The 66,260-nt window shown below is 36.4% G+C and overlaps 11 protein-coding genes, 1 long non-coding RNA gene and 1 other non-coding gene across 20 annotated transcripts in view; 6 read left to right on the top strand and 7 right to left on the bottom strand.

Annotated features, from left to right (window-relative positions):
- Positions 1 to 3,489, bottom strand: part of LOC113781389 — a 3,687-nt gene extending 198 nt beyond the window's left edge. The window contains exons 1-5 of one of the 3 annotated variants that reach the window (XM_027327308.1): positions 3,176 to 3,489; positions 667 to 923; positions 480 to 567; positions 198 to 264; positions 1 to 114 (exon numbers count right to left, since the gene is read on the bottom strand). The exon at positions 1 to 114 is cut by the window's left edge and continues 198 nt beyond it. In XM_027327308.1, coding sequence (XP_027183109.1) covers positions 61 to 114; positions 198 to 264; positions 480 to 567; positions 667 to 923; positions 3,176 to 3,240 — 531 coding nt within the window. In that variant the 5' untranslated portion in view covers positions 3,241 to 3,489 and the 3' untranslated portion in view covers positions 1 to 60. Of the gene's footprint in view, positions 115 to 197; positions 265 to 479; positions 568 to 666; positions 929 to 2,190; positions 2,637 to 3,175 lie in introns of those variants that run through there. The other 2 variants (XM_027327309.1, XM_027327307.1) reach the window with 2 other exon arrangements.
- A 1,808-nt stretch (positions 3,490 to 5,297) lies between these two features.
- On the top strand, positions 5,298 to 13,070 carry LOC113779074 (glycerol-3-phosphate acyltransferase 9-like). 2 transcript variants are annotated; one of them, XM_027324504.1, is made up of 14 exons: positions 5,298 to 5,348; positions 7,468 to 7,532; positions 7,920 to 8,121; positions 8,253 to 8,310; positions 8,898 to 9,016; positions 9,705 to 9,804; positions 10,149 to 10,244; positions 10,354 to 10,450; positions 11,310 to 11,397; positions 11,473 to 11,569; positions 11,954 to 12,039; positions 12,250 to 12,369; positions 12,518 to 12,616; positions 12,784 to 13,070. In XM_027324504.1, the coding sequence occupies exons 3-14, from the start codon at positions 8,015 to 8,017 to the stop codon at positions 12,830 to 12,832; spliced, it is 1,116 nt and encodes a 371-aa protein (XP_027180305.1). In that variant the 5' UTR covers positions 5,298 to 5,348; positions 7,468 to 7,532; positions 7,920 to 8,014; the 3' UTR covers positions 12,833 to 13,070. The 2 variants fall into 2 exon arrangements, with proteins under 2 accessions (XP_027180305.1, XP_027180304.1); XM_027324503.1 differs by lacking the exon at positions 5,298 to 5,348 and adding an exon at positions 7,220 to 7,307.
- Positions 13,071 to 13,812: 742 nt separating this feature from the next.
- LOC113780951 (phospholipase D alpha 1-like) lies at positions 13,813 to 18,844 on the bottom strand. Its single transcript, XM_027326741.1, has 5 exons — positions 18,773 to 18,844; positions 18,565 to 18,676; positions 18,313 to 18,347; positions 14,509 to 16,381; positions 13,813 to 14,378 (listed from the first exon to the last, which is right to left on the bottom strand). The coding sequence occupies exons 2-5, from the start codon at positions 18,659 to 18,661 to the stop codon at positions 13,939 to 13,941; spliced, it is 2,445 nt and encodes an 814-aa protein (XP_027182542.1). The 5' UTR covers positions 18,662 to 18,676; positions 18,773 to 18,844; the 3' UTR covers positions 13,813 to 13,938.
- Positions 18,845 to 21,687: 2,843 nt separating this feature from the next.
- Positions 21,688 to 23,233, top strand: LOC113779871 (ethylene-responsive transcription factor WIN1-like). Its single transcript, XM_027325635.1, has 3 exons — positions 21,688 to 21,829; positions 22,004 to 22,096; positions 22,436 to 23,233. Exons 1-3 carry the CDS (start codon positions 21,819 to 21,821, stop codon positions 23,031 to 23,033), a joined length of 702 nt encoding a protein of 233 aa, XP_027181436.1. The 5' UTR covers positions 21,688 to 21,818; the 3' UTR covers positions 23,034 to 23,233.
- Positions 23,234 to 26,811: 3,578 nt separating this feature from the next.
- LOC113781364 lies at positions 26,812 to 27,344 on the bottom strand. The gene is made up of 2 exons (XR_003469591.1): positions 27,195 to 27,344; positions 26,812 to 27,106 (listed from the first exon to the last, which is right to left on the bottom strand). It is a non-coding gene; the product is annotated as an uncharacterized LOC113781364 (long non-coding RNA).
- Positions 27,345 to 30,208, bottom strand: LOC113781363. The gene is made up of 2 exons (XM_027327282.1): positions 29,218 to 30,208; positions 27,345 to 27,948 (listed from the first exon to the last, which is right to left on the bottom strand). Exons 1-2 carry the CDS (start codon positions 29,318 to 29,320, stop codon positions 27,647 to 27,649), a joined length of 405 nt encoding a protein of 134 aa, XP_027183083.1. The 5' UTR covers positions 29,321 to 30,208; the 3' UTR covers positions 27,345 to 27,646.
- A 262-nt stretch (positions 30,209 to 30,470) lies between these two features.
- Positions 30,471 to 31,506, bottom strand: LOC113779773 (1,4-dihydroxy-2-naphthoyl-CoA thioesterase 1). The gene has a single exon (XM_027325486.1). The coding sequence runs from the start codon at positions 31,340 to 31,342 to the stop codon at positions 30,848 to 30,850; it is 495 nt and encodes a 164-aa protein (XP_027181287.1). The 5' UTR covers positions 31,343 to 31,506; the 3' UTR covers positions 30,471 to 30,847.
- Positions 31,507 to 33,946: 2,440 nt separating this feature from the next.
- LOC113780986 (RNA-dependent RNA polymerase 6) lies at positions 33,947 to 40,608 on the bottom strand. Of its 5 annotated transcripts, XM_027326795.1 has the most exons (5): positions 40,479 to 40,608; positions 39,798 to 39,999; positions 36,909 to 39,702; positions 35,412 to 36,290; positions 33,947 to 34,492 (listed from the first exon to the last, which is right to left on the bottom strand). In XM_027326795.1, the coding sequence occupies exons 3-4, from the start codon at positions 39,630 to 39,632 to the stop codon at positions 35,415 to 35,417; spliced, it is 3,600 nt and encodes a 1,199-aa protein (XP_027182596.1). In that variant the 5' UTR covers positions 39,633 to 39,702; positions 39,798 to 39,999; positions 40,479 to 40,608; the 3' UTR covers positions 33,947 to 34,492; positions 35,412 to 35,414. The 5 variants fall into 5 exon arrangements, with proteins under 5 accessions (XP_027182596.1, XP_027182595.1, XP_027182599.1 ...); XM_027326794.1 differs by lacking the exon at positions 39,798 to 39,999; XM_027326798.1 differs by having other exon boundaries at positions 33,947 to 34,340; positions 36,909 to 39,999.
- A 5,597-nt stretch (positions 40,609 to 46,205) lies between these two features.
- Positions 46,206 to 49,305, top strand: LOC113781137 (SPX domain-containing protein 1-like). The gene is made up of 3 exons (XM_027327001.1): positions 46,206 to 46,702; positions 47,098 to 47,224; positions 48,592 to 49,305. Exons 1-3 carry the CDS (start codon positions 46,370 to 46,372, stop codon positions 48,963 to 48,965), a joined length of 834 nt encoding a protein of 277 aa, XP_027182802.1. The 5' UTR covers positions 46,206 to 46,369; the 3' UTR covers positions 48,966 to 49,305.
- Positions 49,306 to 49,689: 384 nt separating this feature from the next.
- TRNAR-CCU lies at positions 49,690 to 49,762 on the top strand. The gene has a single exon. It is a non-coding gene; the product is annotated as a tRNA-Arg (tRNA).
- Positions 49,763 to 50,038: 276 nt separating this feature from the next.
- On the top strand, positions 50,039 to 50,971 carry LOC113779275 (probable carboxylesterase 17). The gene has a single exon (XM_027324818.1). It carries the CDS (start codon positions 50,039 to 50,041, stop codon positions 50,969 to 50,971), a length of 933 nt encoding a protein of 310 aa, XP_027180619.1.
- Positions 50,972 to 51,221: 250 nt separating this feature from the next.
- LOC113779368 lies at positions 51,222 to 53,132 on the bottom strand. The gene is made up of 5 exons (XM_027324936.1): positions 52,949 to 53,132; positions 52,778 to 52,848; positions 52,422 to 52,500; positions 51,904 to 52,000; positions 51,222 to 51,641 (listed from the first exon to the last, which is right to left on the bottom strand). Exons 1-5 carry the CDS (start codon positions 53,130 to 53,132, stop codon positions 51,563 to 51,565), a joined length of 510 nt encoding a protein of 169 aa, XP_027180737.1. The 3' UTR covers positions 51,222 to 51,562.
- Positions 53,133 to 58,936: 5,804 nt separating this feature from the next.
- On the top strand, positions 58,937 to 60,670 carry LOC113779369 (gibberellin 20 oxidase 1-D-like). Its single transcript, XM_027324937.1, has 3 exons — positions 58,937 to 59,535; positions 59,657 to 59,978; positions 60,386 to 60,670. Exons 1-3 carry the CDS (start codon positions 58,937 to 58,939, stop codon positions 60,668 to 60,670), a joined length of 1,206 nt encoding a protein of 401 aa, XP_027180738.1.
- Positions 60,671 to 66,260: the final 5,590 nt, after the last annotated feature.

Raw genomic sequence — 66,260 nt, forward strand, 5'->3', positions numbered from 1 at the left:
TGCAAGTTACAATAACAAAGGAATAATGAGAGTCGACAAATGTATCTCATCTATGACAACTCAATCGTACAGTCCCTCCTGCTCCCAAATATCAACAAGAAAATCTACCACTTCCTGTCATTCATTTAACCCAAGGATAATCAGAGGAGCACTTTCATATCCATAACCAAAGATAAACAGTTTTGCAACAGACTTACTGGTAGAGGGATGGGCTGAGGAAAAGGTTTATTGGTACCAAGCAGACTCTCGTAAGTTGCATTCCACCTGGAACCCAAAAAAAAAAAAAAAGAAGAAGATACCTTCAGCATTAGGAAATAATACAGGAGCGCAAGTATTATTTGAGGGGATGCTGTCGAGGTTGGATTCTAATAGTTACAAACTTGGAAAGCTGAAGAAAGTAAATCTTGAAAATGTGAAGTCAATTGGCCCAAATATAGATAAATGTTCTTTTCTCCTGTCGTAGTTTTCCTGATGCCTACCCTAATTTGGGCTCTTGAGGTTGCTTGGGTCTTTTGGACTCCTTGTCTCCAATCCACAGCTGCCTTGTCTGATTCCAAAGAAAAAGTCCTGCTCAAAAACATATGTACAAGCATATGATAAATAAGAATGATGCAAAGGGTAGAATTGAACTAAATTTTAAAATCAGCTATGCCAGACAAGACTCACCATGATTTACAAACTCAGTAGGGTTGCTAGTGCTGCTGCTGGTACCCTGCTGGTCAAGAGTCAGATTCGAAGTGCTAATCGAAGAAACACTTCTTTGGGATGGAAATGCACTATTCTCCATTTCATATGTGCTGCTACTCCAAAAATCCTCTTTTATGCTGGGTCTTTTTACCCGATGACCTTGAATTTTAAGCCCCTTGGATGGCTCATCCACAGATATTATAAGTGGCGGCTTAGTACAACATCCAAAACAACCTCTGCTCTGTTGGAATCAGGTTTGCAACCACAAAAAATGATTAGTACACACATTTGAGTATACAACATATACAAAATACAAACTATCTCAAGCACTATAAATTCCAACACCTGAAGATAAATGCTTTTTGCCAAGACCTAACAATACCATCTTCCGGAAGGTTCAAATAACTTTAGCTTAACGAACCACCGTAAGTACTATTTCATAGGTTTACACATAAAAATATATAGAGATAAACATATGTACTTAAAATTGTAAAAATCTAGGGCAGGTTCTTAGTTCAAGCAGAATTCTATTTTCATGCATTATGTGAGCATATATGCACATCAAGCTGGAACCTATGCAAATAAACTTCGAAATTATTGTGGTTGCAGATTTTCCAGGTTATAACTAAGTTGACTCAAACATGAAATCCTCCTTAGAATAGATATATATGCACAATATCTAGCCAGCTTGAGAATTCTATACCATGCGTTTTGTAGGATCAAAGAACCAAAGAAGAATAAACAGGGATTTTCACTTAGGTAATGTTGAATCTATAACAGAAGATGCACAATAACAATGCATCCCATATACAAGAGTTTCAGCTTTTTCCAAAGACACAAACTTCCGCAATGGTCAATGTAGGAAGAAGACTCACTGGAACGCTTTACCTGTATCTGAGAATACTACAAGTATTCCAACATTCAATCTTAACCTTCAACACTAAAAAAATCAATAATTTTAACCACCACTGACAAAGGAACCTCCCACAAGCGACACAAGTTTTTAACCAAGGCCATAGTTCAAAGTGCAGATCATTGTCAATAGTTATACAACTCCTCAGTGAATCAATAAAAAAAAACAGACAGTAATTTAAGATCCCCTACAGTAAAATATCCTCACTTCAAATCAAATATTGTAATTAGCTTTTCTGACATCTAAACATGGCCAATATCATCCAATCACACTTCCTACAGAAGAAATGAAAAGATTTTGTAGAAGCATGATTCTTTCTCTAACATTTTGCTAAAAGTTCAGGCAGAAAGTAAGCCATTTTCTACCGGGCAGCAAACCCGTATTGCTTATGAGAGGAATACCACAGGACATCTCATGCTTCTTTTAAGACAGCAAGGCAAAAGAAAAGTAGCATCCTCAATAACATAGAGCATAACAGGTAAAACAAAAAAATTACAAGCACCATCCTTAATTTGAGCAAAGAAAATCTAGCATATCAACCCAATCCAGAAGCAAAGATACACAGAATGCAGTTCACCGTAATCTCTTACACTGAAGAGGGCTCTGCATTTCTCTTTCAGCTTTCTCATCATTAAACCAGTAAGAGCTTGAAAATAACCTCCAATATACAAGCACAAAGAAAAAAGAGGCTTCCTTCTGAGGCAAGCCTCAAATTGAATCCATAAACAACATCTACTACTCATTTCTACCAATCTTCCACTAGCGTTAACCTTTGATCCTAAAACCAAAGCAATAGGAAATACGTATGGGAAACAAATATAGTACCGTGAACAACAAACACTCGAAACTTCGCAGTACACAAGCAAAGCCAAACAAACAAAAAGATCCCAAGTTTTCTGTTCACTTCACACACTATTATTGCCTTGCTTAGACTAAAAGCAAACAAAAAGATTCCTACCCAGAATAAAAGAAAAGTGAGAGGTACGCAATTAAAGTCTTAACTGACATAGGTTCTTGATTATACAGAGAGAAAAGCTAAGAACAATAGTAATAAATAAAAAAAAAGAGAAAAACTTTATTCCTCAAATTGGCCTTCTTTCTTTCCCTTATTGAAACAAGACAAACAGAGCTCAAAATTCCACCCCATCACATCCCTTTACTAAAAAGTTTTGTCAGCCGAAATAGTAAACTTCCACCAAAGACCCAGAATCATTGGAGTATAAAATTCAAAGATGAAAGGTAGGGAAAGGTAATATGAAAGAGTTGTACTTTATGCCTTTCTGATTATACCTTTAAGTTTCAACCCATGATTCCTTTTAACAAAGTGTCGTCCGCGTACACAACGAATTTCTAGGACAAACCCAGAATAACCAAGGTAGACAAATGAAAATCGAATGGAAGAGAAATGGGAAAAAAGTGAGTTATACTCTTTGCTTTGCTTGTTGTACCTTAAGTTGGCTGCACTGGTTTTTACTAGGCAAACAGAATGAGAGATGGTGATAAACTCATAAACACAAATCATAGAGTAGTACCGTACTGGCAGTTGAAGCAAAGATTGGAAACGAAAATACTGACCCCATGCATGCAAAGATATTATAGATCCAGGAGGGCAAGGGCAACAGTAATCTACACAGTTGCATTCAGCAGATTGAGAGAGGAAAACACTGCTCCCAGAATAACCATCAAAGAGAGAAACAAAATCCCTGCAAGGATAGATGATGGGTATTTTGCTATTTAGTACTAATGTTAGTGCTGAAGCGGCTATTGAAGGAAGAATGAAAGGGGAAGCAAGAAAGAGAGAGAGCAGGGGAAGCGGAGCGGATGGGAACTGGGGAAGTGTGAAATGGGGGAAAATGGCAAAGGACGGTGAGGAAGTCGGTTGGGATGGCTGCTAGTGGTAGTGGTGGATTGAGCTACGGCCACTTGTGCTGAGTGAAAAGGACTGCATTGCCCCTCGGGTGCGTCATCGGTCATGGGTTTATTTCACATTTTGGTGAAAATTTTCTTGGGTTTTTTTCTTTTTGGTTTTTGTGTTTTGAATCTCAAAGTGTTTTCTTGTGTTTGGTAACTTTATAATTATGTGGTAAAAACCAATTGGTTTCTTCTTTTCTTATTACTTTAAAATTAACTTAAAAGGGTCCTTAAAAAAAGTAAGTTATGATGGAAAATACTAATAATAATAAATTTTTCTTTTTTTAAAAAAAATAAAAAGGACGAGATATAAGAAGCTGAAAAGGAGAAAAAGAAAATTTAAACCTAAAAAGTCCTATTAAGAAAAGTTAGATATAGCTGTGGTGGATTTCATGGCTAGAAGATTACAACATCTTTATTCTTCTTCGTCTCCGTTTGGATTGGCCTATTTTTTTAAAAATAAAATTTTTAAATATAATATTACAATAATATACAAATAAAAATAATTTAAAAAAATTTCATCCCATATAATATTTCAAAAAATATCTAATAATAAAAACTTTTCATATACACTATTACAGTAAAATATTTTAAAAACATCAGTTAATTCAAACAGCGGAGGTGGGACGAGACAACTTAATCCCTAAGGTCCCCATTTTTCTTTTGGTGTGGATCTTAAAATATACAATGAGAACCAAAATAAATATTGATTCCGTCCTTTAGCTTTATGCGTTTCTGGATTTTTGTGTCCTGTAGCAAATTTAGCTAAACAGCCACCCACTTCTGTAACAAAAAGCTATTCCTATTTTGGAAGGCGCATGCGCTAAGGGAATTGTGGATTTCTTTCCCCCCCCCCCCCCCAAAAAAAAAGGTGGACGTTTTTTGGGTTCAATGAGGGCTTTAAATCGAATAACTAGGAAAGTAAGTTTGAGAGTTTTTCAGTTGGGTTTTAAGAGTTAAAAAAGAGCTGACCATAAGCATACGCAGCTGGACCATAACAGTTTGCTACAGTGAGAGACTCATTAATTCGGTTCAGGTTTGTATGTTGGATTCATCTTAAGACTAAACTATCCATCCGCAGGCAATTTGGTTACGTATTGGCCCAAGAGCAAGCACCTGTTAAGTAACCATCCACTCGCAATGCGGAGCTACTGTGCCTAATTTACGGTACATTTCATAAAATTAAAGTTTGAAAAATAAAATCTTAAATTTAAATTTATTAAATTGTTAAGTACGGTTTTGTTTGGATTCACTATTTTTCAAAAATTAATTTTTTAAATACTATAAAAAAATTTTAAAAGTACTCTAAAAAGTAGTCTAAATTTTTTTTAATATTAAAAAAAATCTCAAAATATATTTTAAAAACTCTACTACTCTTAAATATTTCAAAATATTTTCTAAAAATATCCCAAAATATACTGAAAAAACTCTGCTATAGTAAAATTTTTTAAAAACACCCTCAAAGACAGTTAATCCAGATTTGATATATTTGAATATTTGAATGTATATCAGATTGAGTGATAGATAAACAACTTATCACTTATTTTTTAGAGTAAGTTTTGGTTTATAATTCAGTGTCACTTAATTAAGTCAAGATACCCTATTTTTGGTTATCAAACGTGTCTGAATCTATTAAGTTTAAATACTAAATTGGATTATCAAACCATGTGCCCTTTACAATTACTTCATTTATCATGAGCACATCTTAAGAGAATATTTACAGCCGAGAGTTAGATGCATCTTAAGGGTAAGATCATCACGCAGAAAGGATTGGAGGAATGTATACGGATTTTGTCCCAAGAACACGAGCTTTGTGTTAGAAAGAATTCAAGTCCAGGTAGGTACAGTAATGACTCCCTTCAACTCTTTTTGGAAATAAAGTAGACAGTAACCCGTAGAATTTGTTCAATCTTTTCAACCCTGTTTGGAACCTTGGTTTTTAGCCAAGTTTGTATGATACTAATTTTTTAACAACTTTTGCTACAGGAACCCCAAAATCTTATCAAAGTTTGTAACCTACACACTTTAAAATATAAAAAACACAAAAAAAAAAATGCCCTTCCCTTTTCTTCTTCTTCCTCCCCACCTCAACCCACCATCACTTCGTTGCCGGCCACCACCTCCGCCTCCGGCGCCGATCACCTCTTCCGGTGCCGCTTTTTTTTTTTTTTTTTTTTTCCTTTCTCCCTCTCCCCTGCCATCCTCCCCCTTTGCCCGATTTTGATCCTCTCTCTTTTTTCTTCTCCCTCTCCCTCTCTCCCCCTCTTCCCCCCCCCCCCTTCCCCTTCCCCTCTGGCTGCGACCAGATCGCACCGAGGGAGGGTGAGGGTGGCAAGGGAAGGGGAGTAGAGGGGGAGAAGGAAAATTGCAAAAAATAAAAAAATAAAAAAATTCAGGTGCCAGTCTTCTTTTGCAGAGGCGGGCGAGGGAAGGGGGATGGGGAGAGGGGGGGCGGGGGAGGGTGGAAGAGGGGTGTAGGGAGGGAGAGGGAGAGGGAGGGGTGACAGGCAGGAGGTGGCGGGGAGAGGGGGAGGAAAGTGGGCGGCGGATGAGGCAAGACGGGGTGTCGTGGGCAGAGGGGGTTGGCGGGGGAAAGGGAGGGGAAATGGGTGCGGAAGGAAGAGGGGTGAGGCAGGAGAGGGAGAGGAAGAAGTGGCGGGCAGGAGAGGGGAAGAGGAAAAAGAAAAAAAAAAAAAATTTGCAGAAAGTTGCTGCTTCATTGGCAATTTCGACCCAAAGGGAAACAGGGGAGGGGGAAGGGGGGGGGGAGGGGGAAGGGGAAGGGAGGAAGGAAAAGAAAAAAGAAAGAAAGAAAAAAAAAAGAAAAAAGAAAAAGAAAGAAAGAAAAGGAAAAGGAAAAAAAGTTTTTTCATCTCACAAGTTTTTCTACAACTTCTACAGTGATCTACAGTAAAGTTTTATACAAACACTCAAAAAACTCACATTCCAAACGGGGCCACAATTACAGATGAGAGACCTTGATTTAATATTCAAAATTGAGACCCTAGAGATTCTGCATGAATTTGCACTAACTAGATGTTATTTGGACAGCAATTTTCCAAAGAAAAATTGTTACGTTTTCCGTGAACATGTTTCTCAATCACCTTTTTACCTCACATATATCAAAACGCTACAGTAATTTTTCTACAAAAAATATAGAAAAATACAATCCAAACACAACCTAGTCTTTCATCTCTCTTTATCCATGGATTATTATTTGCTCTTTTTTTTTATCCTACTGTCCCACTATTTTCGAATAGGAATGCAAACAAGTCAAATTTAATTGAGCAGCTTGCTAACTTATTCGATCAAAGTTCGAGGTCGAACTTGCATTAACCAAATTCGAGCTCGAGTTTGAACAGTTTGAGGTGCTTGACCTGCTAAGCTTGGCACATATAATTTTTTATTTATTAGTATAAAATAACTAGTTTATCTCTTATTTAAAAGTATATAAAATATAAATTTTTTTAAAAAAATTCAATTAAACTCGATTAAAGTTGATCGGGCTCGAATTTAGTTTGATTGGACTCAATATTGCTCGAGTTAAATGTATTCAAACTCAAGCTTGAATCTAGATTTTTTAACTCGAGTCGGGTTTTAACATTGCATTAATCAAGTTTGACTCTGTTGGATTGCACGAAAGTTACTCTTGATGATATCGAAGGAAAAAAATCTGAAAAAAGTACGCTGTAATCTTTTTAAAAAATAAAAAGATCAAATCAACCTAAAACAAATGGCGGCTGCAGCTGATTTTATTTGAGGCTTGGTCTTCGACTTGTTTGCTTCAACCGTATAGGTTCTTCGTCTTCTCGTTCTTCTTCTAAACCCAAATTTCTATCTTTCGTCTTTATCTCGTGCTCGTTGAGGCATGAACAATTTAAAAAGGAATGGTTTTTCTGTCATCAACTTCAAAAATTTTTTTTTTCAAATATCTTGTTTTGTTTTGGTGATTGCAGTTCAATATCAAGAATCCTACCACAGGGTGCCGGAAGAAGCTCGAAATTGACGATGACCAGAAATTGTACGCATACGCCTCATTTTTTCCTCCTGATTTTCATCTTTATTCATATTTTGCTTCTGGGTTTTTCATATTTTTGTTGATTTCAATTGCGCTGAAATAATTGAGTTGTGCATTTGTTTTTAGTAATTTAGCTGAATGATGTATCGATTCTTTCTTAATGTTTGTGCTGTCATTTCTATATTGGATTTTATATATAAATTATTACACATGACATAAGGATTTCTGTGCTCTGTTTTGCTGTTTTTGTTGTTTTTTTTTTCTTTGTGAGGAATATCTCTCCTGGGTTTGGAATAATGGTGTCATTACATCTTTGATTGGGTTGCTGTAAAATCTAACCGATGTGAACCTCAACATTTAATTAATGTGAGCTCTATATTGTTTGGGTAGGGCATTAGCAGCTTAGTGGATTTGCGTTTTAGAAAAGTATCTGACGGAGAAAGTTGTTGACTTGGGGAAGAAGAAGCGCAATAGAGAGAGGAGAGATGAGTAAACTGAAATCGTCGAGCTCTGAATTGGATTTGGATCGACCAAATATCGAAGACTATCTGCCCTCCGGATCCATCCAGGAACCTCACGGCAAACTTTGCCTGTATTCTCCTACTTATTTCTTCTCTTTCCCTGTTTTCATTTTTTATATACTATAAAACAGCTTTGTACTAGGTAAGGTTGGCGTTGAGAATTCTAAACTGGACTTTGCCTTTTTTTTTTTTTTTTTTGCAGGCGTGATTTGCTCGATATATCACCTACCCTCACTGAGGCTGCTGGTGCCATTGTTGATGTAAACTCCTTTCTCCTCAATCTTCATTTTTATTCTTTACTTTTATCCCCATTTTTTTTGCTTGTATTTCTTCTCTCACCGATGCCATTCTAAATTTGTTATTCTCTCTCTAAGTAGTACTATATTGTTAAAATAAATAATGGCATTTGTTGCTGTTCTTTTTTTGGTCCTTGCCTTTTTGTTCTGAAACCAGGTTGGCCACATTTTCACTAGAGTCACAGTTATAGGATACCAATCCTTATCCTTGCAGAAACTCTCTCTCTCTCTTTTTCTGAGCACTTGAAAGTTTTGGTTTCACTTCTGCTGTTTTCAAAACTCAAGTTGGGGGAAACAATTGTGGTTAATCAACTAGCCATGCACTTAACAAGCTTCTCTTCCAGAATTTAGATCATCACACTATTTAATGGACTCTTCTGATATTGTATCACACCAAACTAACATTATGCACAAGATTATCACATGTAAATTGTTCCCCAATATTCCATTGAATTTTTTTGATGTTCACAAAACGTGTTCTTTCATTATTTCCAGTGTCGACCTTATTCAATATCAATATCATTTATTGGCCAATTCTTTGTGTATCACAGGATTCCTTCACACGATGTTTCAAGTCAATTCCTCCAGAACCATGGAACTGGAATATATATCTCTTTCCTTTATGGTGCATGGGTGTCCTTGTTAGATACTTAGTTCTTTTCCCATTAAGGTTAGTTTTTACTTTTTCTTTTTGGGGCTTGTTTGACTTTTCCCTGTCAAGCCAAAAAGAGGGACAAACATGGAATGTGCAAGTAACTAATAGAAGTTTCCCAGAAGATCTTCCCCTTGTTTTGCAGTGCTATTATACTAAGTTGGAGGGTTTAATCTTGCTTGTTCACCGTGCAGAATTTATTGCTTAAGTATGTGCTGTGATAGTTGATCAGTTGGAGCCAATCCAGCTTGAAGAAACAAATAGTTTCACCATGTTTGTACTACTAGATATGCTTTCATCATGTTTTAGCCAATTTTACTTCCCCTGCTTAAATTCAAGAGAGCAACATCCATGTATGTGGTAAAACTATTTCATTCTTTGCATTTTTTCTCCCTGACAAAGAGGTTCCAGTGCAACTGGGGTGATACTTTTGAAGGTTGGGGGTGGTGGTGGTGCAAGATGAGTTAAGCTACCATTTACTCCTTTGAAAGTGCCAGCTGTATGCGGAGCTCATTAATCCTCTCGTACAGTCAAATGGAGTTTTACCTGGTCGATGCCATTTTAATGAGCTTCAATATATTATTTAGCTATTGGAATTCATGATTTTCCAGTGCTTAGGCTAAGGGATTTTGAGAACGAGTTAGTTTTTAGACATTATCACTGGAGATGTTCCTTGACCTTTTAATGCTTCTTAATTTCATCGCAGGGTTATTGTATTGACGGTAGGATGGATAATATTTCTCTCTTGCTATATTCCAGTGCATTTTCTATTGAAAGGGCATGACAAGTTGAGGAAAAAACTAGAGGTAGGATTACTTTATACTCTTTCAGATCTTTTCATGCAGCTTTCTCTCTGTTATATGGTCTGGTAACAGTGAGCAATTTTTTTTTTTGTAGTTGTTCTATTTTCTCACTTTTAATGTAGACTTAGAAAATTGTGCAAGCCTAACTTGAATTGTTTAATTTGGTTTAGAGTGTCTGCACAGCACCTGTGAACTTAGGAAACTTGAATATAGTGGTGTTATTAGCAACACTCTGATGATAGCATGCAGGTCTCCTCTTTGTTTGCTCCTGTAGAGGAAGATAAATATTTTATGTGTGGCTTCTCACTTTTTTTTTTTTTTGGGTTTTCCCTCTTAAATTTTCCAAGAGGTGTCTTGTGGAATTGATTTGCAGTTTCTTTGTGGCATCATGGACTGGGGTTGTCAAGTATCATGGTCCACGTCCCAGCATCCGGCCTAAGCAAGTATGGTGTTGATTCGTTAGATGCATTGGAGTACTTCCTGCTCTAGTCCAAATGAAACCTATTTTCCCAACAGAATTTGCACTGAAGATCATTTAAATGGTTGGAACAGGTATTTGTGGCAAATCATACGTCAATGATTGATTTCATTATTCTGGAGCAGATGACTGCATTTGCAGTAATTATGCAGAAGCATCCAGGGTGGGTTGGTAAGTGGCTTTAATTGGTTTGTGATCTTCACACTGCTGTTGGAGAGCTTTTACAATATTCTTAGCCCTGAGATTTATTTCCTTTGCATGGAACGCACCTGTCCATAAAATTGAGAAGTCTTTATGGTAACTTGTGATAATCCCAAATTTCATGTTCAGTTTTACTGATTTTATGGACAGACCTTTTTCAAAATCTTTCTTTATTTACAAGTAATTATTGAGTTCAAAAGCTTTTACAAATTTTGTTAGTTATCTAGTTTTCGAAATGAATGTTGAGCTGGAACTGATGTCTTGAGTAAGAAAGGTGTGCGATAGTTCCTTGCACATATTCGAGGTCAAAACAGTTTGTATTTGTAAGATAATGATTTTTGGCTTTGGAGTTTACCTGTTTTTCACCTTTGGTGAGAGAAAAATGTTGTAGGATGTGTCAGAATGGAGCAAACAGTAATATGTTTTTGTGTCCCTTGAGCAAAAGAATCGAAATGAAACAATTTTGCCATTGTCCTGATTCAGGCCATTTCTGGGCATCATGGGTTGGCTTGCTGTGTGCTGTCCTGTATTACAGTTTGCTTGCAATCTTGCAAGCATTTTTTCTCCTGCTTCAAACATATTTAAACTAATGGGCCTGGAAACAGTGGCCGATTTAAAATTAATGAATGGAGATGTACCTTCTTTTCTTCAGGAGATGCTACCTTTTAGTTTGAATATGCTTGTAAAATTTAGTGATACAAAGGTAGTCTTTTGCAGCAGTGGAAGATGATTGAGGGGAAAAAAATCACAGAAACTAAATTTATGTTATTCTCCAGTATCTAGGGTTGGGTGGTATCAAGTAGTTTTAGAGTATATGATATATTTGCAGGGTTATTGCAAAGCACTATTTTGGAAAGTGTTGGATCTATCTGGTTCAATCGTTCTGAGGCTAAGGACCGTGAAATCGTTGCGAGAAGGTATATATTACTGAAAAGACTATTCTGCCTCCTCTTTTCGGATTAGCTATTGTAGCTTCAATTCTGGATTTTCAGGCTAAGAGAACATATTGAGGGGGCAGACAACAATCCTCTTCTTATATTTCCTGAAGGAACATGTGTAAATAATCATTACACTGTTATGTTCAAGAAGGTAATTGTTGTCTATATATAACAGTTGTATCTGCTGAAGAACTTGGAAAGCGCTGAAAATATATTTTTATGTTTCTCTCATTGATCCTTTTGACAACCGTAGTCAAACTGAAATGCTCCTTGGTCGGTAGTTAAAATTTTTTTTTTTTTTTTTTTTCTTTTGGGGAGGGGTTCTGCAGCTGTTGGGTCCTGCTTCTATGTCAGCTTAGCAATGATCTTTTGAGATTTCAGTTCTGGAAAAGCTTGGAACTTCTTGTATTTTTCTCTTTTTTCCCTCCTGAATTCGCCATCTTTTTCCTGTTTTTTAGTGAATCTTATCCACATTTCAACAAGTTCTTCTAGTTCACTAAGTTGATGCTTATATAATCTCTTTTCTGATGGTTAGGGTGCTTTTGAACTTGGCTGCACTGTTTGCCCAGTTGCAATTAAGTACAACAAAGTATTTGTTGATGCCTTTTGGAATAGTAGAAAGTAAGATTTTTGTATCCTGTCTCAACCTCGGCTTTCCATATTACTGTTGATGTTGAATGAGATTCTGCTTTCCTATTGCAATGCTTTCTGTATAGCACTTCTCTTTAGATTATTAAGCAGTGATCATGTATTTAAACTGCATAAACATCTGCCTAGTAGTGAACTGCAAATCACTTTGCCTTACTTTAGTAGCATGTTTCTTGTTGTCAGGCAATCCTTCACAATGCACCTGTTGCAGCTAATGACATCATGGGCTGTTGTTTGTGATGTATGGTACCTGGAGCCCCAAAATCTGAAACCTGGAGAAACACCTATTGAATTTGCAGAAAGGTAGGTGGTTTCCTTGAATAGTGATGGTTAAACAACATTGCTGATTTGGTTTGCTGTTGTGTTTTACTGGAGGCACATAGTATTACTATGTTGGAGCTATCCTTTTGATAGAAACAGGCTTCCTTATGAGCCCAATTTCCATTGGTAGGGTGAGGGACATTATTTCTGTTCGAGCAGGCCTTAAAAAGGTCCCATGGGATGGATATTTGAAATATTCTCGTCCTAGCCCTAAGCACCGTGAGCGAAAGTAAGTTACTCAGTTGTGTTATTGGTTTCTTAAAATACTGTCTCCAGAACTGCTTTGACTAAGAAGATGGTGCGCTAAATTCTCTAGTTGACCTTTGTGAGTCAATTTGTTGTTTCTGAGCACAAGTTTTGTTCTTCTCATCTTATCATGCATTCTGTCAATTGCAGGCAACAAGGCTTTGCAGAATCAGTTTTGCGCCACCTTGAGGAGATATAGAAGTATGATCCACACGGTTTTCTTCGGCATGTGTAAGAAGTTGGATTGTAGGAATCAGAGGTTAAATGTTGATATGAGGCTCATTTCACTTTTTGGAATAGTTTATTTGGATGACATGCACTAAAACCTTAACTGGTGGCTTCTAATGCATGTTTATGTTTCGGTTGACTGCAAACAGTTTTGGGAGAAGACTGTAATCTTCATTTGCAGCACGGGCCATAATAGACTAGATTCATTACCTCTTTCTTCACTGTTCTTTTGTTCCTCCCAGTCATGGTTTTGCCTGTCACACGGTGTTGCTTGTTATGGTGGGATAAATTTGTGCATTAATGTGCCTGGCAGAGGTGGAATGAATTATAAGTAAGGAGGAGAGAAGGGAAAAAAAATGGACTGTAGCTTTGTCCCTGGAGTTGTTTAATGTCTAGTCATGGAGAGTCTGGAGACTAATAGGGCAGAAGTTTGTAGTGGAAAATTAGGAGGAAGGAAAAAATGGAGACAGTGAACCGGCCAAGAACTTACTTGGGAGCATGATTGGCGGTAAAACTAGATCCAATGCGGATTGTTTGGAATGGGTGAAAGATGTGTATTGTGCCAAGGCTCTTTCTTCTTCTGGTGTTGTTGCTTGGCATGGGTGTTATACATTTGTTCATCCAGGTTAATTGCTAAATCCATTCTTGGACTGTATTCTGAGAACATCAGGAGCAGAAATCTTATGGCTAATACTCAAAAATTTATCTTATTTTACCTACGGGGGCTATTCCTGGCTTTGCTGACTGACCAGTGCAAGGCGTCCCACATACCTTAGAACTCCTTGTGCTGGTTGGGGGTTTTCAAGAACTTTAAGAAATTTATCAAGAATCGAACGTTGGCGAGAAAGATTTGCATATCAATTGGTCTTTAAAAAGAAAAAAAGAAGAATAAGAATTCGATGGATCTCATAACTAATTATTCACAGCCAATTTGGTATGTATCAGTAGTAGTATTGGCACAAGAGCAAGCAGCTTTAATCATGGGCTATTTACAGTTACATTTATCAGTAACACATCAAGTATGATTAGTACGAATATTTACAGCCAAGAGTTAGATGCATGCTAGGAATAAGAACATCAAGTAGTAAGGATTGGAGGAAGGTAATCAGATTTTGTCCCAAGAACACGGGCTTTGGTGTCAGGAAAGAAATCAAGTCCAGGTAGTGCAGTAATGATTCCATCCCTTGAAACATTCACAGGATACCTCAGAAGCCGGACCGAGAGGTCCTCATTATCAGGAAATGTATCACTCGAGTAGAGCTCCCAACTTCTCTCTGCATGTAAATTCACTTGCCTGACACATTCCAATGTCCCTGGATGATAAAACACGTAATCATGTACATCAAGATGTTCCAACCACAGGGCCATTCTGAATTGAAATATGCTGCCCTTTGCTGGTTCTGCATTTGAAAGATGATGAGGCTGATACCCTCCCATTGCAATCTCTGTATCTCTTGCTCCATCCATCGACCTCTGATTGATGTTTGCAGACCCCACGATTATGTATTCATCATCCACTGTTGGAGATTTATCCCAAATGAGAACCGGAAGAAATCCAACAAAAACAAGCACTATAAATATTCCAGTCAAAAGTTGGAAGTAAGAAAAAGGACGTGTGTGCCAACTGAGTGAATTTGCTTCAATTACCTATCATGGTTTTGGCATGAACATAGATCATGAAGCGCCTAGATTTTTGAGCTCTGGCATAATCAGTGTCAGGATTGGGGGTTTCTGGAGGCACATATTCTCCAGCCTCTCGGGACTCCCGATTGCCAAGGCAGAAGAACGTTAGGTAGTCTCTAAGGTCTACATCATCCCCCTCACCCTTAGCTTGGAGTGCTCGAGCAATATCTTTATACATCATCTCCATTGTCCTCCTTTGCCAATCTAGTATCGCCTGGACAGATGCACTCTCTGGAATCCCTTCTGGCCACATTGGAATTACAACGTAGACTGTGAATTTCTCCCCTGCTTCTATCTTGCTCACGATCTTCAGTGAGAGCTCTTTGGGAATGAGGTGCAATGCGTTGATGTCCGGAACCTGTATATCATTCCCTTCCCAACCATACGAGCTTCCCAAGAAGTACTGATTTTCGATGTAAATGAAATTCTTTGCGCGACGGATAGCATGAATGTAAGCATCCTGAATGCTTCTGTCTATAATGTGGTCCTTCCCACTAACAAGTCCTACTTGAGCTGCCTCCGCAGGATTTTCAGGGAAGCCATAAGCAGCACCACCATCAATCGAGCGAAAAACTTGAACATTCCATGTTTCGTGATCTTCCGACTGGGTCACTGGTGATGGGGGGATGGCAAATCTATAAAGCTCATTAAGGGAGAACAGATAGTTGTTTCCGACTTGCCTCTGCCATCGCTGTTCGAAATTGTACAGTACATCCCAAGCTGCAGGTCCTTCCAGCTTGCAGTGAACGTCATGCCATGGCTCCCTGGGGCCACCTTTCCTGATATTGGAGTCTGGAAAATTGGGTTGATGAAAATCATCATGATGGGCAGTATTTAGAGAGCTGAACAAGGGATGAGCTACCGTATCATATCTCCCGTCACAGAGATCAATTCCGCCAAGAAAACTCACAATTCTCCTCTTCGGCTCGCCCCCCGATCCTGGAATTTCAGAGTCCACTATTACTGTCTTTTGGTGATGGGTAAACATGGCGGAAACCTCAAATCCCTGGATTATGCTGTTCCCATCATCAGGATTTCTAGGACAGAGAACACAATGAACATTCGTGTCACGAAAGAAATCACCGGTTTCTTGATCATGTGTTGCCATCAGACCATCCCTCTTAAGAGTCTCAACTGAAGTTCTGTCATCCCAAACAAGCAACAGGACCCTCACACCTTCATTTGCCTTCTTCTTTAGCAGCTCGCCAAGAGTAATATCTCCCCCTGGCTTAGGCCTATTTGGATCCCTTATCAAGGTGATCTGAGTATAAACAGACCATCCTGTCATATAAATCAAGTGTTTTGCATTGTTGATGGCATCAAATATATCCTCCCAACACCTCTGAGGCTCGTATCTTAATTTGGATTCGAGGTAATTCGAAAAGCCAGTGTCGGGCATATGAGCATCTTGGTAGAGGGTAACATGGCAACCTTGTCTTTCCTTGAAGAAAGTACGGGGAACCCCTTTAAATGCTAGACTACCTCCGATTCCTCGAGACCAATTGGGATCCTGATTTACGCTGAAAAATTGCAGCTTCACATGAATTTTTGGTCCACCTTGTATTGGGATGCCATCTTCATCCAAAATCTGGAGCCATCTGTCAACTATGAATCCATTTATGATCTCCTCGACGGGCAAATAAGCTCTTCCAATTAGTGTTGCTCCAACAGCATTGTCATCTTTTACAGTGAAAATGACATTAGAGACCATATGGGCACAACATATTCGAAAGCCTTCGTACCAACGAGGATTGGAAAGCTGTTTTTCTATCATTCTGGTTCGTCCAACTCGAGCCCTTTCCAAATCAATGGTAGCATATAGTCTCGAACCAACAATCTGCTAATTCATGTAAATATGTCACCGAATGCTCACCGGAATAACAAGATCAACGCAAAATGTGTTAAAAACAGGATTACGATTAATTACCTCTGGCCGGCATAAGACAGCTCTCTTAAGTCGGGCACAAAATCCTCTTGCCATTTTCTCAGGGCCGCTAGTCTTCCAAGAAAATAGTTTCCGAGCAGAAAAGGGAAAGGGAAAAAAAAAAGAGAAATATATAATTGGTAATGCAATTGTAATCTTTGGCCATCATCTTCATGGTCACCAATAGAGATGTATATGTTTCAGGACTAAGGCCCCTAACGTTAATGATTTATGACAGTTAAATATCAGCTATCTTGCCAGTTGACATGCAAAAAATCTACCTTTGTTGTACAAAGCTCCAAAGATTAACATCAGATGGCATAAAACGAGGATTGAAGGCTAAGTTTATAGTTAGGCCATAGTTCCAATTTGGAGAAATTAGGATTTTTTGAACGAGAACAAAAACTTATGCTGCAATGATATTCATAAAACTTACTGAATAATTTTACCAAATCAAACTTTGTGGGATGCAGTTGTCTAAAATTACATGCTGGCTTTGAAGCTGATCAATCCACAATGCACGCGTTTAAGTTTTTAAGCACATGCAAAAGTGAATTCTCTAAGAATGAAACCCGTAAACTTATATACTTCGTAGATTCTTTTTCTCTTTAATCTTTTTGGGAGTGACAATTTGGCTATTCTAGCATAACAAGTATCCTATCAACCGTTGACATGATGAACAGGATGATATGTTTCCTTCAATTCTTTTCATTCTAGTAATAGAAATAGATTTTCCTCATAAATAAATGTTCAACTGACTACAATTTCAACGAGAAAGAACTCGTTGAACAATAACATGGGGCGATTCTACGATCCCTTTTATGTATCATACCTTCCAAATTAAATTTATAGTTGGATAATGAAAAAGCATCATTCACCCTTAGATTATAAAAAAAAATTAAGTATTTAAAATTCAAGCAATTACCTAATAAAAGTTAAGAAAATGATACTCTAAAGGTATCACAAAATTTTCCTAAATAATATTATGATAGTGGTCAAGTATATCAACTAATTAGTAATTGCTGAAGCTCTCTAAGATAACATTTGGCTATACCAAGATTAATTTACTTTAGCTTTTTGAGTTTCCTAAATAATTGACTTCATAAGGTCTGTTTCAAGAAATGAAAGCAAAATGTTTGTGCTTAAAAGAATTTGAAAGCAAAAGCTTGCGTGGAGTTGCCGCTTCATGGTACTTGAAACCCTTAGACATAATCCTTTTAAGTTGACATTATGCAAAAGAAAAATTCTCGAAATGAATTTCTATTTTGAAAGAAATGAATCGGAATTAATCTGTTTTAAACAAGGGCAAGGAAACCTAAACGAAGTCTTAGGTCTTGTTTAATAATCCAATTTAGCACTTAATGGGTTCAAATTTTAACATGTTTCAACGTGTTTGATGATCAAAAACAAAACGTGTTCACTAATGAAGTGGCTTTAAATTGCTTAGACAAAATTTACTCAAAACAACAAGTGATAAACTGTTCACTTATCACTTAATATAGAATATGTTCATTTCAGTAAATTTAACAAATTTCAGATTTTAATTTTATCAGAAGCACCCTTAGTTGACAATTGTAATATTTTCTTGAACATGATCTCCATCTTATGTTATTCTCACAATATAATTTAGTTCAAAATGTAAAGGGTAAGAAAGGTAATTCATCTAAAATGTACACTCCAAATGTTAGGAGTGATTCATAAAAATAGGAGCGACAAGTCTTCTTACTTCTGAGGCTGGGATTGAATTTCCATTTCATATGTGCAAGCTCATAAGTAAAATTTTGGCCCTATTCGCTCAAAAAAGAAAAATTAAAGAACTTCGCTCAAAAGCAAGAAACATAGACACCGAAACCATATCCAGTAGACATCTCTGTATGGACTATTTATTACCAAGGAAACCAAAAAAGATATATGGCAAGAATGATTTGACAACAGAATACATGCCTTTCCCTAGAAACAACAACATACTAATGAAACTCTGCAATTTGCGAACAGGAAGACAGGAAGGGAAAGGAGAAAAACACCACAAGAAACAAGCAATAAAAGTCAGGGTCTGGCATGCATATTAGTGGCAGTTTTGTCAAGATAGAGAGTACATACTTTGCCGCAGAAATTAAAACCCCATCCAGTTTGCAGTCTGTCAATCTCAAATATCGTAGCTTGAAGAGTTCCATGAAGCAGTTTTGAAGGCATCTTAATTGATTTCTCCTAAGCCCATGAAAGAAAATTCATCAAAAGCGCATAAAAAATGTCAAAATTAGGATATTCAAACATGTCATATGATCACAGCTGTAAATTGTTTACCTAATTACTGTAACTTCTTGAATTAGTTGGTTGTGTATGTATATATGCGATGGCAAAGTAAATTTAGAACTAGCCTTGAAGAGGGATTTCAATAAGTTGGGGGGGGGGGGGGGAGAGATTTCTTGAGGACTAAAAGAATCAAACTTGACAAAGTTCACGTTGTACTATCATGATTTCATATGCAGTCGAAAGAATAGGAGAAATCACACGCTTAAAGTTGAAGAAAGAAATATCCTTTGCGTTGTGTAATCCTCAAAATTTCACAGCGTGATGCCTACAAATGCTTAGAAAACGCATGTATTTGCCTTGTACATGCAAACAATAGATCGCGTTGGTGTATTATAAAATGCAGTACCTATTAGAGAGTCTTTAGATGGCTTCAACTTGTGAAAATTGCAAGATATCTGAGGAGGATGAGCATGGAAGAGAACGGAAGATTTCTTCGTGCAAGGGACTATACATGCAGGAAGGCAAGGATTGCTTCTGTTTGATATTAGCTAATTAATTTTTTATAGTAACAATTAGCCATCCATATGAAGTATATGTAATTAACAAAACAATTTCCGAATAAATTCCAAGAAAGAAGGGCAAAGCCATATATGATATGATATATCAATTCTTGGACGTCAATTTGGTTCGCATAATGTCACAAAACAAAGGAGTACAATAACAAGATGGAGTTGCTCTTCTTAACATAATATAATAGCAGCCAACGACATTTAGATGGAATGGACATAAAGAGGGTGTACCAATATATTTGGTTATGATGATTGATATTAGATGCCTGTCCTCCTGTTGCAGCAATTGTTGATTCCTCAAGGAAATTAATAGTTTGATCAATGGACTACGAACGAACTCTAAACTAACAACCATCATGGCAAGCACAAGAAAGAAGCCCGTCATGATTAATAAAACGAAGTCGAATGAATTCCAGACCATCAATTACTAGCTTTTTTGCTTTCTAGCCACTTGTATACTTTTTTCATAGTCTGAAAGCACAAATGTTCTTGTTGTCCATAAACGTATAACCAGATGTCAAATCCAGAAGATGATATATCTCTCATTCCCATTTTCCACTGCTTAATGAATATAGGATGACACATAACTCAGATAAAGAAAACAGGATTTTGGCTAAATTGTGAGTGACACATAATTTGCATTCATCATCTGTTGGAGGTGCAGAAAATTACTCCTATGTACACCATAAGCATGGTTTTGTGGCCTTGAGATTTCAGGACTCGGTCAGTAATAATTAGCACCATTATCAGGTAAGGGTTTTTAAATTTCGAAACCTTTAAGCAATAGATAGAAATGGCAAAGCCGATCAAATTTCTTGACCCTAATTAGGGATGGCAGGGGGCCGGAGTAATGGGGCCGGGGATAGGGTGGGGGGTGCAGGGACGGGGGAATTTTTCTCCCCCCGTTTTGAATGGGCCGGGGACGATACCCTCGCCCCATCCCTGCTTCAATTTATTAATATAAATAAATGTAATATATTATATAATCTAATAATAATAAATTTAGAATATTTGGCAACTAAACATAATCTTTATCCCATTTCTATCCAAATTTCTAGTTGATATTTGGTACAAACATGTTACGCATTCTAAGAATATATTATGTATACAATCCAATTGAGTTTCTTAATTTTCTTGGTATTTTATTTCAACACTTTTCTTGTTTCATTTTTCTTTTTTCACCTTTTTCAGCTCCATATTTTATTTTATTCTTTGAATTTAACTTTGATCTATTGAATAAAGATTTCTAAAAAAAAAATATCAAATTATCACTTGTGGACACCCGCAGAGGAAGTGGGGGGGGGGGTGAGAGAGTTTTTTGGCAATGGGGCGAGGGACAGGGGGAGGGATCCCCCATCCAAAACCCGCCCTGTTGCCATCCCTAACTCTAGTGGGACCGTTCACACCCTTTTCTCCTTTTTTTTCCCCTCTCTTTACTGCTAGCTTGGGAGGCATTGATTAATTAGGTCTTTAGAGAATCCCAAATTAAGACGATGTTGCAAATTAAAATTGGTAATGCAATCATTCCGAGTGACCTGTGTAGACGGAGTGAGATGATTTCTTACGACTGTTATCTGTTGACCCATGCTCTGCTGCTGCCTGGCGGTAGTCAAAGGGTTTTGACATATTTCTCCACTTATCCCAACAAACTATACGGTTGGCCGGGATAACATCATCATACTATAGCCAGTTTGCGTGGCATGTTCATATCAGGTGCCTCTCCAGTTGAATTTCTGTCCAGTTGCGTAAACTAGTACAATTATTGGTGCAACAATCGTGAGTTTTACGTTCACTTAGTACGAAAAAAATCATAGATGCAGTACATGATTGGAATTGGAGAGGCCCTGTTTCTGGAAGTGTTCAGGAATGGGTGAGTTTTGTTGATTTGTTGGTTGATCCCTGAGTGAACAGGATTCAGGGGAGGAGGAGGAGGAGGTATGAAATCATCCGAAGTCAATGCCGCACGACTCAAATTTGCCATTTTTTTTACGAGTACGACTCTAATTCCACAGCCAGTAGTAAATTTCCCTGCGGGAAAGTCTCAAGATACGTTTGAGGTTTGACCATATCGGCTTCAGAAAGATTGGACGTACGTGTCATAACTCATCGTATTAAAATAAAAGCATCTGAGTTAGTAGAGCAGTAGTAAATGTCATCCTGGTTTTGAGTGAGTGCTTTTGACCAAAGTAGTTTCACTTTCATTCATTTTACAGCTGATGCCAAGAAATGCAGGCCAAAGAATACAGCTATGCACAATTTGTCCTTTTCATCATGCTTACTGCTTAGAGATGATGCATTTACTCTCGAGTAGATACGAAGCACTTATATAAGGTCTAGTAGTCCTGGACCTGGTACTTCTACTTTCACTCCCCACAGAGAAAGAAAGAGAGAAAGAAAGAGAGAAAGAAAGCAGGGAAGAAGAACTAGTACACACTGCTAGGGTGTGTGCAGGTGAAGCTTTAATTGCAGTTTCCTAAAGCGATTGGACTTTGGTCCGTCCATCCTTCCATTACCACCGACAACTACATATGATCCAGAGGTACTGCACTCCAGACTCCTTCCATTACCCCTCTCTTATTAACTCTGCTCACCATCTCCATCTATCTGTCTCTCTCTCTCTCACACACACTCACACACACATCTTTTCTTGATTTGCTCTCTCTGCAACTCTCACATTATAATCTTCTCTCTCGTTTATCTGTCTAAATAATAGGACAACAACCAACATGGTACCCTCCAGGAAATTCAGAGGTGTCAGGCAACGCCAGTGGGGATCTTGGGTGTCAGAAATCCGCCACCCTTTATTGTAAGCCTTACTAGTATGTATATAGTACTATATGCATAGAATCCCTCCGAACACATGTACGACTTGTATCTCACAATATTCCTTTCTTTAATCTCTTACAAGAGATTTGGTCTGAAGCAGTATTTGTACTTGCTTCGTCAGCCTTGCATTCTGCAATTTGGCATTTCACAATCTCGAAACCATTGGAAGAAATGTGACCAAAAAAAAAAAAAAAAAGGGCTAACGCTTCTTATGCATCAAGATCTTGTTCAAGAATTTCACAATTCTTCTTTTTGTTTTTTCTTAAGAAACTGCTCCATGAATTCTGCTTTTTTTTTTGTTTTCTGTTTGTTTGTGCAGGAAGAAAAGAATATGGCTAGGGACATTTGAGACAGCAGAGGCAGCAGCGAGAGCCTATGATCAAGCAGCCATATTGATGAATGGCCAAAATGCCAAAACCAATTTCCCGGTGGTGAAGGAGAATCCAAACGAGCCGTCCCGAAAAACCAGTACTGATCATCAAGATTCCCGTCCCTTAAGCTTAACAGCTCCACCTGCGGAGTCCCTCTCCGAAATCCTGAGTGCAAAACTGAAGAAATGCTGCAAGGATCCAGCACCTTCGCTCACTTGTCTGAGGCTTGACAATTCCCAGATTGGGGTGTGGCAGAAGAGGACAGGTCGTCATTCCGGCTCCAATTGGGTACTGAAAGTTGAGCTTGGGAAAAATAAAGATCACCAAAATTCAACCCAACAAGCCTCATTATGCTCCTCTTCTTCCACCACAACCGCCACCACCACTTCTTCATCATCAGGATCATCCACGACTTCTTCTGGTACTGCTGCTATTGATCAACATGAAACTGGAGTTGGGATGGATGAAGAGAATAGAGTGGCGATGCAGATGGTGGAAGAACTGCTCAACTGGAATTGTCCACCACCGTATCTCACCAATCCTTAAAAGACAGTTATTAGCAGATGATAATATTATATAAGCTACTATTAGCAATAATTAATACAAGTAGTTTTCATTGTATTTTGCTGCTTTTGAATTGACTACAAAACTTCAGGGATGCTGCCTAAATTTGTTTCTAAATCCTTTTCTTAAGGTAGCATCTTCTTGAATAGGACATTACCATAACAGAAGTAGTGATTAAAATCTTCCTGTAATGTCGTAAGTATTTGCTGATGTAAATATTATATATATATAAATATATATATTTGCAAATACAATTAATCAGAATATATGCATCGATCTTTAGCTGATGATGATGTCGACTTCTTGTTAATTAATGCTGGTAATAATAATATGCATGTTCTGATACAAATGTGGTACGTACGTTTAGACGAAACTTCCTTTACAACTGTCAATTGCCTTCCCAAGTCCATATCGCATTCAATGCCAATTACTACAGCCTTCATCATCCTGTTCACTCACTGTTAAGAGAAGAATCATCAGAAGCTTTTCATTTCTTTATCATAACAGGATTGTTCTTTTCTTTTCTTTTTACTCGGTCCAATGAAATTGAATTTTCAAGTCATAGATTGCTTTCTTCAGATAGCTAGCAGCTACTTGTATCTCCTTTTACCTGCCTTTATCAACCTCGGCCTGAGCCCTTTTTTATTTGGGGTTCTTTTCTTCCTCTGGGGACACTTGGGAACCAGAATAGCATTTTGGCAAGAGATTCTATACTGATTTTCCTTTGGAAATTGACCACCTCTTATATCTTCTTTACTTTTCTTCTTCTTAATTATATTGGCTTCACATCGATCTCTTTTGTAATAATGTCATTAATCATAAGTTTTCAACAATATTAAACAAAAACTTTCCAAGATTTAAGACTAATAATAATGACTCATGCACTGTCTATAGTACTTCCCTTGCAAAAAAAACCAGGATTAATAGAGCCCGGAGGGTCAAGGGGGCTAATATTATTCATGATTTTTCCTCACACACTAGGATTGATGCACTTAATAATGTAGTAAAAAAAAAAAAAAAAGAGACCCTCATGCTTTTTTGGTGGAGATAATTTGCTATTTGACCCAATAACAAGAACTGGTGAAAATGGCATATCATATATAGTAGTAATCCTTAAAATGTGCCTGTGATCATGACCACCTGAAAACTTCAAAAAAGGTAGAATATAAGATAAGGGCTTTGGGCGGTTGATGGTCCAGGCTCTAACAAGATTGAACTCTTCCAACGAAATTAGGTGGCTGTTTCCTTTAAACTTTAAAGCATGATGATGAATTATGGCCACCAAGCTGATAACCCAAATTAAATGACTGCATATCCATTTCCGTACGTACAAAACAACCCCCCCCCCCCCAAAACAACAAAATAAAGTTGAGTTTTCATTTTTTTTAACGCCATTTTTTGCCTACCACAATCCAGTGGTTGCGGTAATGAGGCACGTGTACGTGGGATTTCGTAAAAAGTGACATGTTCCAAAATTATTGGACAGTTTTTTTATTATTTCATTAGTTGTAGGAAAACTTCAAATTTAATGTTAGGAGTAAATCTTATCAAGTTGTTAGAAGCACATACGAAACAACACTATCAAGTTGTGTATATCATCCTCCAGTTCAGACATTCTGATACCCTGAAACCTAACCTATGTATTTTTCAGGAGTTATAAGAAGGTTTTGTCAGATAAACTAGGTCGCAAATTGTTTTATCAACAGGTGTGCTTAAGATGACCATGCATGCATTTGCATGGTCATCATTCGTAGTCCAACAAATATTATTACAGGCTTAGAGCCAAAAAAAAAACATGCAATGCTGCTCCCAAAAATACTAACAACTTAAACGTCAAGAGATGCATGGGAAGATGTGGTCTTTACTTTTGTAAGAGTTACATCTAGCTGTGCCGTCAACGAGCTTAGAGACACAAAAGACGCATTGATCAAATCTTGAACTCCATAGTTAAAACTTAAATGTCACAAAAATTTTTTTCCTTTGTTTAAATACTTGGTGGGTATACATGTGGCGCGAGTGTATGTAGAAACATTCAGTCGTCTTTGCATGATGCATGTCGCTGTTTATCTACATCAAATTAAGATGTTTTTATAGGTCTCCCAGAAGAGAAGAAGAAGAAGAAGAGAGGATGTTGAGGGTTCCCTCAGCAGCAGTTGTTGCATTCAAGTCAACTTCTGCCTCTGGATGACAATATTCCATGTGGCTAACAATCACTGGGGGGTTTCTTAAAACTTCCACGAACGTCTTTAAGGACTGAAGCTGACATGAAATGGGTAGATTTATTGGTGGTTGGTTTGGTTATTCATTAATGTCAGAGTTAGCCATTTTCAAAGCAGTCAATTTGCCACTGCATAATCTGTGCACATCTTTTCTATTGTTTGAGTTCAACAATTAGGTAGAGATGAGATGAAAATCTATATGATGTGGTTGATATTTGTTATTGTTGCTTTATGGATTAATTATAGTAGTATATATGGTATATGTTTTTCTAATTAAAACATGCTGCAGCTGAAGAAATTGATGTCTTTAAGGACTGAAGCTGACATGAAATGGGTAGATTTATGGGTGGTTGGTTTGGTTATTCATTAATGTCAGAGTTAGCCATTTTCAAAGCAGTCAATTTGCCACTGCATAATCTGTGCACATCTTTTCTATCGTTTGAGTTCAACAATTAGGTAGAGATGAGATGAAAATCTATATGATGTGGTTGATATTTGTTATTGCTTTATGGATTAATTATAGTAGTATATGTTTTTCTAATTAAAACATGCTGCAGCTGAAGAAATTGATGTGGAGGTACTAACAACTATTTGCCCACAATTTTGGTCTCAAAAACAGTGGATGATCAATTTTGTGTTGCATAAAATTACACTTTCCTCCTCGATCTATTATTTTGGTGCCTGTAATTTCAAATTTGCTCTCAAGACTTGCAAAATATGTCCATTTGATCCTATTTTGTGTGGAAAAGTTACATATGTTGTAATCAGTTGTAAGACAACTGTTGAAATACGCCAACTTTTCTTACAGATTTCACTAGATTATATTTCGTATCAAAATAATTTAGTTAGTAGCAGAATAAGTATATTTATTAACCAAGATCTGCATGTTGATTTGTTAACAGATATTTTACCTAAGATTTGCTAGTAGAAAATTATGTTTTGTTGAGATTTTTTTTGGATAATTGTTAGGTGGATATTTTGTTAGTTTGTTTTATGTACTCACTATAAATGGTGAGTTGATGAATCAATAACATAAGTTTATTTTCAGTTTCAATACAAGTCTTTTATAAGATTTTTTTTTTTTTTTTGCAACACTAATGTGTTGTTTCTTAGTTTATGCCCAAAAAAATCAACAACACCAGGTCGGTTAATTCACCATGATCTGAAATATTTAAATCAGATCCACACCTTCTAATATGAAAAAACAAGTTGTAAAGTGATGCAATATTATGACTATAATGCAATCAGCTGAGAAGAACTTTGAAAATTTTGTTATTCATAGAATCAATATTTACCTGTATAATCAATTTAAAGCACATGCCTCACCAAACATACTTTGACTTTAAAAAGTTGATTCACATTTTCTGATTGAAACAGAAAAGATAAACAAAATCAATTGGGGCCAAAGTAAATGGACAGATTCACAGCATTATGAACCATTAGGTTTTTCTTTTCTTCCTTTTTCCAACCCCCTTCCTTCTGTTTTTGGGTTTGGGCTGAAATTGAATACATTGAGGACCAATCAAGGTGCTCAGGAGGCAAAACGCATGGATAATTGTGCTATGGATTTGTGAAAGCAGTTCCAACTCACGCATACAAATCTTGCTATTCAATGAACATGGACTTTAGGACAAGGAATTTGATTAAAACTGCATCAGGGAAAAGCAGGAAAGAAAAGAAAAGATGAAGACTTGTGCTATCTAGCTGGCACAAGAGTCAAGAAGCTGCATTTGTGTTCTTGATGCTGTTCAATCAATTTCCAATCAAACTCTGTCAGAAGTCATTTTTAGTCATCCCATCTTCTCAATTTTAAGAACATCAATTGGCCCAGTGACACTGCAGCATGAGGAAAATTAATATTAGCAGGCCACATCAAAGCAATATCATAATCTTGATGTTGAATTGCTGCAAATGTTGCTTTTACATGTGTTGTAATGGTTTGGATCAATTCGATTAAATATGCAGCGTGATTCTGTAGATACAATCATTACTTTGTTAATCATTTCCTCCTTTGGTTCCTGAACGTGGTAGCCACGCCAAGAATGCTATCCCTGTGCAAATAATGAACCCATGTCAAAATATCATGTTGCAGAAACTGATTGTGCAATAGTTGGTTAAGAAAATTTTTAAAACAAGAACATTTATGTCATGTGGGATTTCCATGTATAACTCATGACCAAGCAACGAGGACTTCATTCGAGGGTTTGCCATTTGAAGACGGTATATTTCCTCTGGTCACTTAGCAGTTATAGGCTATAGTAATATGGAATCATGAGTTCTAGCTTGTGTTCCTTAACCTATCATAACAGTTGCTATTGCTCAGCTTGAACTTGACATGATATGCTGAGCTGACAAGAGGATGTACCCGCTCAGTTGTTAAAGACAGCCACAGAATGGTAATTTTGTCCACCAGGCTTCCCAGCAATGTGACCTGATGACCATTAGCAACCAGCAAATGCTCATGGATTCAGAATCAAAATTAAGCAATGTTCTTAAAGATAGGTACAATTCATGGATGCTTTCCCTGGTCCTCAATGTTGATGTAAAATCTGCAACTAAACGTCGCATCTGAGAAGGAAATGATTGTGAAAGTACTTCCCTGCTGACAAAGAATCGAAGTGGCATCACCGTTTCAATATTTTGAGCAATTTCCTTCATGATAATTTTGCCATCTTGATCTGCAATGTGCAAGAAATAAGCATGCTAAACTTGCCAGTATCAGATGAAGGGGAAGGTATTAAAAATAGAACAAGTGCAGTTCTTATTCTTTTTGCTAATTATTAGGCAAAAAGGTTCATAACCTCAATTAATCAGTCAATTAAACCATGTGCTGAAGAGTGGTGAGATACATACAATCACCAGACTTGAACAAAAAATCTGTGTAGTTACTCTTTTGCAACCTCTCAGTTTTTTATAACCAGTTTTTGTTAGCACTTTCATTCATAATTATTAGTCAAGAAAACTCCACGCCAAAGCAGGGGACAGAAAAGAGCAGAAGTGGAGTACAGAGAAAGGTAATTATGATTATTTGGATAATCTATCAAGAAGTTTTATTTGCATATATAAGATACAATTTCTCAAAAAATGTTAAGATTGCAAAGAAAAAATCACTTGTGCATCAGAAGATTGCTGTGACATCTTAGCTTCCTCCAAGATCAGAGTTTGTCAGATTACCATAATCACAAAGCTGGATACTATATCCTGGAATATGCTTGTACATATTGGAGGATTGAGGCCTGTAAAACTACATGTGAATATAATAAGAGCTGTCAATTTCTATCTTTATATACAGGATGATTAACAGTCTCCGCTACCAAAATGTTCTTGCACCTGCGAATTCGATTTTGGAAAGTAAATGCAAAATTTGGAAAGCAAACACAAAATAAGTAACAGAAGCCTAGTAGCTAACTCCGGCAAAAGGACTCAGCAACCTATCTCTATTATCAATCTATTTATTGCGCTTCTGTATATTGGTTATTTTTACATTCCAAACAAGTTGAATTTGAATGTTACTTGGCAGACAATTGCCTAGCATTCGTGTCATTTGAAGGAAAAAGGGTAAAACGAGGCAGACATGCAAACAACCATGCTCCTGTCTACGATGTTGTCTCTAGCAAGCCAAAAGTGAAGATTAACCACATTGCATAAGTGACTAGCAGGTATTAATCCTGCTGCAATGGGGAATAATCTTGACAGAAAACTGAAATAACAGCTTGGGAATAGCCATCTCCAAACATCATTCTTATCTAATCTTTCTGAAGCCGTGGTCTGCCTGTGCCTTGTTCCAGTGAGAAATCCTCTAGCTACTTGACAGCTGCTTTTTGAAAGTTTAGAACTATAGATATGAGAGTCTTCACTAAAATCTGGATAAGCATATTATAATCCATGTAGGGATATAAATCAAGCAAAGGGGCAAGCAAGCAATATATGAATTGTTGTACCATTACCTGTCCCTGTTTTAACATAGCATACTAGGATACTTCTATAACCAACATCAGAAAGTGAGAACAGTGGAAACAAGATGTCAAAGCAGCTATGGAAGTCCTCCATACATCCAAAAGGTCAGCTAAGGGCAATAACAATTCAACCAAATTTTATAGGAGTTTCAGCGACTCTTATCCTGGCAGCATGTTGATGTCTTGACGCACCATGGCACATAACTTCAATTCCAGAACCTCCAATTCTCCAACCATATGTAATATGGAAACACAGGTTCAGGTGATTACTTGTTAAGGACATAAGACAGCAATTCTTATCCTAAAATAAAACACAGTGTAGTGTTAGCAGTAAAGAGCCAAAGAAAAATGTCAGATGATTCGATGAGATTGGATCATTCTGCCTTATAAATGGAAAAAAAAAATTGTAAACAGATGGTAAATAGATGCCATTCACAACGTTTCATCCCAAGAAAGAATTTGTCGATGCACATGCTTGTGATAAGATAATGTGGCTTCAATAGCGAACTGTTACAACAAGATTTTCTAGCAATATGACACGGCAAGTATCTTCTAAAAATCTCTTAAAAACCAGTCCCTGATAACGGGTTGTGAATCGCTATTAAGCAAGATGCTGCCTATTATGAGATTTTTGCTTCCATCTTGCAGTCCAATTAGGCATATTAAGGATGCTTTGCCATGGTTTAACTTCTTGAAAGTTGGGATGCATCTTAGCGGCTACTTAAAAAAGATGAACTTGGATTTAGTTTTGTTTTATAATCCCTGTTTTGAAAATTGTTGGGGGAAGGAGCATCTTCAGTAAATTTATTTTCGAATTTTGAAATCTAATAGGCTGTTTTACCCAAGCCATGTATTAGTTCAAAGAACCATTTAAATACAATGGTGCTCACGATTTCTAACCGACAAACCAAGAACGCATTACTTCTGACTTCTCATGTACTGACAGGACATAAACAGCTTAACACATACATTTCTTATGAGTTATCTTCTTGAAAATTCAAACTTCAGAAAGTTTTGAAAATCCAGAAATTAAACTTCAGTTTGAAAGGCCTTAAGATGTCTAGAAAGTTCTCTTTTACAGCCAGCCCAAGTTATGAACTTTTCTTTCTATGATTGAAGTACATATTGCGGCAGAAGCTTCGAACATTCTGAGATGTAAAAGTACCAACGTTAAAGCAACACAGACATAGAAACTACTGGAGTAAAGGATATGCAGGAACCTTGAAAAATTTAATACCTAAGGATGATTGTACCAGGTGTATCTTCTTAATTACTAAGAATTTTTGGAGGCAGGACAAGGCCATAGTAACATCACAAGACATATTTGCATACAATAAAATCACTTCAATGTCCTCTAATTCCAACTTATTCTAACTGGGGACTTATAAAATTAGCTTTCTTTCATTCACTTTTCAAGAGATTCCCAACTACAGGTACCTGCACAGAGCATGAGGTGACTACTGACTATAAGTTACATCATGAAGGAAGGGGTTCATGATACTCCCCAAAATCTTCAGATATCTGCGAATTCTGCAAATAGCCGTGCAATGATTGTGCAGCAAATGATTTGAGTTTCTTATTGATTGTACAAGACATGATGTACAACTTCAAGAAGTGGGATTCATAATTTAGCATACTTCTTCAGATTGTCGCCTGCATTTTTAGCATTTTCTGGGACAGGCAAATTACACAAAAGAGTAACTCTTGATGAAGCAGTCAAAGATCTTTCTTCTGATGAATTAGAGAAGGTATTTCTACTAGTACCAATCTTCCAGAGCTTCACTTCCCAGACTTGAACGGTTTTGCCAAGACTAACAGGAGTAGCCTCAGCAAAGACAAGGTCTCCCAAATGAGCACTCTTGACATGATTGATACTAAGGTGAATCCCAGCAACCCTTTTGAACCCGGATGCCATGTGGGCTCCTATACTTGCCAACGACTCTGCAATCAGAGCTGAGACTCCTCCATGCAGGACCTTGAATGGCTGACAGCATTTGAGGGACACTTGAATGTGGCCTGAGACTTTGTCAGCTGAAAGCTCTTCAAACACAAATCCAAGTGCAGCTAGTGTAACATCAACTGCCTCTGTCTTTACTGCAGATGATGATGAAGCCATGGATGATGATTTTCTTCCTTTCGGTCTACTCTGTTTTCTCTTTTTGTTTATGGTGATGATATTGATGATGATGCTCTTGTCTCCTCTTTTTGGATGATGAGCAAAGTCGTTCAGTTGGTTAGGGAATTTTTTTTATTTTAATTTTTTTCTCGTGGGAGTTAGGTAGCATAATGGTAAGCATCTACTACGAACAATGGTTGGCCTTCGGCCTGCTGGGATTAGAATTTGGTGTAAGGGTCTGTTTGGTTCGATATACGATGTTTTCCCCGAGGAAACATTTTCGGTGAAAATCTTTTTCCAAAGTATGTCTAGTGTTCCCTTCATTTTCTGGTGTCTGGTGTAATTTTGAGAAAAAGTTTCAAAAACCTTAAATGCGACAACAATAATTTCATCTCCGGATTTCTCTTTCGTTAATTGCTACTAACAATTACCAGTACCCTGCCTACTTCTTCAATCATCAGAGGCAATCTTTAATCCAAATTTTTCTAAGTCCCAAAAAGTCAAATTAAACATCAGAATTAGGGACTCATCATTTTTCAAACCAATTGTATATCGTATTAATAAAGGGTGGATAACTTACATTATATGGTTACCATGGATTTAACCATTACTAGAAATTAGCAATTGAAGAATGATGCTCATTAACTCTTCCTCTAGAAGTGTTCCTCCAGTCTCGTTACTTTTTTTCAAGTTATCTTTCTCCAAAACTTCTCAATGCAAGCTCAATCTAGAATTGCAATTTTTTATAATCCATTAATGTATCTGCATGCGGTGCAAAAAAAAAATTACTATAGAGAAAAAACATGAGAAAGAGGGAAGAGTGAACAGTCATAATTTACAGTAACAAGATATTACTCGTGATTTGATTTCTATGAATTACTTAATGGTTCGATACAATAACCAAGTGGTGAAAAGACCGATAAGTCGTCGTAGTTATGGGAAATCAACTTCCATACTCTAATTTAGGAGTTCATTTTAAACTAGGCTATGTAAACCACTTCATAATAACTGAGTCCCTTTGCAGCCAGAAAAATGGAAATTCAAGAAAATACTTTTTGGAAAAGATTTTTAATCCAGACAAACAGACCCTAAGACCGATAAGTTTTCACGGTCAGAGTTTGACATTTCACGTGTGTGGTGTGGTATACCTGCCATTATTGGTTCCCACTTTCCAACGTTGCCAATTCTTGTCGATTCCTTCATCAAACTGATTTATTTTTTAAATAATCTTTATCCTTCAAATTATATTCGAGGAATATAGCCAGAAAATTTGGGAGTTTTCATCAGAAACTGAAATATAAAAGAACAATTTCAAACGTGTTCTTATTATTATTTTTTTTCGGCGTAACGGTCTCCTACTCCTAAAGGAGGGGGGAACCTACTCTATGGGATGATCTAACTGAGTCGGGAGAACCTAACGATAACTGAACTATCATCAGATCAAACGAGTGTATTACATATCCGTATGGATTTAAAACAAATTTCATATAGAAACACATTGATGGAACACAAAATTTGTATCTTGACCTTCCATCCTACAATTAATATGGTAGCCATCACCCCAAGAGGGAGTTGATTATTTCAAACGTGTTCAACAATGTGAAAAATTCATATGAACAATAAATTGCAAAGTTTGACAAATACATTAGTCGGCCCACCTACAGGCTGCATCATCATTATCTTGCAGAGCGCAAGAGCTATCTATGGCTTTGAATTCACAGCCATTGCAATTTGCAAATGGCTCAGAAAGAAACTGCACTCTTTTGTCTGTGACTGTGTTCTTCATCTGTACCTAAATGACTCACTCAAAAAGAATATGGACCACTAGTGAGTAGTGGCCTGAGTGCCATCCCCTGACTAAAATAATCTTTTGTTTTTCTTCATTTTTTTTTTCTTTTAATAAAGGAGATAGTACATATAGCATACTTCAAAACTGCAATTGTCCATTGTTTGTTGGTCTTCTAAGTAGAGCTGTAGAATTTGTTACTTTGCCTGAATAAATAAAAGAGTGAGCAACGTTTGATACAGCCTTGGAGTAGATGGTGATCAGATAGCAGATTACCAAACCTTCTTGACCCTGAATTTTTTGGTCTTTTTTAAGAAGCAAATGCCCAAGTAATAGAGCTGCAACAGCCAAGAAGGACGCAGGGCTCTGATGAATCAATTTTCTAGATGATCAATGATACATATTTTTCATGAAACTTCCATTCATTCCAGCGACTCTTCAACTTCACTTCCATTTTGAGAAGATCAATCCAAGATTAACAGAATCTATTGACAGATTAGAATGAAATGCTTGTATGCGTAACCCCATTTGTAAAAGTGTAAACGTGTTAACACCAGATTACATACATGTTTAGCAAGATTAAAAATCAATTTATGATAACTTACACGGTTTATTTCTGCAAATACTCTAGTTTAAGACTACAACCTTGCACCTTTGCCCTTGCATCTCCACTTGATATTCGGCAATACAAAGTATGAAAGAAGTTGAAAGAATAAATGAAGGCAAAATCATCATCAAATAACATCCAGTTCATATTTTTGGGTTGGGAAGGGGGCGGGGGGTGATTGGGGGGAAGGGAACATGTTGAAAAAGTACCAGACTTGGAAAATGAGATGGATTTTTCACTCTCAATTTAGAAATAATAGTACAATACGAGGAACAGGCTATAAGTTACATAATAAGACTTCATCACTTGTGCTGCACCAAAGTTTCAAACTTCACTAATTTGAGCATACAAAGCCACCTAGCTTTAACAGCAAAATGAAACAACACAATCTTTTATGTTGAGCTGGAAAGACCATACTGTCTCAGTATTGAGTAATGCAGATATGAGTTTATTTAGACTACTGAGAGTAAGAGCAGATTGACCTCCTCCACCACTTGCAGTAAACTGCAACGAAAGTCACGAGAACAAAGCAGGAATGGAGAAGTTGCAAATTCTTCCAAGTAAAGAAGAAACAATGCCTATTGAGATTTTAATGCCATCAGGTACTGTAAAGAGGAAGGACCATCAGCAAATAAGATATCCCTGACATAGGAAGCCTGTTGTAGAACCAGCAGTCAAAGTAAACCAGTAAACCTCATTGTGATGCACAGATGCAAGTGTGTCAAGCTCACCGATTTTCTGCATTAGGTCAACCGACCTGTTCATTTATTTTTTCATAATTGTATCACTCTGTTAAAGCCCAATTATTTAAAGAAATTACAAGTTTCAACGTCTTTATGTTGAAATAAAGAATTTCCAGCAACAAAAACTATGAGCTCTGCTATTATTTGAAAAAAAAAATTAATTCCAGTTACATCACAAAATAAGCTATCAGCAATAATTCCAGAGAAAGGGAAATTTGATGCATAATGTGGGGTACTAAAAGGATGGAACATGGTCCCATATGTCGAAGGATTTTGTGGGATCAAGCAGCAACTTGATTCTAGAAGTGATATTATGACATCAAAAGCAACAACTTTGACTAGTGCAAAACATAATGCACACAAGCACAATGAAAGATTCCGATCTGCTGTTGGAATCCAGTGAATTCTATTCTGTTACTATGGTAAGAAGCTGCTAGTTCATGATGGAAACTTTATTACCAGCTTGGTAAGGTAAGGAATCTACATAAACCTGGCATGTTCGCATGGCTGTATCAAAAAATAACTAGCTCATGGGGACATAAACAAACTAAAGAAGTAAACACTAGTTAATCGAAGTGCATCTAACTAGAGATTACTAAAAAATGACTTAGTTCATCAAACAATTTAGCATTTTCTAGAAGATAAGTCAACATCAGAGTTTTTACTTTGTTTAACTGTTCAAGTAGAGGTAACATATCAATTCAGTCATTTATCGTGGAAAGATATTGTGTTAATTGAATGGTGCTTCAGTATTTTTTCTTGAGTAAATATTTCTCACCATGTGGCCCCACTAGTGAAAGCACAAAGTTTTTAAGCAGTTGAATCCCCAACCATGCTAGCATAAATCACTTATGCAAATAGCAAACTACATCGAAAAAACAAACACCATCAAAGATATAGGGAAAAAAACAATAGAGCTTATAGTTTCTTTACCACTCATATCTTATCAGAAAGGTATCTCCCAAGCGAATCAATTGGCTTTGAGGAGTCAAGATTCCACGACCCCCTGCACCTAATTTTGATCTGGGCAAGATAATCAACAGCAATCCAAGCAAAGCTTAACATAACTGTCTCCTCAACACCATCTGGAAGTTGTAACTCCAGCGACCTTTGCAACCAAGTAGGGTGATATGTTACCTGATACCATGCCGAAGCCTTCTTTTCATACATAACATTCTTCTCATCATCAGTAGGGAGCTCAAAATCAGGTTCCATTTGCTCAAAAACTCTCCTAAACTCCTTTCGTAGGTTATTATAAGCATGCTTAAGCCTCTCTTTCAGATCACCGAGTTTTTTGCTACTGTACTTGGGCATTGACCATATATGACCAGTAACAACCTCTTCTTCCCTGCTCACTCTGTATTGTCCCAACAGACCATTCAACTGTCCATCGTACGAACACTTGGTATTCCATGCATGCTCGATGAACACCTCGGAACCAGGTATCTCAAGGTCTGTGTCATAAGGAATTTTATTTGAGGGAAATGTTAAATCAGATGTTGCAGCCTCACCTTCATCACAGGCGTCTTTGACTTGGCGATACAACTTACCCAAAATCTTTTTTGACTTGTATGACTGAAAATCTTCTTTACCCATAAAGTCAGGATACATTTTTGGTTTATATTCAGATGGCATATTCACAATTTTTCCAGTTTTGGGGAAATCAACTGCTGTTGCAGCAAGCTCTGCCAATTTAATGCACTTCTCGTCCAGTGCTCCATATTCACTAAGGTCAGCATGGACAACATGGGCATTGCATATTGCACCCAGGCTTTCTGTAACCATATTCTTGGAGAAGAAGTCAATAATGTCCTGAAAGTGTGACATCAAGGTGGAGAAAATTAAACTACGAATGTAAAAGATAATGCATTATGTCTCAACAACTCCAGATTGTAAACAGGTGCACCAGGTGGGTCAAATAATAATTTAAATAAGACTGATTGATCTAATCCATAAGAATCACAGAAACATACTATTAAACACAAAATGAACTCTAACACCTGGGTCGATTTCATCCATGACAACATGAAAAGTTTAAACAGTTTAATTCAAAACTCATAGCCCATGAAGTCATGATTGTTCTACCTGTAGCACTTTGCAGATGCATTTTATCAATAGTTCCTAGAATCTTATGATTATTCATGGTATTAATAGAACTTAAAATTCTGATTCTCACATATTTAAGGAAAAACTTCATTATAGCCATGTTTCTGCTTTTCAAAAATAATTTGACATACAAAAAGTATTCTTTGTTTACATACAAGTAACTACTGAATGCAACTTCCATAGTTTCTGAGACCTTTCTGAGCAATTTAGACCAAATCCCAAGATCAAAGACTGTAATTGAATAGTTTAACAGGATTTAGAATGATGAGATAGCCAAGGCCATCGAAAGGAAAACTCAGATGACAGAATCACGTAAACAATTACCGGATGATTCACTTCACGAGGCAATTTTCTAGCTTCTGCAGATGCATAATCCATTGGCATCCAGCTCCTTTTACTAGGGGGGATCAGATTACCATCCCAAGTAACAAAGTAAAGATCTCCATCCAGGTCACTTCCTGAAGCTTCATTTGCATGCGGTCTATCTCCCTTCTGAGGGAAGACTAAACAATCAGTAAGATGCCGCAACTCAGGGGCATCTACAGCCTCTAGAATCCGCACATCTCCAGGGTGCAGACAAGGATTTTTTGCTATTACTACAAGACCCTTGATCACCTGTAGATTTTTCTTTGTCTCTGAAAATTTAGATCCATGGCGGAAAAAGCAATTTTCCAAACAAGGGCCTGACACCTGGATAAAGCATTGGCCTTGTTCAAGCACAGCTAGCTCATCCAAGCATCCCATCAACCACCTTCCAGATGCAACAAAGATCCTAGCCCTTTCCCTAAGGTCTCCAAGCTGAGCAGCCCTTACACTAGTTAACATACCTCGCAAATGAGGTTCTGTTTCAGGATTAAATCCAGCGCTTAGCATTATTGCTGCCGTATTTCCTTGCTCAGCACATGAAGCAGTAACGACATCAAAAGCTACATCTGTGTCCTCAAGCATCAGATTCAATCTCAATATCATAGATTCCTGCATTCTCCAGAATATATTATCTTGGACACCCAAGGCAGATAGAAGAGTGATTATCTGCCGGTTCAGAAATCCAGGCTGAAATCGAGTCCAAGAACAAATTTCAAGTATTGTGTGGGTAGAATCAAACTTGCGCATGCTTTCTCTGAGGTAGAGACGATGCCCATTAGTTTTGGATGGCCAACACGCAACGACACCTTTACAACCTGCATATCTAATCTGATAAGCACACGGTGGATTTTCAGTCAAGCGCAATCGCTCTGCTACTTCAGCTGCTAGGTCAGACGTCATCATTCCAATCCCATCAGAGAAAACAAAAGTATTTCTCTTTATATCAGGGAGTTCTGAGTCAACCTGACTTGGTGGAACTTCCACTGTAGCATAAGTGGATGAGAAGCACTGTCCCATCCTAGCAGCACATTTCGCAACATTCCTGTCAGCAAACCTCCCCATCCAACTTATGATATTGGCTACTCTAACATTCTTGTTTTCAGCAAAAAACCAGGCAGAACGATCCCTCAACTGATTAGCTGAGAAAGCCAAGAAAGAGTACTTCCGCCCACATATATAAAATCCATTACTCAAGATATCTTTCACCCTTTTAAACATTGAGGTTCTCTGGAGGTTAGAATTGGAAGTGACATCCCAAACGATAGGAGCAGCATAATAACTTAAAAGATTCTTATTCAATGTCTGCATGCCTTCATCCATGAATGTAACCCTTAAAAATCGATCAGCAATGTCCCTATAATGTCTGAGGACCCTGTTTGACAGTTCCACTTCAGGTGGAAGACAGTAAGCTTTGGATGGCGTAATGATCACCCTTCTAACTTCAACGATATCATCCAACTGTTTAGGTCTCTCAGTAAGCTTGGGGTTTTTGTGCAGCCACTGCTGGACAGATTCCAGCTTCTTGGAAGCATCAAATAATGGCCACTTGTAAGAATATATGTGCTTTAATGCTGCTAGATTGACTTCTTCCGATTCAAGTCTCAGCAAGTCAAAAAACCTATCAGACATCTGATGCTGATTGATTATGCCCTTGTGCATGACGGCGTTGACCAAAAATAATACCTTAAAGGTTATGCCTTGCTTGTACTGGATACAAAAGAAAGGATCTGATGAGGCCATTCCAAAGTCAGGTTCATCTTTTATAAGCAGCTTATTTGCAGGAGACATGTATTGTACGTGAACCCTGGACTGTTTAAGATACACCAAGGCCCTTTCGAGGGTTCCACCGTTGCGAGGAGGAATTGAAATGCGGTATATGTTACATCTACCAATTGCCCCACTAGGTGTAAAATCCGTAGTGCGTATCCAGGGATCATCATCATCCAACAAATCAAATGGAACGGATTCTTCAATATCATCATCTGCAGTTCTATAATGAATACGAGGAGATGAAGCCAACTGTAACAAGATTACAAAACCTGAAGAATATCGGTATTGCCTTATTGCATTGATTTCTCGCACCAAGAACTCAACTTTGAAATTACATTTTATTACTGCATACTTGGATTCACCTTTAAAAGAGAAATCAGTATCCCTAGTAAATAGTAGTCTGCAACTCCCATTGAAGGGATCGACTAGAAAATCAAATGCTTTAGGAGGTCCCCTCCAACCAACAACAAATTCATCGTGACTAACCAAGACCCCAATCTCAGGGCTAACATTAGACAGCCGGAAAGGTGTTATGGTTCTCCTCCTCTCATTCATCCGATAGGGGTTTTCAGGGCCCAGGCTAACCTTCAGAGGTTTCATGCCCAATGTTAGTTCACCACGCCCTGCAGCATCCAGAGCACACTGCACTGCTTCTGAACTAGCGAAATGGACGAAAGCATGAGGTTTCACTCTTTCATAATCACTTTTTCTTTGTACGTGGTTACTGTCAATATCATTAGCAGGGTATGATTCAAGAGGGGTAGAGGAAGTCTTCAATCTGCACCTCCACACAGTTCCAATATTATCCTCAAAATAGTCTAAAAGCATTTTTGCAGTGACATAATCATCAAACCCTCCAACACTTATTTGAGTCACCACCAAATTCTTTTCACTTCCCTCTGATCCCATCATTGATGTCGCAAGATTTCCAAGATCAGATCCGTTACTACAAATGTCACTCTAGCGTAATCAGCAATGAATCCTGTCAGAAAATCCAACAGTTGTAAGAGAAATCTGAAATTCTCACATAGTAACAGCAGAACAACTGCACTAGTAGCAAGAATGTGGGATACAAACAAAGAGAAAGTTGGGAGGTGAAGCCATTGCCGTAACTTCAGCTCTGCAAACTACACGTCCACAAGAGCTACTATATTTTCAGACCAAGAACAAGAAAAACCACTTGCATACGCATCTCACAGAATCCAGACAGTAACAACGAATAAAACCGTGAAATTCCTTGCTTAACAGTCATGATCAATATGTCACAGTCAATGCTCTTCTGCACATAAACAACTTTATTTGAAGTGCTGTAAAAATTGGAACCTGACATGCATGCCACTCAAGAATTGCAATATGATATTGATGAGACAATATCAACCTAAATTGCTAATGATTCAGACGAATTATAGACTACTGAGACATCAACCATTATGTCCAAAAAGCCAGTCACGGTGCACGGTACACGAGCAAAACTAACATCCGAAAGAGAAAAGAAAAAAGAGGGACGAAATAAAAAACCAATCTTGATGAAATCCCAGAACAAAATGCACAATAATTCAAATGAAAGTTCTGAATCAGTTCAGTATACAATCTAACTAAAAAGGGGGAAAAAAGGACTTAATTTTAAGAATCCTTATCAGCAATATGCATGCCAATGGTGATCTTAATTTCTTTCAATAAATCATCAATAAAGAAAAACGCAAAACTTTGTGCAACCCCCCCCCCCCACACACACACACACACACACACAAAACTAACCTCTTTGAGCCGACGGTGTAAGATATTGAGTCCATTTCACAAACACCAGGCGTGTATAAAGCGAGGATAGAAGAGCAAAAGAGTACACAGCAAGACTGAGGAGTGACTTTACAGTTGACAAAACAGTAGACCCATATATATATTTATTTTTTGTTTCTTGTTGAATACTCTTAGACCAAATAATTTCAGGAAGAACTAGGACTACAGGAAGTAGCTAGTGTATGATTAGTTCGAATGATGGTTACTTAGGAAGGTTGTGAGAAGGACAGTTTTGCAGTCTACTTCACGCGGGAAGGCAACTTTGGCTTTTCAGGTGGGTACGGGAAAAAGAAGACAGTTCCGGTACCAGCCTTTTCTTCGTGGGATTGATATTCACTAGCTTATTTTGCTTTCCACTTCCCGCGGGAAGGCATCTTTGTGAGCTTGATGTCGTTTCTATTTCTGTTTTCCCTCTCTTCCTCACTTTCCAATCCTCCTCGCGTTTTTTATTTTTCTTTAAGAAACTTTCTTAGTAAGAATGGGAACTTAAGGTGACCTTGATAAAATCAAACTAAAATTTAAATTTGAATCTAAACTGAAGTTTGAATTCCTTCATTTAAGGAATTGTTAAGTGCTAAATTTGATATATATGATATTAAGTGATTAGTAAATAATTTATCACATAACCATTAAGTTTTGATTCAATAGCTACCAAATACGAACTGTAGTTCGGGGGTTCGAATCCCCCACCTGCATTGGACTAAGGATGGCAATGGAGTCTGGTGGCCACGGGTACCCCCCTGCGGGGGCGGGGGAGTATACCCCCACCGCCATCCCCCGTCCCAATCCCGTCAATCCCGCTTTATTGCCATCCTTACATTGGACCCTTTCTTTAGAATAGAATAAATTAATTATGGAAATGTTATAAAATAGAATAGATTAAGTTATGAGAATGATGTTCGAATGTGTTTGGATAGAGTGAGTGTATTTGGATAGAGTATTATTTGGAATAATTACTATAACACTTTTTATGATGTAATGTATGTGAGATATAACACTGTAGTTAGGAATATAAAAAAGTAGATTGGAAAATGTATTTATGATGCAAGCGAAATATTATTTGAGATAATTTAACAATCAAAATAATAATTTATCACATATTTTTTAGAACGAGTTTTGTCCAAAAAATTCAGTACCACTTAATTAATTAATTTAGATGTTCTAGTTTTTGTTATTAAATGTGTCTAAATATGTTAAAATTTGAATCCATTAAATTTAAGTATTGAATTGAGTTAACAAACATGACCTTTGTAAGAATAGGAGACGGTATTCTGCCTAAATAGTAGACACAGATAATAAATAAGAGAATACATACATACATAATGCATGTATGTTGGTCAAATGAATACATTCAGTCATTCATACATAATGCATATGAAATAAATTAAACATATATGGGTCTACCAGAAATGAGTCGAAATTTGAAAGAGAAACAATCGGGCAATCAAAGCAGAGCTAAGTGGAATCGACTTTGCCATTCAAATTGTCAATAATTTTTAACTTCTTTTATCATTTGACAAAATATTTATTTAGGCCAACAGTTACAGAGATGCAGTCCACAAGAACAGTCACTGGATCATTACAAGTTTGAGGCTTGAGCCAGCCAAACCAATGCCTGTTTGCAAATGAATTTTTTTTTTTATGTTTGGTTAAAATTTTACTATAACTTATTATAAAAGTTGTAGAAATTTTTTATAAGATGTAAAACTTTTTTTCTTTTTTTTTTCTTCTTTTTCCTTTTCCTTTTCTTTTTCTTTTTCTTTTTCTTTTTCTTTTCCCTTTTCTTTCTTTTTCCTTTTCTTTCCTCTCCTCTTGTTTTCTCTCACCTCACAACGCTGGTGCCAAAACCTCTGCCGGCGACAAGCGCTACAGTGTTTTTTCTTCTCTCTCCCCCCCTCTTTCCTCCTCCCTCCCTTCCACTCCCCCATCGCTCTCCTCTCCTCCCTACCAGATTTGGTCACACAAAGGGGGGAGGCAAGGGAGAGGGGTGGCGGGTCTGGTCACACAGAGAGGGAGAGGGAAGGCGGCGAGGGAGGGAGAGGGAGAAGAGAGAGGGAGGAGGAAGGAGAAGAAGGAGAGGGAGAAAAGGAAAAGAGAGAAAGAGAGAGAGAAGCTACTTTTGGCTGCCAGGTTGTCAATGCTGAAAAAGGTAAAAATGGTGGTTGCTTGAGTTGAGGAAGGAAGAAGAAGAAAGGAAAAGAAGGGAATTTTTTTTTTTTTTTTTTTTGGGTATTTTGAAAGTTATGAACAATTTTATTTTAGATTATTGTAGATGAAGTTGTTTAAAAAATAAATGGCTCCGTTTGGATTAGCTGTTTTTTGGGATGTTTTTAAATAATTTTATTGTACCAGAGTTTTTACAATATATTTTGAGATATTTTTAGAAAATATTTTGAAATATTTAAGAGTTGAAGAGTTTTTAGAATATATTTTGAGATATTTTTTAAATATTAAAAAAATTTAAACTATTTTTTAGAGTAGCTTTTAGAGTAATTTTTAAAATTTTTTATAATATTTGAAAAACTAATTTTTTGAAAAATTGATAAATCCAAATAGAGTAAATAGAAGAAAAACCAGGCAAAAAACTTGCCTTCCAAAGGGTCATGTGAAGATTCCTTTTTTTTTCTTTTTTGTAATTTCTTTTGGTTAAATTCAAACAGGAAGAAATGAAGAAGCGTAGGCCATCCACGAAATATGAAAATAAACGAACCAAAATGTCAACGGACAAACCAAGAAGAGCTAATAGCCGTTTAGATTGCTATTTTCTGAAATTTGTTATAATATATACGGTAAATATTTTCTATTTGGACTGCTATTTTCTGAAATTTTTTATAATATATACGGTAAACAGACAAACCAAGAAGAATTATTAGCCGGTTTGGATTTCTATTTTTTAGAGCTTCTGTATAAAAATGTACTGCAGTGATTTGACATAGGTGAGATAAAAGGTGATTGAAATATACATTTATGGAGATTGTAATTTTTTTTTTTAAAATGGCCATCCAAATTCCAAACTCACCGGGGAATCAATACTAAACGTCAAACATGTACTCAAATTAGTCAAGATGGATTAACTTTACTAACGGTGAATGCATAATAAACGTCAAACATGTACTCAAAATAGCCATGACGGATTAATTTACTGATTTACCAGTAGTGGTACATAAAAATTTTTAGGAAAAAAGGGCAATCCAAACTCCCCAGAAAATCCATAACAAATGCCAAACATGTACTAAAATTAGTCCGGATGGATTAATTTACTTACCACAAAATCCTTGATGAACGTCAAACATGTATTCAAATTAGCCATGATGGATTACGGACAATGGTAATATCGCTTAATGGATTTATGGGACACTCTTTGAACATTGATGAAATTCTTAGAAATTGCACATCCCTTGCCTTTCCATGCCAAGTCGAGGAATTTGATCCACACATTCGCAAACTTAATTTTGATTTTGTTAAACAAATTGTGCTTAGACAATTTCAAGTAAGTTTTATAATAAAATATTCTTTCATCTAAATAAAAAGAAACGAAATGTGTTTGAGATGTATTTGGATTTGTTAAATTCCCAATCCAAACGGAACATTTGTCTGCATTATGTGCAATGCAAAAAATTTAGAAGCATACACAAATTAAGGGGTGACAGAAAAAACCACATTAAAAAATAAAAGCAAAAAAATAATTATATTCATTTATGTCTTTAGGCGAATTTCTCAAAATAATGTGAAAACAAGAAAACATCACAAAAGTGGTGTTGCTTGCGGTTAGATTCCACTTTAAGGGTCGCCGCAAATGGTCGATGAGGCTTCATAAAAAATTGATTTAAATTTCATATATTTTTTGCCGGAACTATTTTCTTTTTTGAAAATGCTTTGATGTGCGGCGAAACTCTTTTTTGAAAAATGAATCGCCGCTGATTTGAGGTGCGGCGAACCTTTTATTTATTTTGTTTTTATTTCTAAAAAGGACACTTAACTTTAGATCCTAAACCTGTAATCCCTAACTCTAAAACATAAGCCCTAACCCTAAAAGCCTAAAATCTAATTTACCTACAAAAATTGTGCTAATTTCATAAACGGTGATTAATCATCCTATAAAAATTCGTTCAGGTTCCGATTGAAAATATAAAATTAATTTAAAATGAAATATGCGCAGGTCATCATTTTTTGAAATATTTGGTATCAATGTTAATTTGAATAATGATACATAATGCAATATTCAACGATAAATAGGTATAATAATTAAATAAAAACGTCAATGAAAATTAAACAAGAGGCTTGACAAGAAAATTCTTGAAATTTGAATATTACCCACCAATGTTCCCTTTGCCCTTTATCACGCGGAGTGGTTAAACAACCCCAATCCAAAGTACCCTCCGCGTGGTACATTTTGCTGCAGCTGTAGCTATTTGCACCTCCAATGGAGTGTCTGCACGCCTCCAGAATTTTGGCTCTCGTCATCATCAATCGAGGGATTTACCTAACGATAAGTGCGAGCCAAAAGGTGGACCCCTCGATTAGATGTGCAACATTTCAAATGAAAAAACACACAGCTTTAAAAAGTTTTTTGTCGAATTTATCTACTACAAATTTTTTAAAAATTCTAGTTACAGTAATCTCAAAAAACATTTGAAAGTTTTTAAACTATATATTTTAAAATATTCAAAAAAAAATTTCAAAAAATTTTTTTAAAAATTTTTACAGTAAGATACAATAAAATTTTAGATAAATATCCAAAAAAATCACTTGCCAAATGGGGCCTCATTTGAGGCTAAAGATTTAAAAAATATTTTTTAGCACTTTAGATCCAGGTTTTGGGCGCACATCTGTGCGGCTTTAAGAATAGGTTTTAAGAATTAAAATAGGTTTTTAGATCAATGGGTTTTAAGAATTAAAATAGGTTTTATAAAAAACCCATAGCCTCAAATATCATTTGATGCTGATTAAAAAATAATTTTTTCCAGTACTTTAGATCACAATCGTTGATCAACGGTAAAGAGCTTTAACTGCAAATTTAATGTGCAACAATTGAAAAAGAAAAAAAATTCAACCTTCACTGCAAATTTAATTTGCGTCTATAGAATAAATAAAAAAAAAATTTCAGTTACTTTAAATTACGACTGTTGATCAAATGTATATCAACGATCCAGCAGCTTTAGCCGCAAATTAGATTTGCATCTAAAAAAAATTCAACCAAAAATAAAATATAAATCGAATTTTTTGTGTGCCACACATTTGAAGTGCAGCGAAGCATTTTTTAAAAAAAAAAGGAGTTTCGATAGAAAAAAAATATGATATTTAAATCAATTTTTTATGAAGCCTCATTCAACATTTGCGGTGAAACTCCTTTTATTTTTGTAAAAAGGGAAAAAATAAAAAATCATTACTGCATAAAAAAATATGAAATTTAAATTAATTTTTAAAAATATGAAATTTATCAATCTGAATTTTTTTTAAATCAATTTTGCAGCTACTCTTAAAGTGGAATCCAACCGCAAGTAACGCAACTTTTATATTACACGTATGTTATATATCTAATGGTGATAGTGTGTATATTGCTAGTATATATAAGATTAATCCATCCTTGTTTTCACATTATTCCTAGAAAATCTCCGTCTTTATCCTCTCTGGATATTCCCTTGCTCTCAAATATTCCCCTGATTAACCGAAGTTCAGATTCTTCAGAATATCTCCTCAACCACATGTCTCCCACCCACGGCCCCCCACCATATATACCCCTCCCTCCTTCCCTATCATTTCTCCTCCCAGTTTCAACTTCGCCACTCACTGTAAAATTTGTTCTTCTGAAGGTGGTTTGAGGGGAGTGGTGATCAAGATCAGGGAGAAACATGAAGTTCTGGAAGATCCTTAGTAGTTTAATAGAAGAGACACTGCCTGATTGGCAAGACAAGTTTTTGTCTTACAAGGCTTTGAAAAAGCAGCTGAAATTGATATATCCCAAACAAGAACTCATCGATGATGATCATAATACCTACAGCAGTAACAATGATGATTGTGTTAGGCCCAGCAAACGGTTGAGATTGGAAGTTTATGATGATAAGGGCGGTGATTATGAGGTCTCCAAGGAGGTCACAGATTTTGTGAAGCTGTTGGAAGAGGAGATTGAAAAGTTTAATGCTTTCTTTGTTGATAAAGAAGAAGAATACATTATCAGATTAAAGGTATTCTATTTCTTTTCCGTTTTCATTTATGTCTTCCAATTTGATGCACTTTTTCCCCTGAATATTTGATATCTATTTGATGTATGTATAGATATTTGATTATCTGTTGTGATTGGCATACATGCATTCATGCGTTTGTAGGCGTTGTACATTTTTTTTGGATGAAAATTCTCATTTTTTATTGTCCGTTTAATCACGCATTTATGCAGCCAATGGCAGGTACACATAGGATGTGACCCCACTTTTGTAAATCTTGTTCTTTTATTTTCTTGTGTTGATCTGAAGTTTTCGAGTAATGCTGATCAAAATTGTTTTTGTGGGAAATGATTTTTCTGGAATCCTGAGGTGGGATTTTCTGGTTAGATAATGGGTTTGTCTTGGTTTCTTGAACACAGGTATTGCAAGATAGGTTAGAAGAGGCTGATGGTTCGAATGGTGATCTGATGAATGTAGGCAGACAGATAGTTGATTTTCATGGAGAGATGGTCCTATTGGAGAATTACAGTGCTCTTAACTACACTGGTATTTGCCTCTTGTCTATTTCTTACTCCTTGTTGATCTATTTTATAAAGTGGCGAATGATATGGTGCCTTTTTGACAATTAAGTTCAGTGAATTATTTGGTTTCGGATGATGATATGATAATGATAAACATCGCTACTCAAGGAGGAAATCTTATTATTGCATTCCAATGTTATGATAAGTTGTTCAACTCTTGTCTGTGTTACCCTCTGTCATTCTAAAGTATTTGGGATCCCTGCATAGGTTCAGTCTTTCTTAATAAAGTTTAATTCTAATGCTATTTATATATCTGTACTGAGCACTTTTTTAAATGCTGAACTCTTAGAAGTAGCTTCTGCTGAAAAAGGGATAACAAACAACAGTTGTTTAGCCTCATTGTTTGCTTTAGGTTGGAGTGGCAGATTAGTTTTTTCTTTATTATGAGCAAGCAATCAGTACGAGATATCTATCAAACGAAATCAGAACTGGGCTCCCCACTGTTTGGTCTTCATACCGCTGGGGATCTTGTGTTCCATTTCCAGTACATTTCAAGGAACTTCAGTACATAATTATAGCCGCTGACCCATTATAATTAGCAGAATTATTAGTGAGCACGTCTTTTAAATTGATACATTTGCCTATTGATGTGAAATGCCAATATGAGTAGGTGCTACAAAAGGTAGCAAGATGTGGAAGTCCTTTTAATGAAACCATTCTCAGTAATGACTTCTGAAAAAAATAACAAGAATTTTTTGGTTAATTCTAGAATGTTTTAGTTATTACATGACCAACAAAGGTGAACCTTGGTGTTTTTTTTAGCAATACATTACATACAACATTTCCAGAATGTATGATGCTGGATATTGGAAAGATATGCATCAAACATTTCAAACTGGAGGAGCTACCTGTACATCTTATTATGCAAACATACGATTACTGGAGTATGTGATGTTGTCCTAAATGGGGCACTCCCTCAGTGATTCTATGCAATTACTTACATGTGACTGGAGTTCCAATTAAATTTACTCTATATAACATGTGATGCGTTTGAAAGCATTCAACATCTCTGGGTATGAGTTAAAACCTAAAATCTCCATCTGCATCTCTTGTGCTGGTTAGATTTCTATAAGCTCGTATTATCAAGTCCAGGATCTGGCACTAGGCTTTGGTGATCCATTATTTTACCGGAGATTAGTTTGAACTAAGACTTTGAAACTTCTTTAGCGTATAGATTTGCTTGATAAATGACAAGATGTGAATTATCTATTCACTGGAGGCACAGTTGTTTAGGATGCTAGTTTCATAATCATGGTACCATGTGTTATGATCTGATTGGGATGTCAGTGATCTTTTATGATTGAAATCTAATGTCAACTTTGATTAATGCAGGACTGGTGAAGATTTTGAAGAAATATGACAAGCGAAGTGGTGCTCTAATTCGCTTGCCCTTCATCCAAAAGGTTTTGGGACAGCCATTCTTTAGGATTGATGTTCTAAATCAGCTAGTAAAGCAGTGTGAAAGAATGCTTGATTACGTTTTCTCCCTTAGTGAAATTTCTTCCCAATCTGAAGCAATCGAAGGCTGCGAAACCAACACTGCAACTGAAACTGAAGAAAGATCTCTCAAAGTTCCCCAAGAACTTGCGGAAATCGAATACATGGAAAACATGTACATGAAACTTGCTTCCTCGGCGTTGCGGGTCTTGAAGGAGATTCACAGTGGAAGTTCTACTGTAAACATGTTTTCTTTGCCACCTTTATAAAGCAACCAGTTGGGGTTACTTTGAGGGAGAACTCCTGTAGTAGAGGAAGCAGCAAAGCAATAGTTTTATGTTATATCTTCTTCTATTTCCTCTTTGCCCGTATATGTAGTTCGGAAGCTGTAGGTGGTCCACTGTTGATGAAACTTGCAGTATTGTACAGATAGATAGTGTCGTTGTTGTAGACAGGATATTGGGTTGATGCACTGCTCCGCTTCCTGTTATGCAATGCATTGGTGTGGTTTTTTTTTTTCCTTTTTTGGATTCTTGGATGCATGAGCATTATCCAAAAATATGTTACACTTAATTCTGTACTTACTTCAAAGTGGCTAATCAACTTTAAGCAAAATCTGATTACTGTCAAAAGAAGTGTTCATTGTTCACTATTTTACAAGTAGCTGACTTCTTCATCAACCTACTGGTTCTTTAGGAAATTCAGGATGCGTAATCTGATTACTTCTGTTTGGATTGGTCATTTTTTCGAAAACAAGTTTTTAAATACACTGTTATAGTAATACACAATAATTCAAAAAAATTTCATCCATATAATATATCAAAATATTTCAAAAAAATTTTATAGTAAAAATTTTTCATATATACCAATACAGTAAAATTTTTCAAAAACACCCTAAAAAACAGTTAGGATAAACTAATTTCAAAGTCATTGTGGCATTCGATAACTCCCAGTTCTTTTTCCTAAGAAAAATGCGATTGGCCACCAATTGATGCGCCTGTAGCTCAGTGGATAGAGCGTCTGTTTCCTAAGCAGAAAGTCGTAGGTTCGACCCCTACCTGGCGCGGCTGATTATCTCTGACCAAGGATATGTTGTGGCTGTTATTTTGCTGCATTACTTTTTCATCTGGTACTACCGCTTATCAGAAAGTGAACAAGGAATGCATCATTTCATGATCAACCTACCCTATAACCTCCACGGGCAGTCAATTTCTTTTTTTTTCATTCTTTTCACACATCTTTGGCCTTTTATCTTCCTCTTTTTGCTCTCCCTATTTAACGCCTTGTAGTATTTGACATTGTCAAGCACAACTTTTGTGTGGATATACCACCCTGCCAGAAAATGTCTATTGTGGATGAATCACCAGGTTACATGCAAGTTCTTTCTGATGGTTCTGTGAAGCGATTTGCACCAGAAGCTGCTACTGCATCAACTGAATCATTTAATGGATACAAATCCAGGGATGTGGTAATTGACTCATCAAAACCCACCACAGCAAGAATATTTCTTCCTGATGTTTCTGAATCAGTAGCTGGCCAGCTCCCAGTTTTGGTGTACTTTCATGGTGGTGGATTCTGCATTGGCTCAACTACATGGCTGGGGTACCATCATTTCCTGGGAGATCTGTCAGCTGTATCTAAATCAATTGTCCTATCTGTAGACTATCGCCTTGCTCCAGAAAATAAGCTCCCCATAGCTTATGATGATTGTTATAGCTCACTAGAATGGCTAAGCAACAATGCAAGTTCTGAACCATGGCTTGAAAAGGCTGATCTTTTACGTGTTTTTCTCTCCGGTGACAGTGCTGGAGGCAACATAGTCCACCAGGTTGCTGTCAAAGTGATCAAGGACAAAGTTTCTCGTGTCAGAATCAAAGGATTGATCCCAATCCATCCGTACTTTGGGAGCGAAAAGAGGACCGAACTAGAAATGGCTGAAGAATCAGCAGGCCATGTGCAATCAAATGACATGTTCTGGAGACTAAGCTTGCCAGTTGGAGAGAACCGTGACTACCTTGGATGCAACTTTGAGAAAACAGAACTTTCTGGAAGTGAATGGGATCAATTTCCTCGAGTGCTGGTCTTTGTCGCAGGCTTAGACTTTCTGAAAGAAAGGGGAGTCATGTATGCAGATTTTTTGCAGAAGAAAGGTGTTCAAAAAGTGAGCCTGATCGAAGCTGAAGGGGAGTCTCACGTCTATCATGTATTTCATCCCAAATCAGAGGCCGCTACATTCCTTCAGAAGCAAATGAGTGACTTTATGCATAGCTTTTAGAGTCTCATAAAGCTAGAATATTCGTCAAGTCTTCTCAGCCGCATAAAAATGTTATGATGAAGACATTCATGTTAGCAATCACAGGTTGCGTGCTAAACTGAATCAGGCTCTCGAATTTTTAGCAGTTAAATAAAGATTGTTTTAGGGTCCATAGATTCTCGATCCTGAAACATTTGCTGTCAAGAAAGCAAAAGTTTGCAAGCACAATACGCAATCGATGCCCCCAAGTGAATTAGAATCTTAACACTACGTAGATATACTTTCTCAAACTCTTGACAGAACAAGAGAATTATCACCATTTGTACGAGGGTCCCTTTCGGAACGTTCTTCAATTCTTCTTCTTCTTGAAAACATAACACAGGCATACATGACTCTGTGATAATTGATAAAGAAAAGTAGCCAGCCACCTATCCCTGCACTAAATAATTACATGACCTGAATTTATCCCTTTAATCTTCTCCTTTGCATTCTAGAACATGTTCAAGCAGACAAGGACAGTATATATTGCAGATAATGGACTCACAAGGCACTTAATCTGCTATGAGCATATTTTGCATTGTGCCCTTGTATATTGGATATAAGCTTCCAATTTCAAGTGTCAGACGAGGTCATGAAGCCTCCAATGAAGCCAGCTCCATTGCAATTTCCACATAGCATATTCTTCTTTCCCCTACACAAGAAAAGCACCATCAGGCTGCATGCAGCCAATAACTTGTCCCAAAGGAGAGGACAGGTGAACGCAACCTTACAAAAGATGAATTTCCTGCTTTTTTTTTTTTTTTTTACACTACACAAATACTTCTTGAATTCGATAGAAACAAAATTTTCATATCCAACTACATATTCGTTTTTGATTGTAACAAATCATCAAAGTTAGGGAAGATGGCATTATGATCTGAGGCACAGATACTGCTGAAAACATAACTCGTTACCCGCAAAGCCAACAAGAATCACCAGCTTTAAACTTCCCGTTGAAATAATCAGCAGAGTTCACCCCATTACCCTTGCACTGGGAGCAGGGAACTGCACCTGAAAATCAACACTAAACTAATTGAATGGTGAGAGTTGCTATGTTTTTTCTCCCTTTTTTTTGGGTAAATTATGTTCTTTTATCAAAATTAATTTGCAAATTTCACCAATGATCTTTGACAGTTGCGCGTTGGAAAATCAACAGGAATTCTTCTACTGAAAACTCTCTCTCTGCTGCCATTCGTTCAGATATATCTAATTTGTCTTACCTTAAATATTTACATGTAATTGGGATTATATGAATTGCTAATATGCTACAGCATTCAGGATTTTCTGTGCTAGTAAGAGAACTTGTATGACCTATTGACCTCAGGCATTCCTAAAGCTCAAAAAAAAAAATTTTTTTTTTTCCCCTCAGAAGACTCAAAATGTTCTTATCTAATATAGAAAAGTTCTCAAGGCCTCAACAACAAAAACTAACCATTTCCATTACAGTCTGCACATAATAGACTATTTGGTTTTCTTCTTGGTTCATCAATTGAACGCTTTGAGGCTGAAGCCTATGCATCCAGATGAAAGAAGTATCTCCTCAGATAAAAGGTCAACATACATCAAGTCCTGAAATCAGGTGATAGAAAATATGCAGCAGTACTTGCAGCTAGCTACTGCATGGTGTAATTTGCATGGTTCTGGTAGATAAGAAAAGAAAACAAAAGAAGGGTTTTTACAAGCATAGCCAGTGATGGGTACAAAGCAAGAATTGAAGCCTGGTTTTGCATGATGTTGACATTATTGAGACTTAGAAGAGCGGTGCTGTGTAAAAAAACTAACACTGACCTTAACCTTCAGAAAGCAGAATTTGCCTCCTGTGAGAATCTTCTGACTGCATAAATTGTTGGTACGAGAACCTGAGTCATAAGATGAGATAGCACATGTTAAGGATTGGAGGAGCAGAGTGCAGAGAAATGAGCTTTTCTGCAAACATAAACAACAGGGAGGAAACCAAACTTTGCTTTTGTGTGGATGTAAAGCAGCTAATTGGTTGAGGAGAACAGGGGGTTGCAGCTATTGACGTGGTGAAAGAGGAAGAGAGGCTGATTGATATTTCTTCCCCAGTGGTTATGAACCTCCAATGGCAATAGGGAAATTCAGGACACCGGATATTTTGATTATATTCATACCTCATCCCCATGTGGAGTTAAAATGTCAGTAGCGCAGGGAAGGATCACCCATCAGGACTAGATATTTTTTGATAAAAAATGAGCCAGAAATTCCGCTTCTTTTTATCCTTTTCTAAGTCACAAACAAAACAAAAAGGTAAAGGAAAAATCAATTCTAGCCCTGTGAATTAAACAGACAAAATTAAATTTTCTTCATCCTGTGACACATATTTTTTCTCCTATTATCTTTTTGCTTTCTGAATAGAATGTTTACAAGAGAAAGACTCGAATACATAATACAAATCCTATCAATTTATATATAATGTTCGAGCTATTGAAAGCAGCGGAAAGACGAAACCCCATTCCAATGCTAAATTCCAAGTTTCTTCAAGTTTTCTTCCTATACTAGCACGACATGCTGGACCTCATCAACAATAGCACCCAGAATAGTAATTCTAACAGCGGTAGCTGGCCGAGATTGAAGAGAACAGCATTGCCAGCTTTCCAAATGTGATACACCGTGACAGAAAAAGACAAGGAAGGCCCTTAAATTTATGAGCAAAAGATTTTCCAACCCAATGATGAGTCCCACCCACTACGCCTCTTCTTCCAAATCGTACTGGCCCTTAAAAGTAAGGCACGTTGGGATGGCAACGGGGGGTCACCCGCCCCGCGGGGGCTAATTGGGGGGGGGGTTGGGTGGGACGGGGATGGGGGGCCCGCTTAAAAATGGGGCGGGGTGGGGGAGTGTATCCCGCCCCGTCACCCGTTTTAAAAAAATAAATATATATAATATATAATATATAATTATATATATAATATATAATTTAATTAGTTACAAACTTATGATAATGATATTATTAGTTATATGTATTATATAATGTCTATTAGTATATATAATATAATTGATATTATTAATTATACTAATAATTATATATGTGTACTAATATAAATTATTAATTGGTTATACTATTCTATATTTATACTAAATCCCTAATTACACTTAATACAATAACATTTTTTTCTTAAAAAAAGCACAAGCACAATAAAATTAGTGATTGTATTTGTGCCAAAAGTGAAAACTTGACTACTTTAGTTATATTTATTTCATCATGTTGGATTGTATTCAAATAATTTATATTTGATAATTTTTATAAGTTTCAATTGTAAAATTACAATGAATAATAATTTGATGAAGTGTTGATATTTTAGTACTTGATTATTTGCTAAAATTTAATCATAATAAAATTATATAACAATTTTTTATTAGTTCCGCGGGAGCACCCGCAGGGGAAGCGGGGCGGGGGGAGCGGGGGACGGGAGATGGGGCGGGGGCGGGGACAGGGGGAGTTTGTAGGCGGCGGGGCGGGGGATGGGGGAGGGGTCCCCCGCCCCGTTGCCATCCCTAGGCACATATGTGAGTAGACATAAGTATACTTTTTTACCAGCATTATCATATTCTACCGGGAAAGAGAGTCTGAAGAGACTGTATAAGGAACTAATAAGTATATTAATCCAACTAAATTAAAGGGGTGCTCTGGCGCTCCTTTTGAATTTTTTTCCACTGCATGTGAGATTTGAACCTTCGACCTATAATTTAAAGAGGAACTTAAATCCCTTTTTGAGGATCACTGATAGGAAAGAAGGTTTTCAAACGAAGGGAAACTATAAGTTAGAACATCGGCAAGTTACAAAGGACTTTTTAATATTTAATCATATTATTTATAACAATGTTTGGATAGGTGAACTATTTCACATAATTTTTCGTTTGCACTATAAACACATTTTTCAACCCATCTTTTTATATTTTTAATTATCTTTTTATTTCATATACATCATATCACAAAAAAGTGCTACAGTATTTATTTCAAATAATCTGTATCCAAACTCATATTTCACATACAATCGTTAGTTTAGACAGTTGTTGTTCAATTTTCAATTTAGTTAAAATCACGAGATACTAAAATGTAGATTTTTGAACTATAAGGGGTTAAGTTGAACATTTGACAAATTACAAGGGATTTTTTTTAGTATTTAACCCAAATATAATCAATGAAGGCACTTGTTCAATTGTTTAAATTTCTTCCTCTTTTAGTTCAATTTGTGGTATCTCTTTTATCATTCTTTCAAGTTTTAGGGGTGCGTTTGATAAAACTGAAATATGAAAATTGAAATCTAAATCCATTAAATTAGTGAATTGTTAAATACTAAATTTGATATATTTGAGTGCATATTACATTAAATGATCAATGAATAGCCTATAATTTATTTTTGGAGCAAAATTTATTTAGAAAATTCAGTGTTACTTAATGAATTCAGATATTCTAGTTTTGGTTATCAAATGCGTTCGAATATGTTAAAATCTGAACATATTAAGTTTAAGTGTTGAACTAGATTATCAAACATGACCCATTTAATTAATATTTGAACCCATTTAGTTTCATATTCTCACTTGCCATCGTGCAAGGGGAAAAAAAGGACGCAAATGCGACATACAAGTTACTAAAATGAAGAAAGAAATCCCAACTACACAAAGAGTATTATGTTATCTCATCTTAATTATAACTGGTTCCTTATTGATGGTTGAGCAAGTTCTAAAACTTAGCAACTTTTCTTTTCTTTTTTAGTCAATTATACCAGTAACGACAAACTCAACTTTCAAATTTCACCTTGGCTTGTGTGAAAATCCATAAAAGAAATTTACAAAATCCATCTCGTAGGACAAAAAAAAAAAAAGATTCCAATTATTATTACATCCAAATTAACACCTCTTTTTCCTTTTTTTTTGTTGGCAATTGCACTCATAAATATATGTGGAAGATAAACAAAAAAATTTTATTTTCCATTTATTTTTCTTCCCACGAAATTGCAGGTATATATCTTATGTAGATCCCCACCAGGCTACACAACAAGCGACAGTGTCGTAATGTTAAGAACTACGGGATTAAAATCGGTCCAGAACTACGAGTCTCCAAACTTGGATTCGCTCTCAGTTTGAGTTTGAGTTTAAAAACATTACTTATCTCCTTCTTTTTCCTATCCCATTTGCCGTCCCCTTTTCTTTTCCTCTTATTATTTTCCTTCGCTTCTTTCTCTTTTCCTCCTTACCATGCTCTACCATCCTCTTTTACCCACCAGCCACTTCTTTTTTCTCTTTTCCTCTTCACCGCCCACCCTCTAATATGAAATCAAATATGAAATTTTTCTTAGAGTTGGATTGTTAATCGAACTATTAGTTAAAAAAATTTCTTCACAATTAATGGGATCCATTTTAGTTTCAATGATATTTGTTTTTTCTTGATAGTTCATTCTAAGTTCATAAAAGTTTGTGGGCTATTGATGTGAAAATGCTTGAAATTTGATTTGGGTTGTCTTTGTTTTTATCCAATATAATGTAAAGGATGTAGCGAGGTGGGTAGTAGAAGGGAAAGATGTGGAAGGAAAGATATGGAGGAAGGGCGTGACGGGTATGCAAAGGAGCAAGGTGGTAAAATAAGGGAGAGAAAAAAAGAGAAGAAGGACAAAGGGCGTTTTTTAGAAAGATCAGGCGTTTTATGTATTTTGGACAAATACTAATATATTTTTCTAAAAAATCTACACTAATGAGTTGCAGTAAATTTTAGACAAATACCCAAAAAACACACCATCCAAACAGAATCATAATTATATTTTTGAAATACATTTTTATGTTATTAAAAGATGCTTGTATTTAATTTAAATACTTACTAGGTTTATTGATATCTAGACCTCCAGTGCTCCATTATCTATTTATATGTTTAAAAATCTTTTATTCCTTTTTCTTTCTGATAGTCTATGATTAAGATTTCATGATGAGCTCTTCTAGTTCCCATTTTGGAAGTTCTTTATTATTATTATTATTGTCTTCCGTTATGGCCCTAGAATTGGTTAACTCCCTTTTAATTAGATATAGTTCTCAAAAATTTTTTGGTATCTTGATTTAAAGCTCTACGTTGTTTTTTAACGTTAGTTTTAGTATTAACATAAAGGCTTATCATATCTCATCCACTGTCTACCAAGAAATTGATTATTCCTGCTAGATTTTCTTCATTAGTTTCGTATACATATTTTAGACGAAGTTATTCTTTTTCTTCTCTTTCAATACAATTATTTCTCTTTCATTCTTTCACTTTTATTGCTTATCCCAAAAGGACCCAACAGGTAAGATCTAGCTTAACAATGTACGAATAATCTCAATTAAAACTTTAACCATTATGATCTTCTATACTAATGATGTTTTGGCTTAAAACTGGAATTTGGAGGTTTCTTAGGTTTATTTAGGATTAGACTAAGAATAATTTCTTATATAAAACTTAGACAAAAATACAAAGACTAAAGTGAAAATATTAAAGCTAAGAAGTAACGAATACAAAAAGGCACCGGAAAGATTCACAAATGGTAGAATTTTTTAAATAATCATAATTGACGAAGAAATCATCTGCACCACATGCGATTCATGAAACGCACATACGCATACTCTGACAGGAAGAATGACACAGCAATGAATATAAAGATGCACCATTAATTTGTCAACAGCCGTTGAAGTTTAAAAACTGAAATCTAAAATTTGAATTTATTAAGTTATTGAATTATTAAGTATTAAATCGGACACATTTGAATGTATATCATATTAAGTGATAAGTGAATAACTTATCACACTTGATTTTAGAGCAAGTTTTGCTTAGAAAATTCAGTGTCACTTAATTAATTCGGATGTTCAATTTTTGGTTATCAAACACGTTTAAATATGTTAAGATCTGAATCCATTAAATTTAAGTGATGAATTGAATTAGCAAACAGAGCCTAAGACAAAATACATGAACTAAACTGCACGTATTACAAGCTAGGCAATAACAAGTTTAGAAAAGCGCACCAAAAAACCTCTCAAACGGCGGAATTTTATCGATAGTTATAAGTGACAAAGAAATCGACCATGTCGCATATGATTCATAAACACACACACACACATATATATATATATACACGCGCGTGCACACTTGCATTTTGAGAGGAAGAATGATGTACCAGTGAGTACAAAGTTCTAGCTTTTTTGTTGACCATTCCAAACTTAGACAAAAATACAAGGACTAAAGTGCAAATAATACAAGTTAAGAAATAACAGGCACAGAAAAGCACCGAAAAAAAGAAACTCAAAAAATAGAGGAACTTTTTAAATGGTCATAAGTAACGAAGAAATCCATCGTATCACATGTGATTCATAAAACGCACATACACACGCTGAGAGGAAATAAATGCAAGCAGCAGTGATTTGCTGACCTTTCCAAATTAAGACAAAAGTACAGGGACTGGTGTTTAAATATTATAAACAAAGAAATAAAAAATGGGACAGTGGCACAGGAGTTGGACTGAAGATCCGTTGACCATCAATGTAGGAAAGTTTTTTTTTTTTTTTTTTTTGAAAAGATCAATGTAGGAAAGGTAGTCTTAACTAGAAGCCATGTTACAAGTGATTCATTTAATTAAACGCACGTACAATCATTAATTTTGAGAGGAAGAATGACGCAATAGTGAATACAAAGATTCCAGTACTAATATGCCGAGCTCCCCCATGACTATTGTCTAGAATTTTCTCTTCTTCACTTCCAACTCCTGAATTTGGCCAAACATCTTCAATTCCCTTTTCTCAAACGTTCATCAGGCTGCTGTGTCTTTCTTTTTCTGGCAACCACCCTCTCCCGTAACTCCCTCTCAAGTATCACCTTCAATAATTGTTTGTGATCGTTTTAAAAATTTTCTTGTACCTTCCACTCTGAACACATACATATACATATATATACACATATATAGAGAGAGACAGATGGAACATCCACTGGCAATTGCCAAGGTCAGATATTCTAACTTGGCAATGCCTAGTGCTGATCATCAGTTTTCACCATCTCCAACCAAAAATGAAACAAAAGATGAACAAAAGTCACTTGTCTTTGATGCATCTTTTCTCCAAAACCAATCCCATATACCCCACGAGTTCATATGGCCGGACCATGAAAAGCCTTGTCCTGAACCTCCTCCCATGCTTCATGTGCCTTGTGTAGATTTGAATGGCTTCCTCTCAGCGGACCCTCTCGCTGTCTCCACCACAACTCAGCTAGTAAGGCAGGCATGTCTTGAACATGGTTTCTTTCTTGTGGTTAACCATGGGGTCGACTCACAACTCCTAAAAGCAGCCCACAAGAGCATGGATTTCTTCTTTGACAAGCCATTGGAAGAAAAGCAGAGAGTCCAGAGAAAGCTTGGGGACCATTGTGGTTATGCTAGTAGTTTCACTAATAGGTTCTCCTCCAAACTTCCATGGAAAGAAACACTCTCGTTTAGATTTTGTGCTGATGATCAACAGGCCTCAAACATCGTCGAAAGCTACTTCTTGAATGCAATGGGTGAAGATTACAGAGAATTCGGGTATGCAATTGCATTTATACCCGTTGCTGTTTTGTCTTCTTACTTTTTTAGCCCAACACTACGAGTTTTATTTCTTCCTACTTTTACTGACGCAATAATTTTGCTTCTCCTTCCCCTTCAGGAAGGTACACCAAAAGTACTGTGAAGCCATGAGCAGTCTCTCTCTTAGAGTTATGGAGATTTTGGGAATTAGTCTTGGAGTAGGACCGATACATTTCAGAGAATTTTTTGCAGGAAATGATTCAATAATGAGATTAAACTACTATCCTCCATGCCAAAAACCTGATCTAACTCTTGGAACGGGCCCTCATTGTGACCCTACATCCTTAACAATTCTTCATCAGGATCATGTTGGGGGCCTTGAAGTGTACGTAAATGGAAAATGGCACTCCATTCCTCCTGACCCTGAAGCTTTTGTTGTCAATATTGGCGACACGTTCATGGTGAGTTACAACATAGTATTCCCTTGGTCTCACTATTGTTGGCTCTTTCATTGATTTGTCTCAACTACTGCTTTGTTCCAATTCTTTAAATTTTTTGTCTTATGTTTTTCTTTCTTTCTATATTTATTTATTTTTTGGTTTTTAACTTTAGGATATAGACTATGTGCTTGTAGTAATCTCTTTAATTTTACGTCTAAATATGAACCAATCATTTCTACCGGACCTTCGACAGAAGTTCTCCATCGTCCTACTAGCTCTTAATCCAACATGTCTAACAGGAAGCTCATTTCCCCTCGACCAACTTAATAAGGAGAAAGGAACTGCCTTAACAATATGCATTTTGTTTAAAGAGTTCGTCTTCTTTGCACGTATGATTGAAGTACTAATTGGGGATGGATGTCTTTCAGGCTCTTTCAAATGGCATCTACAAAAGTTGCTTGCATAGAGCTATTGTGAACTCTCAAACTCCGAGAAAATCTCTTGCATTCTTCCTGTGTCCCAAAATGGATAAGGTTGTAAGCCCTCCAAAAGAATTGGTCTCTTCTGATTATCCAAGGATGTTTCCAGATTTTAGATGGTCAGCCCTGCTTGAATTCACTCAGAAACATTACAGAGCTGACATGAAAACTCTGGAAGCTTTTGTGAAATGGCTGAGCACCGAAGGGATTCTCAAGATACAGCAACTTAATTAGTCAAGTCAAATATTTTGCAAATTCTAGTGTATTAGACCTAAGAATTTTAGATCAAGACGACGGGAAAGTATAAGCAAAAAGATGGACCATCAACCCCTGAAAATAGTTAAAAGACAGAATCCACCAAAAAGCCTATGATGATCATGGAGGGTAGTATTGCAGTTACATATGGCTGATGCTGTGCTACATAGTATTAGACTATAATATAGCCTCTACAGACAACAAAATCCAGTATGAGACTGTGCAATATCCAATTTTTAAGAATAAAGAGCTTTATGGTTTTCATGATAGCATTTGAGCTTTTCATCGCTGCTGAGGGATACCTGTCTACTTTGCCTTTGGTCATCCATTCAGGACCATTCTTGACTTGGAGAGCTGAATCCGTACGCACTCGTACAGTACAGTTGAAAGTACCAAACAAAATTAAAAACTGGATGATGCCTTCCCTTAGGAAAAATGGATAAAGTTTAAGATGATACCAGATGCAAGTGAAGCTTGATTAAGTGCTAGAACATAATAGTCAAAATCCATGATATATAGATTAAGGGTTTCTTTTATTTGATTTATTGTTAACGATTTTTGTACTCTAACATGTGCTGATGCTATAAAATTCCAAAAAGAAAAAGAATAGAAAAATTGGTGGCCATACTATAAAATTACCACTCATTTCTAAATGGTATGCACTTTGCCAGAAAAATTTACACGGATCCCATTTTTAATCTTTTACCTAAGAGCACAAAATATAAGGTGCCATGCTTTAAATAGTCGATATTGTTATCATGCTACGCCTCGTGACTAAGATCAGCATGGAATAAATATATGTGGATTGTATTTACCAATACAATCATTGATGCTAAATGCTTTCGTGCCACCCATTATCCCAGAAATATTTTCCTTGGACTAAATAAATAACAGGTATTCGCATTTATTTTATGATTTGCGAGTAATTTTATTTGAATATGGTCAAATTTTTAACGGGGACAGCTCTTCCAACGTTATTCTTTCATTTTCATGGGTTTTAAATTTGAAACTTCATGGTTAAGGAATGCAAGCCCCCTTCCACTTGCATCAACATTTGTTAATAGTCAATTGTTGCTACTTGATTGGAAATTCTTTGAAAGCAAAAGTGTGAAAAAATACACGTATTGGGTTGCGGTTGAGTTATGTTTTCCAATTATTAGGCAGAGATATTACATTATCTTCATGGTGGCCCTCGGAGTTGTAATGTCCAGTTTTGCAGCAGCACTAACTTGATCTTAAACCATCATTATTATGGCTGTTACCCTGAAGCAACTAATTATTCCATGTATATGGACCCTTTCTTCAGGAATTTCTTCATGGCCCTCCTTGACAAGTATCTTTCCGCTATAGAGCTATCATATCACCTTCTTTTTCCTGATACCTGAGTTGTCAGCCGTGGTCGAATACTGAGATCTTGAGGGGGTGCAGCAAGCATCTCAATGCCAACTAAGTCCGATAACGTTTTGACAAGAAACTTTGGGCGGGATATGCAAAAGGGAGATCAAGGCTTGAATTGGACGATAAATGAAGGAAAAAGAAAAGCAATTCCTGGAACAATTTTTTTATGGACAAAGTTATTCTCCGATCCCATCGCACCATGTTAGAATATTTGAATTTACATCATAATCTTAAGTTGTCCACATTTAAGAAAATGTCATGCAGTTATGTGGAATGAAAAAAATAAAAAAAGGATGCCAAATAAGATGGATCAATCATTGTATGAGATTTTTTGTAACCCTCCCACCCCATCCTTACATCCTTCCTTCCCCAACTGTCAGGTACAAAATTTGAACCCCGAATCTGACGATGGAGTTTTGAATGTTTTGAGTTAATTTGTTTTATAAATCTTTTACATATTTTTAAATTTTCTATTTTTTTCATAAATCGATGGCTTGAAAAGTAAAAAGATACAACATGCTAAAAATTATATATATAATTGTTTGTATTATTTTTAAGTTGGTGCAAAAAGGTATTATCATGGTTGTAAGTTATTGCAAGTTATTTTTAAGAGTATTATAAATCATTCAGAATTTTAAGTAATTTAACATTTCTTGTTCGAACCAAAGATACAAAAACTATTAAAGAGTGATCTTGTTATTAACTTTTAAATTTTCATTACAAAAACTATATCAATCAATTAACAAAAATTAAGAGATAAATTTAGTGTATTATGATAATTAAGGAATCACCAAAAAAAGGGCAAATTTAGAATGAAATTATATTCTCTCTCCAAATATGAGTTTTTAATATTATATTTTGAAATGGGTTTCAAATGTTACAAAAAGTTTAAAATATGAGAGCCAAATGAGATTTTTCGAAATTTGAGAGCACCAAGTGAAACTATCAAAAACCTCAGGGAAGGTTTCTGAAATTATCCCCGATTCAAAATGAAGAGTATTGGGAGAAAAGTGTCCAGGGGCAATTACTGTACAAGTTAGAAATATCACTAATGTCGCTATATGTTTATGCAAGCATTAGGCAATTTGGAAAACCTAATTATAGCTTCTTCTTCTTCTTTTTTAATGTACTAGAAAGAAACAAAAGTAGCTAAACATCGTGCACATGTGGTGGGATCCTTTAAACATGATTGCATATATTTTGGGCGGATGAAGAAGATCCCCCAGGCTATAATGGGTCAAGTACAACCTAAAATGGTGTAAGTCAACAAACAAATCGTTGCCGTCATTTATGGAACCATTACCAGTACAAGGTTGCATGAGATTTATTAAAGCTGTTAGGGGCAGTTTGCCTGTTTTGAGTGTGCTCTCCAGGTAGAAATGGCATTAACAAAAAGTGATCTTTAAAAAAGTGAATGGAAAATAAAGGGATTTTATTGATAAGAGACACGGTAGACGACAGTCTTGCAACAGTTTCGAGCATTTTCTTGTCCCTGTGTCTCATTTCATTTGTCATGTACACCAGGCTCAGTTTTCATAGAAAAGTTTCTTGCCTTTCTTGCTTATTCATACACTATTGTTTCAGGTAGATTAATTTGGGATAGGCTACATAGAACTCCCATAACTGAGGTTCAATTGAATTAAACCAGACATTTTTCTTCTAACCTGAATTCTTGTGTTACACTGGATTATCTTTTTTTTTTTTTTGGGACTACTTTGAATTTAAAACCTAACAGCAACAACAGTCATCCCTCCCTGTATATCATCTGTATGCATGGGTAACTTTGCCGTGAAAAACAAAAGAGAGAAAGAAATTTCTTACTTGAAATTTCAAACAAACGTATTGATGGCATTGGCGTCCGACGGAGAACAAGCCTCACAGGAAGGAAATGTTTTATATTTTTACCCAGTGATGCTCTGAAATTGAAGTTTTGGTTTGACCAGCCAAGGTAGAGACAAAATGTCAAAATCTCCTTTTGTTTCCTTGTACAAAGATTCTCCTTAGTTTTTGAGGATGGTGTCACTGAGTCAGCCATGGAATTGGAAGATTAGTAGACTAGTCATTTTCTTTGTTTTCATGTTCAAAAGTAGGTTGCAACAATCTATCTTCAGCTAGTTGATCAATATAAACTAAAAGCTAGCTCAAGTAATCAAGTGAAAATTGACTTCTTCTTTTTTTCAAAGTTTTTGGGATCATGCATTCATCCTCAAGGTGACTAAATGCTTTGAATGTATAAGCTCTAATGAGATGATTGACATCCCAACTTAAAAAGCCCAACATTTCCCCATGGAGAAGTGCTTTTGTAATCAAACTGTGCTATCTTTTCTGGATTGAGGGTTTTGAAGATCAATTAGCATTATAAGTTACCTAGCTGAACTTCCTTTGCTGCACAATTCAATTCGACTGGACATGGAATTTTTTCCGCACTTTCTTCTAGTGATACACGGCTATCTTTTCAGCTGGATGGATTGAGGAAGAAGAAAAACCATGAATGTGATCAAGCAAGCATCCCTCAGCTTTTGATGATTCTGGAACTTCACAAATCGATAACGACACCTGAGATTGCAAAGATCAATTGGAGTTGAAATCCGCTGAATTTGGCATGTAGAAAAACAAGCTACGAGACAGATTTTGTACATCAAGAAAACCGGACAAGGAAATAGCAGGCTGCACTGAGTTGATTGAACAAGTTTTGGAGCTTGGAAGCTTAGACCAATTCATGCACCATGTCTCGTAAGCATTTTGAAAGTTATAACTGCACAATTTTGTGAGGTGACCTTATTTTTCATTTGTTTGTTTGTCTGTACGATCTTTCTCAATCTAATGTGTGAGACTTATGCTTGAAAATTTTCGACAAACAGCCAAAGAGATTCCATATATATAGCTTGTATCTCGCTTTCCTTTATCCAAAATTCACTGTCAACTAGTTTAATTTAGTAGAAAAAAAACATGATCTAACCACTAATAAAAGCCATAAGCTCTAATCTATACATGATCATTACCTCATCTATTAGCAGGGCTAGGCAAACCCACGTTGTCTTGACTGAGACGACTGCTTAAGATTAATCTATAAGGAGGGAGAGAACAAAATGTGACTGAATAATTGAATGGACAACTGAATTCAATGGTAAACCTATGTACAACAACAACGTTCCTGTTGTTGATAACAGGAAGATAACACCTGATGCGAACATATATTGATATTTTAGTAGAATCACGTCTGAGATAACTACAATGTCTTTGACTCAATGGATTAAGTCTTCTGACTTGATTGTATAATGTTAAGGGTGTCATGGTCGAGGTCATTGACAATTTAACATCATGCTACAGTGTATATGAGTAAAACCTTATAGTTTACTAGGTAATTAAATTTTGTCCTACTATAAACTTCTTATCTTTGTGATGCGAACATTAAAAGCTTCCCTGTCATTTTTAAGAGGTCAATGGTGGGATTTCACCTCTCTATTCAGAGCACTGCCATTTAAAAAAAAAAAAAAAAAATCAACCGTGGAACTTCACCTATCTTTTGATGACTCGACTACGTTAAATTGCACACCCTCATTTAGAACTCGAGGCCTATTGATCATAGGTTTTAGCAGTGTCCATAAGCAAAATAACGAGATTAAAAATTAAGAGAAAGGGTCTGTCTAATGAGTGTTTAAATGGGAATTCGTTAAGATGTAATTAGAGTGTTAATTTTTTTAAAAAAAATAAAGCTAATTAAGAAAAATATATAAATGCAAGAGAAAGTAATAATTAAAGCATTTCATATATTGATAATTTTACTTACCACTTGATGACTCTACTAATTGACATTGTACACCCCCATGTAGAACGCAATGGGACCTAATAATTTGTTACAGGTGAAACATTTTAGCAACGTCAAAAGGTAAAATAATGAGATTAAAGTTGTGCAATATGAAGCCTTCCTTCTCAAACATTAATGAAATATTTATCAAACTAATTGAGCTAATTGGTTATGGGGATTGGTGCACGAATTTTCATTAATCACTTTTAATCCCATCTATAGTTTGTTAATAGTAGATGTTTCAATAGTTGTGGCTGGAAAATAATTCCCCGGCATTCAATAAAAAAAGAAAATAATTCCCCGTTGCATTGGAAAAAGACGGCAAAATTGGGTTCTGTAACAAATAATTGACGGACAATAAAG

Source organism: Coffea eugenioides, chromosome 8 (assembly GCF_003713205.1).
Source record: "Coffea eugenioides isolate CCC68of chromosome 8, Ceug_1.0, whole genome shotgun sequence".
NCBI lineage: Eukaryota > Viridiplantae > Streptophyta > Magnoliopsida > Gentianales > Rubiaceae > Coffea > Coffea eugenioides.

Excerpts from the sequence above, each read along its gene's own strand:
- LOC113779368 (XM_027324936.1), bottom strand. The coding sequence starts at position 53,132 with ATGGGGATGAGGTATGAATATAATCAAAATATCCGGTGTCCTGAATTT. Across the intron at positions 52,849-52,948 it reads TACATCCACACAAAAGCAAA|GTTCTCGTACCAACAATTTA; the intron begins GTTTGGTTTCCT and ends CTTATGACTCAG. Across the intron at positions 52,001-52,421 it reads TGCAGACTGTAATGGAAATG|GTGCAGTTCCCTGCTCCCAG; the intron begins GTTAGTTTTTGT and ends GTTGATTTTCAG.
- LOC113779871 (XM_027325635.1), top strand. Across the intron at positions 22,097-22,435 it reads GAAATCCGCCACCCTTTATT|GAAGAAAAGAATATGGCTAG; the intron begins GTAAGCCTTACT and ends TTGTTTGTGCAG.
- LOC113779275 (XM_027324818.1), top strand. The coding sequence starts at position 50,039 with ATGTCTATTGTGGATGAATCACCAGGTTACATGCAAGTTCTTTCTGAT.
- LOC113780951 (XM_027326741.1), bottom strand. The coding sequence starts at position 18,661 with ATGCCTTCAAAACTGCTTCATGGAACTCTTCAAGCTACGATATTTGAG. Across the intron at positions 18,348-18,564 it reads TAATTTCTGCGGCAAAGTAT|TCCATACAGAGATGTCTACT; the intron begins GTACTCTCTATC and ends GGTAATAAATAG. Across the intron at positions 14,379-14,508 it reads TCATGCCAAAACCATGATAG|TGGATGATGAATACATAATC; the intron begins GTAATTGAAGCA and ends AATCTCCAACAG.
- LOC113781363 (XM_027327282.1), bottom strand. The coding sequence starts at position 29,320 with ATGGAGGACTTCCATAGCTGCTTTGACATCTTGTTTCCACTGTTCTCA. Across the intron at positions 27,949-29,217 it reads CTATGTTAAAACAGGGACAG|ATCAAGATGGCAAAATTATC; the intron begins GTAATGGTACAA and ends TGCACATTGCAG.
- LOC113779773 (XM_027325486.1), bottom strand. The coding sequence starts at position 31,342 with ATGGCTTCATCATCATCTGCAGTAAAGACAGAGGCAGTTGATGTTACA.
- LOC113780986 (XM_027326794.1), bottom strand. The coding sequence starts at position 39,632 with ATGATGGGATCAGAGGGAAGTGAAAAGAATTTGGTGGTGACTCAAATA. Across the intron at positions 36,291-36,908 it reads CTCGTGAAGTGAATCATCCG|GACATTATTGACTTCTTCTC; the intron begins GTAATTGTTTAC and ends TCACACTTTCAG.
- LOC113781137 (XM_027327001.1), top strand. The coding sequence starts at position 46,370 with ATGAAGTTCTGGAAGATCCTTAGTAGTTTAATAGAAGAGACACTGCCT. Across the intron at positions 46,703-47,097 it reads AATACATTATCAGATTAAAG|GTATTGCAAGATAGGTTAGA; the intron begins GTATTCTATTTC and ends TCTTGAACACAG. Across the intron at positions 47,225-48,591 it reads CAGTGCTCTTAACTACACTG|GACTGGTGAAGATTTTGAAG; the intron begins GTATTTGCCTCT and ends TGATTAATGCAG.
- LOC113779074 (XM_027324504.1), top strand. The coding sequence starts at position 8,015 with ATGAGTAAACTGAAATCGTCGAGCTCTGAATTGGATTTGGATCGACCA. Across the intron at positions 11,398-11,472 it reads CGTGAAATCGTTGCGAGAAG|GCTAAGAGAACATATTGAGG; the intron begins GTATATATTACT and ends CTGGATTTTCAG. Across the intron at positions 12,370-12,517 it reads CCTATTGAATTTGCAGAAAG|GGTGAGGGACATTATTTCTG; the intron begins GTAGGTGGTTTC and ends TTCCATTGGTAG.
- LOC113779369 (XM_027324937.1), top strand. The coding sequence starts at position 58,937 with ATGGAACATCCACTGGCAATTGCCAAGGTCAGATATTCTAACTTGGCA. Across the intron at positions 59,536-59,656 it reads GAAGATTACAGAGAATTCGG|GAAGGTACACCAAAAGTACT; the intron begins GTATGCAATTGC and ends CTTCCCCTTCAG. Across the intron at positions 59,979-60,385 it reads ATATTGGCGACACGTTCATG|GCTCTTTCAAATGGCATCTA; the intron begins GTGAGTTACAAC and ends GATGTCTTTCAG.